General features: G+C 38.6%; 1 protein-coding gene across 1 annotated transcript; it reads left to right on the forward strand.

Annotated features, from left to right (window-relative positions):
* The first annotated feature begins 24,434 nt into the window (after positions 1 to 24,434).
* On the forward strand, positions 24,435 to 58,436 carry LOC106058304 (peptidase inhibitor 16-like). Its single transcript, XM_056019906.1, has 7 exons — positions 24,435 to 24,592; positions 34,582 to 34,866; positions 49,988 to 50,144; positions 50,246 to 50,358; positions 55,349 to 55,461; positions 55,581 to 55,684; positions 57,028 to 58,436. Exons 2-7 carry the CDS (start codon positions 34,612 to 34,614, stop codon positions 57,090 to 57,092), a joined length of 807 nt encoding a protein of 268 aa, XP_055875881.1. The 5' UTR covers positions 24,435 to 24,592; positions 34,582 to 34,611; the 3' UTR covers positions 57,093 to 58,436.
* Positions 58,437 to 60,204: the final 1,768 nt, after the last annotated feature.

The following is a 60,204-nucleotide window of genomic DNA, read 5'->3' on the forward strand; positions in this document are numbered from 1 at the left end:
ATTCTCGAGTTGATCGGATACGTGGAGATGAGGGTGAGGATCTGTCGGTAGAAGAGTGCGGTGGGGTTAGGCAAATGTTGCTGGAGTTTGCGGACGTCGTGCCAGACAGTGAAAATGGGCTCGGCCAGACTGATTTGGTGTTCCAGGACGAGGTTGTGCACCTGCATCGGATGCACCGGTATTGTGAGGAGACCAGGGTCTGTTCGGGACAAACAGAATTAGGAAGGGGGCAGTGTTGTAACCCTGTTCCTCCCTGACAAACCATTTTTTTGTTTCCACGTGCAAAGTAGGGTGATTTTTGTTTATACTGTTGGGCGTAAATGACCTTGACTAAGATAAAATGTGTGAAGAGACTTTAGATGATCGAGGATTTTTTTAACGGAGGATTGTTTTTCTTGAATCGGTTTTTGTGAATAGTTGTATGTACATTTGATTATGTGAACTGTGAAATTATTTAGATTACTTGGATTATTGACTGTTCGTAGTGGATTGTGCTTCTGCAACCAGAAGGATATCGGCGACCTGACAATCGGTGAGTTAACTTTCTTTAGTCTACTCCAAAGACGTAACAATATATATATATATATACATATACAGTGTTTTATTGTGACGGTAGGCACCGGTATTGGCATATAGGCATTGTATAGAAAGACAAAAGCACCTACGGGCGAAGTGTGAAATGATAATTTAAACTATTTTATTAGTTTCTTAGTTTCCATAATAATTTTTTTAGCAAGTAATCTGAATAATTAAGTCGTGTTCTTAAAAATGTGGAGTTCGTTTTAATTACTACTGTTAAAGGGTGTTTGCTGTCCCACAACTTTCTTATGCGATGTAAATTGTTAATACAAGGTGATCAAGGTTAATAGGTCTATAAAGAAAGATCCGCATGGCTGGATTTGAGTCTATGAAAGGACATTTGCTTGTTATGAAGGGGAGAGAACAAGCTTATCTATCTTGTTTTAAAAAATGCCATTTTTACGTAATATTTCATTTTTAATGTAAAAAACACTTATTTGGAGCTCCCCTGAAGTGGGGCCCAGGGGGATTTTCAAATTCTCCCCTCTCACACCCCCCCCCCACACACACACTGGCTACGCCACTGAAAAATGCTTTTAAGTCTGAACTATTAGGCACGTTTGGCCATAAAGTAAAGAGAGACATTTAATGAAGCTTTACCCATACATTTCCCCGTCTTAAAGTCGAGCGTTATAAGCAACTATGTCAGCTATAGTAGTGAAAATAATTTTTTTAAATCATATTTTTTTCGGATTTACATTTTTACTTAACTTTGACCATTGAATTCCAGACGTAATTTTATTTTTCCTTTTTTAGCGCTCCCGAAAGGGGAAAAGACGCTATTAGTTTTGTGTGGAATGTCCGTCCGTTCCGTTTAGATCTCGTAAACTAGAAAAGATAGTGAAAATCTGACATCATAATATTTTAGACCATTCAAAGTTCTGATTCAACGGCTACTTTTTTCTTTTCTGAAAGCGAAAAATCTAATTTTTTAAATCACTTATGCAAGCAGTTTTAGAAAACTATTAGATCAATTAGATATTCATTATAAGACATCAGGCCATTCACTTTCACTCATCCCATAGTCTGCTGGGCCGCTGGGGCACCACACAAGATCTGTCAACCTTCTTTCTCCATTCTTCTCTGTCATTTGTCTTTGATAGAATTTCATCCTGATGTTCTTTCTGAAAACCTTTCTTATTACCTGCCTGGGTGGACCACTTCGGAGTTCGCGGGCCGATATTGAGTTTGTGTTTCCACATAAAATGTCTTTATAACCTTGTTTTTTTTTTTTTTTTTTGGCGTAATACAATGTTGTAAAAAGTTGCTTCGTTTAAGAATATTCGCAAAGTACTAACTTACTGATTCATCTATCAAGAGAGCTCTGCAACTGCAGAATAGACGGCATGAAATTTCGTACACGGGTTCATTTTATCTCTGAGGTGCTTGCTATAAAGTACTTAAGATAGATTCGATGTCTGAGCGCCGCCAAAAAAATAAAATCGTAAGCTTTCTATTCAACCTTTGTATTTGTATTTTCGTTATTTCTCTAATGTCTAAAAATTAAAATTAAAAGAGGGAGAGAGGGAGAGAGAGGGGAGAGGGAGTGAGAGAGAGAGAGTGAGAGAGAGAGAAAGAAAGAGAGAGAGAATGAGGGAGAGAGGGAGAGAGAGGGGAGAGGGAGTGAGAGAGAGAGTGAGAGAGAGAGAGAGAGGGAGAGAGAGAGAGAGTGAGGGGAGAGGGAGTGAGAGAGAGAGAGAGAGTGAGGGGAGAGGGAGTGAGAGGGGGAGAGGGGGAGAGGGAGAGAGAGAAAGTAAGAGAGAGAGAAAGAGGGAGAGAGAGGAGAAAAGGAGTGAGAGAGAGAGAGTGAGAGAGAGAGAAAGAGGGAGAGAGAGGGGAGAAGGAGTGAGAGAGAGAGAGAGTGAGAGAGAGAGAGAGGGAGAGAGAGAGAGAGTGAGAGAGAGAGAGAGAGTGAGAGAGAGAGAGAGAGGGAGAGAGAGAGAGAGTGAGAGAGAGAGAGAGAGAGAGAGAGAGAGTGAGAGAGAGAGAGAGAGTGAGGAAAGAGGGAGTGAGAGAGGGAAAGGGAGAGAGGGAGAGAGAGAGAAAGAAAGAGAGAGAGAGGGGAGAGGGAGTGTGAGAGAGAGAGTGAGAGAGAGTGAGAGAGGGAGAGGGAGAGAGAGAGGGAGAAGGAGAGAGAGAGGGAGAAGGAGAGAGAGAGGGAGAGGGAGAGAAAGAGAGAGAGAGAGAAAGGGAGAGAGAGGGAGAGGAGAAAGGGACAGGGAGAGAGAAGAAGAGAGAAAGAAGGGGGAGATGGAGAGAACGAAGGAGACTGAGTTTTACTTGCCTGATCACAAATAAAGCAGAAGATATTTTTGTAGTAGGTGCTAGTGAGTTCGCTGTACATCTGATACTTGCTGCCGTTCAGCTGGTCACAAGCCTCAACAATGGCGGGATCCATCAAACTATGTGCATTGCTTCCATTGCACTGATTGATTTGAGATGCACTGTGTATCGCGGGTGTCATTCAGTCAGAGAATAGGGTTGAGTTGTAATACAATGAGACAATACAGTTATTGGAACAAGTTTGTGTCTTTTAATGATTAACTATACGAAGGGGATGTAAGCAAGGTTTACTTAGATACTTTTCTGTTTCTAACGATTTTCTTTTCTTTTTTTTTACCTTCCTTTTAACCAAGACAAAAGTCGCTTGACCTTTAAGGTGCGATAATTGTACTGTTAGGGCTTCAAAAATGATCTAAACAATAGTGAGATATTAGATCAGCGTTTCTCAATCTGTGGAGCGTCCACAGGAGGGCGCGACTTGTTGGCAAACAAAGGAGAGGGGGGGAGAAACATTAATTTATTTTTCAAGGGTAAAAAAAATGTATTTCCAGTTGAGGTATCGATCCATGTTTCAATGTTTAACACGTACTATGAGCTAAGACGATGTTTCCATGATCATATTTTAGTAAGAGATGTCCTTGAACCGAATAAGGACATTACACAATGTAACTTCATTTCTAAGAGACGTCTAAAAATGACTCTCAAAACTTTTTGAAGGAGACTTTTCAAAATATCTCCACTAACGTGATTCTTCTAATCTTGTGTTGAAGGGTTGAAGTTGTCGCATATCGTTATGTTGACGACATTTGTATGTCCTACACCTATTTTCTTACATGGATGTCCTACACCTATTTTCTTACATGGATGTCCTACACCTATTTTCTTACATGGATGTCCTACACCTATTTTCTTACATGGATGTTCTAAACCTATTTTATTACATGGATGTTCTAAACCTATTTTCTTACATGGATGTCCTACACCTATTTTCTTACATGGATGTCCTACACCTATTTTCTTACATGGATGTCCTACACCTATTTTCTTACATGGATGTCCTTCACCTATTTTCTTACATGGATGTCCTACACCTATTTTCTTACATGGATGTCCTACACCTATTTTCTTACATGGATGTTCTAAACCTATTTTCTTACATGGATGTTCTAAACCTATTTTATTACATGGATGTCCTACACCTATTTTCTTACATGGATGTTCTAAACCTATTTTCTTACATGGATGTTCTAAACCTATTTTCTTACATGGATGTTCTAAACCTATTTTATTACATGGATGTTCTAAACCTATTTTCTTACATGGATGTTCTAAACCTATTTTCTTACTTGGATGTTCTAAACCTATTTTATTACATGGATGTTCTAAACCTATTTTATTACATGGATGTTCTAAACCTATTTTCTTACATGGATGTTCTAAACCTATTTTCTTACATGGATGTCCTACACCTATTTTCTTACATGGATGTCCTACACCTATTTTATTACATGGATGTCCTACACCTATTTTCTTACATGGATGTTCTAAATCTATTTTATTACATGGATGTCCTACACCTATTTTCTTACATGGATGTTCTAAATCTATTTTATTACATGGATGTCCTACACCTATTTTCTTACATGGATGTTCTAAATCTATTTTATTACATGGATGTCCTACACCTATTTTCTTACATGGATGTTCTAAATCTATTTTATTACATGGATGTCCTACACCTATTTTCTTACATGGATGTTCTAAATCTATTTTATTACATGGATGTCCTACACCTATTTTCTTACATGGATGTTCTAAATCTATTTTATTACATGGATGTCCTACACCTATTTTCTTACATGGATGTTCTAAACCTATTTTATTACATGGATGTCCTACACCTATTTTCTTACATGGATGTCCTACACATATTTTATGACATGGATGTCCTACAACTATTTTCCGACATGCATGCCCTAGACCTATTTTCCTACATGGATGTCCTACACTTATTTACTTACATGAATGTCCTACACCTATTTTAGTACATGCATGTCCTACACCTATTTTCTTACATAAATTTCCTACACTATTTTCTGACATGGATATCATACACATATTTTATCACATGGATTTCCTACACCTATTTTCTTATATGGTTGTCCTACATCTATTTTCTTACATGGATGTCCTACACCTATTTTCTTATATGGATGTCCTACACCTTTTTTCTGACATGGATGTTCTACACCTATTTTTTTACATGAATGTCCTACATCTATTTTCTTAAATGGATGTCCTACCGCTATTTTCTGACATAGATGTCCTAAACCTATTTTCTTACATGTATGTCCTACGCCTATTTTCTTACATGGATGTCCTACACCTATTTTCTGATATGGATGTCCCACTACTATTTTCTGACAAGGATGTCCTACATCTATTTTTTGACATGGATGTTCTACACCTATTTTCCTACATGCATGTCCTACACCTATTTTCCTACATGCATGTCCTACACCTATTTTCTTACATGGAAGTATTAAACCTATTTTCCAACATAGATGTCCTACATCTATTTCCTTATATGCATGTCCTACACCTTTTTGTAAATGTGATAGATTTGCTTTCGCACTATAGGTGAACAATGTTTGTATATATAATACCTCTCTCTATATATATATATATGCACCTTGAATATTTCTCGCATAATAGTATTGGCCATGGCAGCCTCCTTAGTGTTATTATTTTTAATATTAGTTAGGTGTGAAATGTCTGTCCGTATGTCCGTCCGTCCGTACGTCCCGTTTAGATCTCTTAAACTAGAAAAGGTAGTGAAAATCATACATCATGATATTTTAGACCATTCAAAGTTCTGATGCAACGTCTACTTTTTTCTTTTCTAAAAGCGAAAAAACTATTTTGAAAATCACTTATGGAAGTAGTTTTTTTGATAAAAAATACACCACTTTTACAACTATTCACTACTAATAGTAACAAACGCGGGATGCTTTTTAGTAGGGGGGATTACCAATTGCCATATTTTTTTACACATTTTTGGAAAAGGTTTTAGACTTTTTGTCAAAAGAACACTTAACTAGGAATTTTTTTTATTTCTTTTCTTTTTTTTTTTAATGTTTTTTTTTTTTAGGATTTGAATAAGAGATTGACCCTTCACAAAACAGTTAGATATTCATTATAAGACATCAGTTAGGCCAGCTTCACATTCACTCTCATCCATCCTTTGGTCTGCTGGACCGCTGGGGCACCACACAAGATCTGTCAGTCTACTTTCTCCATTCATCTTTGTCATTTGCCTTTGATAGAATTTTATTCTGATATTCTTTCTGAAAATATTGATAGCTGCCTTTTTACCTGCCTGGGTGGACCACTTCAGGAGCCGATTTTGAGTTTGTGTTTCCACACATACTGTCTTTGTAACAATGTTTTTTACTAGGTTTAATAGTGGTCTCTGATTGCCAGAAAACACTTTTTTACATTGGCATTTCTTTAACATGCACTTTTGAACACGGAAAAAAGGCTTTGTAGACGTCAGGAGAAAGAATTTTATCAATAAATAGTACAAATCAGAAATACAATTTTTTGATTAAAAAAAAACGAATCTATTTATTCATAAGAAAAAAAAATAATTACTCATAACTAGTGTTTTTCATTTTCCTGCGATGGAGCAGAAAAATGAACAAAGAATCGTGTTAAATTTCTTTTATCTAAGGTCCTTATCTGGATCAATACAAGATGAAAATATTTCTCCATGATAGGATACTAAAATTTAAAAAAATAAAAAATTACTTAATACTTGGGGAACGAAAAATTCTTAGGAAAATCTATGGTGGAGGACACGCACTAACCATGAAATCTATCAATTGTATGAAGACCCACCAATAGTGACCGAAATAAAAAGAAAAGAACAGACTACTTTGGGCAAGTTACCTTGAAAGAATGTCAGATAACAGAGGAGCCAAAATCGTATACAGGCAAAAACCAAAAGGCAGGTGACCCAAAGGCAGACCCCGAAGAGGATGGATTGATGATGTGGAAGCAGATCTACAACAGCTTGGGGTTAGGGCGAGGAGACGAAAGGCCCAGGAGAGATCTGAATGGAGGGATGTGTTGAAGCAGGCCAGAGCCCCCCATGGGCTGTAGCGCCACTGGGATGGATGGATGGATGGATAGGATGATAAAAATTAATTATGTTTTGTTCTAAAAGAATATATTTTTACTTTAACGAATAGATACATATAGAAGATGAGATTGTTTAACTAAAATAGTCTCGATCATTATATATCAAGGACATTTAGGGTTATAAAGTGACTATTTCTATATGATCTACAATGCATAATAGAAGGAGAGAAAAATTTGTGTTCAACTTTTACCTGAACTGCTCATGATAACATTCCAACGGGTTAAAGTCTTTAGGAAACTGTTGGCGAACATTGCAATGTGTTTTATCTAGCAACATCAGTCTGATGAGGTCATCGCTGTTTTCAGCCATATAGATAAACATGTACGTGTCACACGAGGCGTTCAAAGCTAGCTGGACCGGCTGGAAAATAAAGATCTTGCTTAATAATAGCGAACAGGCTCTACAATTAAACCAGCAAAATAATAAAAAAAAACTTTCTAAAAATCACAAAGCTTATATTAAATGTATCACTTAATTTGGATCAGTCCTATAAATGACTTTGTAATAGATCTAAACTAACAATTATAAATCCTTTGGATTATAAAATTGCTTTTGTTGAACGCAATTTTTATGCCTTTAGCTTTCTCACTACGCTATGATCCTATCACTGGTCTGGACCAGTTGGAAGAGGTTAGGGGGAGAAAGAACGGGGTATCTGAGTGATCGCTTTTAGTGGGAAGCGTGATCGAGAGGCTAAACACGCTTGAACTTGGCTACCTATGAAGGGGGTTCGAGGTTTGACAGAGTTCGAGCAGGGTTGTGTTTACTGAGCGCCTAAAGGCAGCACGGAAAACCTTCTCGCAGATACCCCCCACTGGTCCACAAATGAGATTGGACCATAGCGCTCTGAGCATGATATAAGCATGAAGGTAGCGCTATATACAATTTATTTATGTATTTTTTTTAAAGGAGGAACGACCTTTATTCGAACTTGTGATCTATAGCCTTCTCAGGCTTCTCAAGCCAATCTTATCTTATCTAGTACTAGTCGACCCGCGGCGTAGCATACGCCGCTATTCTGCAGGGCCGGCTTAGGCCACTGCAACCTATGCGACCGCAGTGAGCCCCGCACTTTCATAGGACCCATACTTTCAAGGTGTATAAATTATTAAATTAAACCATTTTATAACTTAAAACAGATTTCCCTCGCTCTCCTGTCTATTTACTAGGAGCTCCTGGAAATCTCCTGAAATTGCAAAATATACAAAAAAGTCCTGAAAATTTACGGAAATATTAAGTCAAAATTGTCATTTTGGGGTGTCATTAAATATAGAAAACGCCAATCCTAAGCGCGATAAATAAAAACGGCATTATTATGCATTAGCCATAATTGTGTAATCTGGTGAAAAAAAGCTTCTCGCGCTTCAAACTAATAAAGAATTACTTGAGGTCAACAATTCTCAAATATAAATTGAAACATTTGGTAATTCTTGCTATGTAGCGTGATCTATGTAGGAAACAGAATTATTATGATATACTGTATGACTTTGCTACACACAAGGTTCGTAAAGTAATTTTGTAAGTAGTAAAGAATGAATAAAATGCATAGACGAATTTATTTTCTAATACAAACTCTTAAATTTCACTTATAATCCGCTTCCCTAATCTTGGCCCCGCGAAATCCGATTCGCATAGGGCCCCACAATGGTTAAGTCCGGCCCTGCTATTTAGTGACGAGTAAATATATATAGTAGATTACTTGTTCTCTTTCCATGACTTCTTAGTCACAATGGTCAGACACTGCTATATTGTGTTTGTAAAATGTTTGTTTGTCAAATGTTTTACATGTTTCGGATGTTCATTCAGAGTTGAAGATAGTTTACTTCCTAGTCCAAACCTCCCGCAGGACGAAGGGGGGATGGGAGCAGGCAGGGTTTTTATAAATCCGAACGACAGTCCACAGCGCAAACCGCACGACCAGTCAGCCATCCGTAGTGACCGGTGAGTACTTATTTCCCCCCCCCCCTCTCTGCGGTGACTATCGGCAGAAATAAGAAAGTGATCTTTCCTTTACTTCTTCTTCTCGTCCAAACTCTTGAGCGACGAAGAGAATCAGTACAGGCTAGTACCGGGGTCGGCAACCTGCGGCTCGCGAGCCACATGCAGCTCTTTGGATGAGAAGCTGCGGCTCTTTAGTTCCATACGCAAATATTATTTATTTTATTTATAAAATTTATTTTTAAAAATAGTTCAACGAGGATTAGGCACCGATTCTATCTTTTGGACACCCTCCCCCATTACACGCGTCGTCACTGTTGTCAGTCCGTCAGAAGCTCTCTAATGACGCCATCGTCGGATGTTTCTATGTAGCTTTCAAGTCGCTTTTGACGCTAGATGAATTGGCAACTTCACCACGTGCTTTGGCTGTGACGTAAAGCTTGTTGTTTCAAGTAAATAAGTTAAAAGCGATTATCTTCTCAAACTTATAAGCAATTTACAAGTAATGCTAATCTGGCAGGCTTTGCGATACCACTAGAAAAAGCACAAAAAGGCAAACCATTTACAGATGGTATGTGAAAGACTGCTTCATACTTGCATCTGAAGAGCTGTTTCGTGATTTCAAAAACAAAACAGAAATCTTGATTTTAAAAAATCAAAGCTTTGCCACAATCTACGAAAACACTGCAAGATAGAATATTTTAAATGGCTTGAAATGTATTTACAGATGGAAGATATTCAACTTTCTTTTGCCCTGTCACTTGCTAATCTTGCGACATAAAGTTGATAAAGACAGGGCACAAGTTACCCATTATGTTAGATATATGTCTTCCCAAGGTCCAAAAGAAAAACTTCAAGGCTTGCAACCGCTCTCGGAACAAACTAGAGGGAAACATATAGTGCATGCCGTGTAAAATTACATTGGAAAAAATTAGATCCATTTAAATAAAATCATTTCAATAACAATTGAAGGAACCAGAAATAAGATAGGAAAAAAATAAAAGGGCAACTGCGATTTTTCGAAGCAAAATAAATAAAATTCTTACGTTTCACTGAATAATACACCCAAGAAGCACTTTGCGCCAAAAAGATTCGGACCGAAATAGTGGTAATGAAATTGGTAATCAAGATTGTCAAAAGCACTCTACCATCACCAGTTTAAAGAATTGTTAAACGAAATGGATACTCAGTATTCCGAGCTCCTTCTTCCCAATAAAGTGCAATGGCTTTCCAAAGGTAAGGTGTTGAAACGTTTTGCTTTGTGTTTGAACGAAATAATGATACGACAAATATTTGCAAATATTTTAATTTATTGTTGATATAACAGAGAAATTAAATGAGATTAATCTAAAACTGCAGGGAAAGGGAAACCCATACTAGGTTTTGGTAAAAGAGTTGGTTTGTTTTGAAGAAAAGTTAATTATTTTTGCAGAAGTTATTCGGAGCGGTAAGTTACTTCATTTTGAATGTCTAAAGCAGTCTCGCGATAAAATCAGAGCAACTTTTGATGCAAATTACTTCAGTACATTTATAAAACCAATGATGAATTTCTTGATTTGAGCAGTTCAAAACAAACAAAACCTTTCTAGCATTCTGAGTAAATTCCCTAAACATGAGTAGTAAGAAATCCACATTGATACTGGATCTCTAAAAATGCAATTGGCCAATTTAAAAAGTAAAGCTTTATGGGTTGGAAAATGTACAGAGTTGAAAAGCAAAGTTGGGAGAGTTGGAATTCCAGAAATGTATGTACGTAACAACAAAAATGGACAGCTTTAAATGAAATGCTACAAGTTGATTCGGCCCACGGAATACTCTTCTAGATTGCTACCGAGAGGGAAGAAGTTGGCATTTGGAGTGCTGATTATCTTCGGATCGACATATTTGAGCGAGAAAGAGTGTTTTTTTTTCATTAATATAATTAAAAGCAAAGTAGGTAGTGTACTGACAATTGAAAATTAAGAGTCGTGTTTAAATCTAAAAACAAGTTATGAGGCAATGGTATCTAAACTTTCTAAAACCATGCGAAGTCAACGGTCCCATTAAATTTGTTTGCTCAATTGTTTGTTCAAGTTAGTGCTGTAAGCAAATGTTTAACTTCTTAAGTTGTTGACGAAATAAAAAAAAATTATCTAATAATGCCATATATATATATATATATCTTATTTAATTTGTTGTGAAAAACACTACTTAAGGTTTTTATAAATAAACTGATTCTTTTTTTCTTTCATTCGGAAAATGTGCGAGTAAAAACTTTGCGGCTCTTTAAAACTTTAAAATTTTGAAAATTGTAATTTTTGGCTCTTTCGACTCAAAAGGTTGCCGACCCCTGGGCTAGTACAGAGGTGCGCACTGTGATAGACTAGACTGGAAAGGATGTGAACATCAGAAGAGGAGAACGATTTCCGCAAAAGTAGAGAGCTGAAGTGAAAAGACTGTGCCTAAGGTAGATGTTGTTGTGTGTACCTGTGATGTCGTGTCAATAAACGTCTATGTCTCGTTGAGTTGCCTCCCTTAAGTTATTACAATATATATAAAGATAATAAAGACGTTACTTCAAAAAAGAAGATGATTACATTGCTAGCGAAGAGCATATGAAAATTGAAGATTGTATAGTTATATATTTTCATGATTTTTATATTGTCAGGTAAAAAAAAATATTGTGTGAAATTTCAGCTTAATCCGAGACTGGGTGTCGGAGAAATAAGGTGTACAAACTTTTGGCCAGCCAGACAGACAAAGTGAGTTGGTATAAAATATATATAAAAAAAAAAGGCTGTATAACAAAGTTCACGCTAAATAACAAATAACAGGCTGTAGAATAAAAGTAAAAAAATATGTTGTAGAATAAAACAAGCTATATGGGAAGAACCGCTAATTACTGCCATTTATCAGAAAATTACAAGGTTTAGCTCCCTATTTGCTATGTAGAACACATGTAATTAATAGATAATGAATGATTAACTAATTGGTTAATTTTCGGATTGATTCGTGTATTAATATCAGCTATGAATAATTATGCTAGATTTCAACTTGTTCCGAGAATGGGAAGTGTGAGAAAGACGTGTCAAAACGTAATAAAGGGCTACAATCCATACATCCATCTCTCATTATGTAGCATTTACTCTCTTCTTACGATACCAAACAAAATAATTAATCGCCAACAATTAATTAACTACTTGATAATTTTTTTTCATTGATTCATGTCTTGTCAGTTGCAATGAATAATTGTGCCAGACAGACAGACAGGCAGACAGATAGAGAGACGGGCAGACAGACAGACAGAGAGACAGGCAGACAGACAGGCAGACAGACAGAGAGACAGGCAGACAGACAGACAGACAGAATGAGAAATGGGGAAAAATTTTCAAACTTTTCTCCAGACAGGCAGACAGACAGAGAGATAGGCAGGTAGGCAGACAGACAGAGAGGTAGGCAGAAAGACAGAGAGACAGGCAGAAAGACAGACTGGCAGAGAGACATGCAGACAGGTAGATAGGCAGACATACAGAGAGACAGAGAGACAGGAGACAGACAGAGAGGCAGGCATAGACAGGCAGACAAGCAGACGGAGAGACAGGCAGACATGCAGACAGACAGACAGGCAGACAGGCAGACAGACAGACAGACAGACAGACAGGCAGACAGAATGAGTTGATATAAGCTCTGTAACAAAAATACAGCTAGTAAATGAAGAGAACCATTGAACTCATATAACATCAAGGAGTCAAGTAACAGTGCAATGAGTACAAACTATTTCAGTGCTGTGAGTACAAACTATTACAGTGCAGTGATTACATACTGAGTCCAAATTAGGTCCTTATCGGTCTAATTCTAATTGCATTTGCCTGTATATTCATTTGCTCAAGATCAATAATTTTGTCAAGTCAATATAGGTAGAGATAAATAGATAGATAGATAGATAGATAGATAGATAGATAGATAGGTAGATAGATAGATAGATAGATAGATAGATAGATAGATAGATAGATAGATAGATAGATAGATAGGTAGATATGTAGATAGATAGATAGATAGATAGATAGATAGATAGATAGATAGATAGATAGATAGATAGATAGATAGATAGATAGATAGACAGAAAGAAAAAAAAGAAAGAAAGAAAAGCTTTTTATTTTCTCTTTATCATTCTATTTCTCAAAGTTGAATATCAACAAATCCAAACCAAATGATGCGTATAAGTTGCGTATTGACTGCACACACACACACACTCACGCTCCTACCTGTCTGACTCCATTACACTTTGCGCAAAAGGTATTGTAGTAAACCACCTGAGTCTCTGCGTCTATGACTCTCGCGTACATGTCCACAGTGATCACTGCTACGTCAGGATCAGTCATGCACAGCTGTTTGGTGCCTTCGTTGTCATGGTAATCATCAGGGCACGAGCGGATAAACAGGAAATCTAAGTTGAAAACAGAAGTTGGGTCACAACCTAAAGTAGGAGATGTAAGGTTAGAGTTAGCGTTCTTTCCTCCCAGTTCCTCACAGCAGATGCCGTATACCTGACAAGCCGGCTTTTGACACTCACAGTCTAAACAGAGTACATTCAAGCTATCTCTCGGCTCAGTTATCTTCACTCCACCATCACATCGATCAGGACAAAAGCCCTTGTGGTAATCATCTGCTGACTGTGTTGTCTTGTTCCATAGGTAATACTTTAAATTTGGTCTGTCGTGGTAGAAGGAATTATTGTTGAATATTTCGGGCTGAAAACTTTGAAGACATTGGTGTCTTCTCTTTAGAGAAATTCTTGTTACTAGTATTATAAGAAAGATACACATGAGCTGAATCTCTACATGCCTCATGATTGGTAGGTAAAGCTCTAGTGTAACATTTTACAAATGGATGTTAACGACCTATTTATCTCTGGAGAGTTTCGATCACGAATGTTGTCTAATGTTTCTACTACAGAAATGCGGCGTACATTTCAATTGTATTTGCACTTGGTAAAGGACGTTCTTCTAACACTGACAGACACGTCACAGGTATAACAGAAGCTCATGACTTAAATGTGAATGATCAAGACTGACAATACAATAAATACTCTTCCGCTGCCACAAGGTCTTACAAACTAATTGGACGTCCAATTACATCTCACAAATAAAAGAGTGGTTAGGAAATACGTTCATAATTTGGTGTTTTTGTATGTCATTCAAAACTTGTGTGTGTGGAAAGTAATAAATGTCATCACAAACTGCGTGTCTCCTTCATTGTTCAATTAAGACTGTCTCTTAGCCTTGGAGCGTAGATGTTCTGCTCCACTAGCGAGTCATGATGTATGACACGGAGCAGCACAAAATGAATTTGATTTTTGTGTTTTTTACTTTTTGTATATTTATCTTCACATTCGTATACTCAGTCTTCACCTTCTTCGAATTTATCTCTTATATACTTGTCAACAACTCAATATTTATGGTAATTGGAAGAGAATTTTTTTTTCTGTCCAAGAAATAGCTTCAAGCCAAACCACATCTTTAGGTTGTTTTTTGTTGTTTTTTTTACAAAATTCGTTTACTTCAAAAAAAAAATTGTAAGAAATATTTAAGCTCATTTTTATTGTATATCGTTCTAACGTTCTATAAAAACAAAGATCAAATCTCTTCAAAATCATTTAGCAATTAACTGATTGTAGCTATTTCAATATATTGCATTGAACTTTTTATTGAGAAGAAAATAAATCTATATACGACCTACGCAACAACGGAGATATAAATATGTTCAATATACATTAAGTATTGAATGACGCGAGCTGTGGGCAGTAATATCCTTCAGGGTCTGCGCAGTGAAATAAAAATGTGATTTTTTTTAAAATCATTATTTTCATTAAACAACCAAACAAAACAATTCTTTAAAGAAAAGATATAAATTTAATATTTACATAACTGGCTCCAAACAACAGCATAAGAATAGTTGTTAAAAAAAAATAGCGGCCTAAGGAAAAGCCGCTATTAGTTTTGTGTACTCTGTCTGTCCACATGTCTGTCCATCCATTCGTTTATATGTAACTTTAAGATCGCAAAACTAAAAGCGCTATGAAAAATCCAATATCACAGATTTTCTGTTAAGTACTTAGCATAAACGAAACGTCGACTTTTATTTGTACAATTGCATTTGAAAACCTTTTTTAATGTTGAATGTAATAATAATAACCTCAACCGTACAAACAACACGCTCGCCCAGTCGCCCTCTACACTTTTATTGTATATCAAGGGAGGTAAGATAGTCTGAAGTTCATAGCTTCTCATATATGTGCTGAAAACATTTAAACCTGCTTTTTTACCTGTATTGCATACCAAACAGATGACCCATGGGTGGACCCTTGTGGAAACTTCTGAGTTTCTGTGTCTGTTTCATGGGCGTAACCAGGATTTTGATTTTGAGAATCCTAAATTACTTTTTTTTTTTCAATAAAGACTCTGAAATGTAGGAAATTCTCAATATTGAATTTAAAAACGACCTTGTAATCAACACTTGCCAATATTTGATTTAAAAACTACCTTGTAATCAACACGTGCCAATATTTGATTTAAAAACTACCTTGTAATCAACACTTGCCAATATTTGATTTAAAAACGACCTTGTAATCAACACTTGCCAACATGGGCGTAGCCAGGATTTTTTTTCGGGGGAGGGGGCAAAAAATATATTTTACATAATCTTTATTACATTCTGACCCATCATTCTGTCGGAAGACGCTTAGTGTGCCCTAGAATAGGTTCTTCCTGGAGTTAGTGGGAAAATTGTAGACCCCCGCCATTGCCAGCAAGGGGGTCTGGGGGAGCGCTTGGAGCTCCCCCAGCGCGGGGCGGAGCCCCGCCGCCAAGCACTATTTCTGATATTGAAAGCCAACAAAATGCATATTCTGAGGTATCTACAGTGCATTTTCCTGCTATTAAAAGTTTTATTTCAAAAATCTAATGTGCTATTCTTACTGACTTACACCCTCCCACGCCTTTCAGGGCATTTGCCGTCAAGTGTTTCCACAAAAATCTGTCACTGGTAATGTCTGAAGCCTCTTCCCACCTGCTCTGAGGACCTCCATGAATGTGTGGCGCCAAGTTGTACTAGGATGTCATCGCAACTCTTCTTATGCCTAATTCATTTTGTCGGAGAACATGTCCCGCAAACCTCATGCGTCGTTCTCTCACAATCTTACTAAGGGGTTGACTCCCAGTTCGGCATAGGATTTCCTTGATTTACACCCGATCTCTATAACTGACATCTAAAATCTGTTTTGTAGAGCCACATTTAGTGTTTTTCAATTTCGGCAGATGACTATTCACTGCAGTTTATTAATGGAGCCCTGCCACTGATAAAAATGTGTAACCTCTCTTGAATACGCTCTTGCAATTAAGTGACTGTAGTTTGCTTTAGATTTTATATCGAAAAAAAGTGAAGTTTTATCGTCAAAATCATCTGTTGGGCGTTTTAAACTAAAAAATCTCAGGAGATGTTTTGTTTTTTTAATTCAAAACCCCATTTAGATACGGACATAGAATTTAGTAACTGTAGTTTGCTTTAAAATAATATTGAAGATAGAGGTTTTTCCACCTCAAAACGCTCTGTAGGGAAATTGTAAACTCAAACCATCTGGAGGGGGTTTTAAACTTTTAAAAAGGCCATCTGTAGGAGAGGGATTTAAACTCAAAACCCCCAATTGTCTTGGCTACGCTCAATTAATTTTATTGTGTAATTTGCTTTTTTTTATATTGAAAGGAATTTTTTAGCATCAAACCACTCTGAAGGGAGGTTTAAACTCAAAACTCCTTTTGGCAACGCTCATAGCATTTTGAGTGCGTAATTTGCTTTTTTTTCTTACATTGAAGATGTATTTTTTAGCTTCAAACCCCGCTTGCGGGAGGGGGGGTTTTAAACTCAAAACCCCTTTGGCTACGCTCATAGATTTCTGAGTGTGTAATTTGCTTTTTTTTTATATTGAAGAGGTATTTTTTAGCTTCAAACTCCACTGGAGGAGAGTTTAAACTCAAAACCCCTATGAATACACTCATAACATGTTGAGTGTATAATTAGCTTTGTTTTTAATATTAAAGAGGTATTTTTACCTTCAAACCCCACTGAGGGGGGGGGGTTAAACTCAAAACTGAGTCAAAATCCATTTAGCTACGCTCATAACATTTTGAGTGCGTAATTTTGCGTTTTTTTATATACCGGGTATTGAAGACGTTTTTTTAGCTTCAAATCCTACTGAAGAGGGGGTGGGGGATAATTCAAAACCCCTTTGGCTACGCTCATAGAATTTTGAGTGTGCATTTTTCTTTTTTTATTTTGAAGAGGGGGTTTATCGTAAATTTTGGAGGGGGGTTAAAAATGAAAATCTTCCGTAACTGTGCTCGTGAAATTAGGGGGTTTGTAGTTTGCATTTCTTTGTTTTGTGTTATAGAAGAGTGGAATTTAACTGCGAAAACCCCTGGTAGGGGGTTTTAAACTCGAACCTCCCTGGTAGGAGTTTTTAAACTCGAACCTCCCCTGGTAGGGGGTTTTAAACTCGAACCTCCCCTGGTAGGGGGTTTTAAACACAAACCCCCCTGGTAGGGGTTTTAAACTCAAAAAAACCCTGCTAGGGGTTTTAAGCTCAAAAACCCCTGGTAGGGGGTTTTAAACTCAAAACTTCCTTTGCTGTGCTAGGGCAAGTGACAGTTTAGTCTTAAAATCTCACCAAAATAAACAAAATCAACGCAAAAAATCAGTCTCTAAATTCCGAACCCCAAACACCCTCCCCCCCCCCTGACTACGCCCATGCTTGCCAATATTTGATTTAAAAACTGCCTTGTAATCAACACTTGCCAATATTTTAAGCTCTGATGTTTGCAATATGAAAAAAAAAGATGTTTATAAAGAAGTGTTAAAATGAATTCACATTGACTTCGGGGTTTTAATTTTTTTCCTTGCGTCATTTCCTGTCCCCTCAGAGTGAACTTTTTTTCAATCAAGACTCAGGCGTTGAAAAAAATGTTCACACAGTAATCACCACATTCAGTGTGAACCAGAAGTAATTACAATTTGTTTAGGAGGCAGTCAAGAAGTCATAAATCATTTGATCTCTCGGAATGCCTGATGACGGGGAGAGAGGAATTAATGAGTTAATTGATCCTAATGATTTCGAACTCTTTAGCCGTAGAGTTGAGAATAGCATTAAATGTCAGCCATCTCCACTTAGCACACTGTTGTGTTAATGCACAGCATACTCATAATTACAATTCACAAATTTGACATTTCGTGATAAATGGTGGCGATATCTATACCTATTAGAGAGTCAGTCCACTAGTTCACTGGTGATAGTCATCTTGAATATAGTCTGCAAGTAGAATAGTAGTAATGGAAAAGCTCGTAATAATATATTTTGTTAGAACCAATGCTTAGCGTCCAAAAAAATTATTATGTCTTACGAGAATCAGTAAGGTCAAAGCAAATCTATTTCTCAGTAAAGTCAAAACAAATCTACTACTCAGTAAAGTCAAGAAAATCTATTTCTCAGTAAGGTCAACGCAAATCTATTTCTCAATAAGGTCAAAGCAAATCCATTTCTCAGTAAGGTCAAAGCAAATCTATTTCTCAGTAAGGTCAAAGCAAATCTATTTCTCAGTAAAGTCAAAGCAAATCTATTTCTCAGTAAGGTCCAAGAAAAATATATTTCTCAGTAAGGTCAAAGCAAATCTATTTCTCAGTAAACTCAAAGCAAATCTATTTCTCAGTAAGGTCCAAGAAAATCTATTTCTCAGTAAGGTCCAAGAAAATCTATTTCTCAGTAAGGTCAAAGCAAATCTATTTCTCAGTAAGGTCCAAGAAAAATATATTTCTCAGTAAGGTCAAAGCAAATCTATTTCTCAGTAAACTCAAAGCAAATCTATTTCTCAGTAAGGTCCAAGAAATTCTATTTCTCAGTAAGGTCCAAGAAAATCTATTTCTCAGTAAGGTCAAAGCAAATCTATTTCTCAGTAAGGTCAAAGCAAATCTATTTCTCAGTAAGATCCAAGAAAAATATATTTCTCAGTAAGGTCAAAGCAAATCTATTTCTCAGTAACCTCAAAGCAAATCTATTTCTCAGTAAGGTCCAAGAAAATCTATTTCTCGTTGACGTTGACTTATTTCACTTCTCTTTCTCTCTTGTCAATTGTTATGATAGATCCAGCATTGGAACTACATCATGTTAAAGCTTATTCCTACACCTAGTTTATCATGAAAAATATATTGTACGTTGTCAAATCATTAATCATTAATCAGTATATTCACTGTACTTCATTTATTCAACAATAATATTATAGATGTCAGTCAAGTTATTGTACTATTTGTACAAATGATTTATGTTTCATGTGAAATAGTTCACGCTGGATTACTTGTTTTATTGAACTCTGTTTAAAACTATTCAGCTCAACAAAGACGAGGTTTAAATAGAGGCATAGAGACACCACCGAACTCACATGTGCCACATAGTAAGAGAGACAACACCGCTCTTCAAAACAACTCCTTACGTACACATGTATTTATTGCGACACCATTCTTTATTAAGCACAATGGTAAAGCCTAGCTCATAAAATGTGTGAAGTAGTTTAGCCTGACTAGCTATTTAGAAAGCTAATAGAACAGAGGGGCGGAGTGGGAAGTAGGAAAGTTTTACGGAAATGTTGGACAAATCTCCCTGGTCATCTTAATGATATCAGATATTGAACCACATGGTGGCAATGGTTGTATTGGTAGATGAACCACATGGTGGCAGTGGTTGTATTGGTAGTTGAACCACATGGTGGCAGTGGTTGTTTTGGTAGTTGAACCACATGGTGGCAATGGTTGTATTGGTAGATGAACCACATGGTGGCAGTGGTTGTATTGGTAGTTGAACCACATGGTGGCAGTGGTTGTTTTGGTAGTTGAACCACATGGTGGAAGTGGTTGTATTGGTAGTTGAACCACATGGTGGCAGTGGTTGTATTGGTAGTTGAACCACATGGTGGCCGTGGTTATATTAGTAGTTGAACCTCATAGTATCACTGGCTGTATTGGATATTGCAAAACAAGATATCTGTTGCTGTATTGGCTATTGCACCACAAGGTATCTGTTGCTGTATTGGCTATTGAGCCACAAGGTATCTGTTGCTGTAATGGCTATTGAGACACAAGATATCTGTTGCTGTATTGGCTATTGAGACACAAGATATCTGTTGCTGTATTGGCTATTGAGACACAAGGTATCTGTTGCTGTATTGGCTATTGAGACACAAGATATCTGTTGCTGTAATGGCTATTGAGCCACAAGATATCTGTTGCTGTATTGGCTATTGAGACACAAGATATCTGTTGCTGTATTGGCTATTGAGACACAAGATATCTGTTGCTGTATTGGCTATTGCACCACAAGGTATCTGTTGCTGTATTGGCTATTGCACCACAAGGTATCTGTTGCTGTATTGGCTATTGCACCACAAGGTATCTGTTGCTGTATTGGCTATTGAGACACAAGATATCTGTTGCTGTAATGGCTATTGAGACACAAGATATCTGTTGCTGTATTGGCTATTGAGACACAAGATATCTGTTGCTGTATTGGCTATTGAGACACAAGATATCTGTTGCTGTATTGGCTATTGAGACACAAGATATCTGTTGCTGTAATGGCTATTGAGCCACAAGATATCTGTTGCTGTATTGGCTATTGAACCACAAGGTATCTGTGCTGTAGGTAGAGACAAGTTTGTTGTTGTAGATCAATAGGATAGCTGTATGAAATGTGCTCGTTGTATCATATATGCTGTTGTATCAATTATTATGATTTTTTGAAAGTCTTTCTCAATGCGGACGACTGCGTCCTTCTTGCCTACACCAAATAGGAAGTTCATTATTTGGTCGTACTCACAACTCCATAAAAAAATACAGTAATGTTCCAGGATTCTTCCATTCTAATGTACTCCTCTCCAGTAACCATTGTAAATGGCCAGCCCCTTAATGTGTACTTAGACTTCTGATAGCCGGTGTGGGCAGTTTAGAGGCATAACTTATTCTTTAACAGCTGTACATAATAGAAAATCTATGGAGGATGACCGAATTTATCAAAGATAAATAAGGTCAAAGGAGGACGACCTAATAGAAATGCCTCACTGAAGTGCTTTGAAGAAACTCTACTGCATCAGTTCGCCCTTACACACATAGAGGATAGATGGCAGCAAATGGGTTCAGAAAGAGACAGCTGGAGAAGTCTTACACAGACTCGTATTTACGTCCAATGTTCATTTCATCCATAGTTTTTGGACTCGAAGATTATACCTTTATTAAATTAATGATTACGTGTATGTAATATATATATATATATATAATCATTGCAAGTATTCTGAAAGATATTTATTATTATTATATTATTATAGCTTTTATATAGCGCTACTTTTATGCTTATAGCATGCTCAGATCGCTTTGGTCCAATCTCATTTGTGGACCAGTGGGGGGGGGGGGGGAGGGGGTATCTAAGAATTTGTTTTCCGTGCTGCCTTCAGGCGCTCTGCCCGAGTCGGGTGTCGAACCTCGAGCCAAGACAAGCCATGGTAGTTCAAGCGCACTTAGCCTCTCGACCACGCTTCCCACTGTCATTAGCATTACTATTGCCTGTTTACTTAAGGTGTCTGGATATTGTGGACAGTGTTTTATTGAGTAACATTATAAATCTTTTCATTTTTTTCGTATCCTAATAGTTTGTGTCTGCGCTACTTCAAATAATTCTTTATATATTTGAATAGAATGTTTCTTATACAGTTATGAACGAATCCATATTGATTCATTCTGACTCATTAGATCTACTGTTGGTAGAAAAAAATCGTGTTATTAAAGTGTTATAAATCTACTATATATAAACGAAAAATATCAATGATCTATTACGAGATCTCTTAAAACTTTCGAATATATCCACATCAAATTTCGTACACAGGTTCCTTTTACCTCTGCTAAGAAAGCTTTTTGACCTGACCGCAGCTACTCGCAAAAAAAACAACGCAAACTCTATCAATCCTTAGTAGGCCTATTTTATTTCGGCATTTCCCCAAAAGGCAGAAGTTGCCATATAAAGCGGGTTTTTGTAAATATCACGAATTCTGTATTTTTAAAGCAATATTTTCATTTTACTTATTTTTAATTTGCCTTTTCATCTCCACTTCCTTTTAGATGTTGTGTATATTTAAAAGAAAAACAACAAATGGTTAGATCTAGAGTCTCTTTCTTTTTTTCGAGGGAGAGAGAGAGAGAGAGAGCAAGTAATGGTTCTTTGTAACACTGTACAACTATTAGAACAACTAAATCCTACTAGCATTCAAAAGATACATCTCTGGATCTAGTTTCATTTCGCTACATTCAAAAGTGGTCAAAGAAACGATTACAGTTAATTAAACAAAATTGTTTATCTTTTGTTTAAAGAAAAAAAATACCAAGAGAAATGGGAACGGGAATGTCTAGGAAGGACTCACTTTTTGTTGAAGGGGGGGGGGTGGAGTTTAGGGCTAAGTCAAAGTGCTATTCAAATTAACGGGCGTGTATGTGTCGGGGGCGTGTCTTTCCAAATCAAGTCAAAAGTCTATGTGAGAGTAATAACGATGTGCAGGTAGGTCTAAAAAAATGGGGGGGGGGTGGTCCAGAGAACGAAAGAGAGAAGGACAGAGAGAACGAAAGAGAGAAGGACAGAGAGAACGAAAGAGAGAAAGATAAAGAGAACGAAAGAGAGAAAGACAGAGAGAATGAAAGAGAGAAAGACAGAGAGAACGAAAGAGATAAAGACAGAGAGAACGAAAGAGAGAAGGACAGAGAGAACGAAAGAGAGAAGGACAGAGAGAACGAAAGAGAGAAAGATAAAGAGAACGAAAGAGAGAAAGACAGAGAGAATGAAAGAGAGAAAGACAGAGAGAACGAAAGAGATAAAGACAGAGAGAACGAAAGAGAGAAGGACAGAGAGAACGAAAGAGAGAACGAAAGAGAGAACGAAAGAGAGAAGGACAGAGAGAACGAAAGAGAGAAGGACAGAGAGAACGAAAGAGAGAAAGACAGAGAGAACGAAAGAGAGAAAGATAAAGAGAACGAAAGAGAGAAAGACAGAGAGAATGAAAGAGAGAAAGACAGAGAGAACGAAAGAGATAAAGACAGAGAGAACGAAAGAGAGAAGGACAGAGAGAACGAAAGAGAGAACGAAAGAGAGAACGAAAGAGAGAAGGACAGAGAGAACGAAAGAGAGAAGGACAGAGAGAACGAAAGAGAGAAAGACAGAGAGAACGAAAGAGAGAAAGATAAAGAGAACGAAAGAGAGAAGGACAGAGAGAATGAAAGAGAGAAAGACAGAGAGAACGAAAGAGATAAAGACAGAGAGAACGAAAGAGAGAAAGACAGAGAGAACGAAAGAGAGAACGGGCCGTGAAATTTTATTGTAACAGTTACACTAATTCACTGGCTAAAAAGGAAGTAAGTTTATCGAATAAATGAGGCCCGTTTATTACCATAGTAATCAATGGGTGTAGCTGGTGTGTACTGCCCGTCACTGACTAGGTCACTTTTCATATTTGAGCCATCATAAGGTACTAGAATAGATTCTGCAACAATCAATAATAATAACAATATTCATTATATTATTTAAATTCTTTTAAAAGACAAAGCTTACATATGGACCAGAATAGCAAAGACACTGAAATATATCTCAATACTGCGGGACGTTTTTCCATTTTTCTATTTTAAACAAGATTAATTAATTACCACTTATTGATTAATTTTTTATTGATTTTACAAAATTTCAACTTGATACGAGAATGGGTAAGTAAGAAGGGGCTGGCTCCCCACCTAGGGGAAGGAAAACTCTGAATTGAAATCTTTGCTGCCTTGCAGCTATACCCAAACATGGCAAAGGTTTCGGGAGTCAAACCATAGAAGAAATCAGGTGCCGGAGACCCTTAGGCACTTTAAGTAGAACACAGTGCTACACCCTGGCAGAGCCTGCTACGCCGCTGATCCTAAACTGCACTTGCCGTTCCTTTGGACATATCTGCTGCATGAAGTGAGAGGCACTGCTGTGTGTATGACATCTTTCCGACCAAAGCTCATGCCCAGGCATTCTTCTCCTTTGATTTCTATGAGATGATCCATTGTTGCTTCGCGACTGATGGATAACAACAAATAATTGTGTACAATTTCAACTTGATCCAACAATGGGTGTGGGAGGCATAACGTGTACAAACATTGTACCAGACAGACACAGAGGGAATAGAAGCTTTATACAAAGACACGGGAAACTGTTTCCATTCCCTGACATAGAAAAACATAGAAGTTCAAATTATAAGTGGTGAAGTATACTGCCTAACTTCCCCCTTTTTTTTCTCATATTGCTAATTGCGTAGTAGCGTCAACTAATTTATGGTAACGTAGAGGTTGGTCTATAAATAAAGATAGCCCCCCACAACTTGTTATTATTCACTGCATACTTCTGCAAAGTGCGAGACGCGTCACGCTAATGATAAGTCTATTGTCTGTTGTACCGTGGTTCTTGTTGACACAGCTCGTATCGCTGTTGGATTAGTTGGCGTTTTTGAGAAGGTAATATGACTTGGGTATATAAAGTACAGATTCATTCTAGCTCTAAATAGTTCAACACTAATAGCTCGTATGTGAAAATAATAGTTGTAGGCATTTCATATATTAAAACAGGACAGGAAAAAAAGGTCAAACTGAAAATCTAGAATTTGTATCCTACTGAAAATAGGCAACTACTCAGCTCTAATAGATATTTGTTTGAAAAGTTGGTGATAAAAGTACCTTTCTTATTCTATATGTGGGGATAAATCCGCACAAGTGATCCTTCTTTTCTCGTGCCATTAGAGCGGTGTTTCTCAAACTGTGTGCCGCCGAAGATTTGCAGATGTGCTGCGGGAGTTTTCAGAACGCCACACGTGAAGCGTTACACAGGTCTGCCTAATATTACATGTTTATTTTACGTTGCGACATCCCCACTTGTAACGACCAGTAATAGTAGTCCGCACTCTCCCATTTTCTCTGCCCTGCAAAATCGTATCGCTCCATTTTGACGGAAAGGTGTTAACCATTCAGGTTATGAAATTTTCCAATATACTTATATTATTACAATGATTAAAATGTAGGCCGCCTAAGCAGACGCACAGCAATTTTTGAATTGGTAAGGATAATAATAATTGATGCGTTTCATGTAAATTTTTTAGGTGTATTCTAATAATAACAAGTTACCACTGAGCGTTATTCATTGTTATCCATGGAGAAAGACGTTAGCAAGAATGAAACTACGAAAGCGTTAAATGAAAAGCAAGGAACCAAACGAAGGTACAAGGAAGATTACATCGAATATGGTTTCATATCTTCTGGACCTGAAGATGCTCCGTTGCCATTCCGTCTGTCGAATGAGGCGCTTGTTCCAAGCAAATTGAAGAGACACTTGGAAACAAAACATCCATCTCTAAAAGCGCAACCGAAGGAATACTTTAACAAAAACCATCAGAGCTCAACAAAATAAACAAGCTAAGAAACTTACGAACTATCTAAAGCTGCCAGAAAAGGGATTGATTGCAAGTTATAAGGTTGCTCAGTTATTAGCAAAGCGCAAGAACGCGCACACAGAGACTGAATCAGTCATTGCACCAGCTTTAGCAATAGTTGTTGAAACTATTCCGATGCCGCCGAAAAAGTTATTAAAGTTCCTTTGTCAAATGATACTCGCGCAGAATTGAAGACTTATCGTCAGATCTACAAGATCAAATCTGCGATCAAATCAACAAGTTATATCCTGCAAATAAGCTTATATCTTCATGGTTTTGTGAATTTGGATTTTCAGTACTGACTGAAATCAAGTCTAAGAAAAGAGAGAGACTTCTTACAATAGACGATGAAATGCGAGTTTGTCTATCGATTTGGAGCCTCGATTAGATCGCATGTCCTCTCAAAAGCAGGCACACCTTCCACGTCGAATGTAATACAAGTCAAATAATTTATCATGTTATTATAAAACTACAGTTGCGAAATTTTTTTAGTTCTTTACTGTGCCGGCAGACACAAAAGTTTGAGAAACACTGCATTAGAGCATGGAAAGGGCACCCTATGACTTAGTCTCTACTTAACATGAACAACCAGATAAACACATGGATACGTGAAGAACTTATTGATCTTCTGCTTTGAAGGAACATTATGTGTTGCAGTTTTTCGTTTTCACTTGGAACAGTTTGCACTTTGGACAGTCACATCTGAACTGAACCATGTGTAATGTAAATATCAACCTGTTTGTCCTGACAAGACGCTAATTTACTGTCTTGTTCAGAGATTCAAGACGTATTGTCTCGACATGAAAAGAATGCCAGGGTTCATTCATTCAGATAAAGTCTTTTTGTTTTTGAGATTTCTCAGACTTGTTGATTATTTCCCCACCAACCTTGCAACTATGATTCTCGTCATTATTTTGATCAGCACGTTTTTACCGAGAGTCCCTGGCTCTATAGAGAGAGTTGTTAAACGCCACTTTTTAAAAGGCGTCACCTAAAACAGTCAGAGCTGTGTGCAAAGAAATGACCACGCAAAACAAACTGGACAGTATCAATCTCCTGCCCCGCAAATAAGCAATCTATAATCTTCCAAGTAAGAACAGGACATAGACTTTAAAATTACCACCTTAAATAAATCCCACACACTCACCTCTCTTGTTCTTCCTTGTCGAGGTCTGCAAAAGAACTTGCAGCTCAGCTGCCAAAATAAAGATGGCTAGAGAAAGAAGAAGGAAGCTTGGGTCATACACAGTTTGTAAATGCATGCTGTTTAGTCCACGCCCTCCATCCATCCTGGGCAGGTAAAACATTATAATGGAAGACTTGGACTGTAAGCAGCAAAATTTGGTCAATATCATGTAGGTCGTTGTCACTCCATTTTAGGACCAAAAGTGTAATGGAGTACTGGGACGGCCCAGCAATGTATTGCAGTGATGTGTCACTTGCCAAAAAGACATTTTGTAGTGGGCCTGATTGTTAACGTAACAGCTTCAACTGCACATTGGTTCTTCTCTCAAATATCTTCTCTCAAATATCTTCTCTTAAATATCTTCTCTCAAATATCTTCTCTCAAATATCTTCTCTTAAATATCTTCTCTTAAATATCTTCTCTCAAATATCTTCTCTTAAATATCTTCTCTTAAATATCTTCTCTCAAATATCTTCTCTCAAATATCTTCTCAAATATCTTCTCTCAAATATCTTCTCTCAAATATCTTCTCTCAAATATCTTCTCTCAAATATCTTCTCTAAAATATCTTCTCTCAAATATCTTCTCTCAAATATCTTCTCTTAAATATCTTCTCTCAAATATCTTCTCTCAAATATCTTCTCTCAAATATCTCTTTGGTTCGACCGAGTTGCAGATGCTTCTCATGATATCAAAGAATGTAAGTCTTGGGAACCATTTTAGAAATAAAACGACTTAATTAAATAATGTATTTGTTTAAGCATTGGCAATAATGTTGTTTTCACTTTATGAGAACATTTACCTCTAGAATGTTAGCTTCACAGATCTCTATCAAATTTTTGCACTCCTATCCAATTAAAGCTGACACTGTTTCGCTTTCATTCTGCCTGGGTTGGTTATGAAGTCTTATTAAAGAGGTAGATTTGTGGGGAATAAAGTCTAATTAAAGAGGTAGATTTGTGGGGAATGAGATTAGTGGCTTTGAATCTGGACAAACAAAGAAATAGTCTCAATAGTCGCCCTTGATATGCATGGCCTAATGTGGCAAAATATTTGACTTGTTCTGTTGAAATTGTTTCTCGTACTACACGAAACTTTACTTATTTATTTTTACAAAGTTTATATCAACTCACTCAGTCTGTCTGGCCAAAAGTGTGTACACGTTATTTCTCCCACACCCCAATCTCAGATTAAGCTGAAATTTTGCACAATTATTTCTTATACCTGAAAACACAAGAATCAATTTAAAAATTAACCAATTAGTTAATTAACTATTAGCAATTAATTTTTTTGTTTGGTATCTTGAACAAGGGAAAGAAATCATATTTGACAATGTGTTGGTATAAGTTGAATTAATCCCCTTCCTGAGTGAACATTCACCAAGATACTCCCTTCTTCCCTCCCCCTTTCACAACTGGTCCAGAACAAGTGATATGGTCCAAACTTTCATGCATACATTGTGTTCAAAAAAAATATTTTAAAAGTAGCTCTGGTAATAAGGCTCAAGAAGAAAAGATGTAACAAAATAAATAAAATGTTACACATAAAGTTGGTTCAAACTTTCCTTTACCCAGTATTTTCTTACCTACTACAGATATCTAATGGGTTTAGGTCCATCGCTTTCTAAAATCTTCATCACACGTTATGTCTATTTTTCAAAATAATGAACAATTTGATGGCATCTCTTCTTCAAACAATGATCAAGTTCTTTACGAATCAACGTGACTTTTTTCACGAGTACTTTTGGCTTACTTATTGTTATAACTTTTCACATTCCAAACATTCACAATCTACTAGTATTCCCTTTTACAGAACTGAATGCTCACTGGGCCTGTTGTCAATAGATCTATCAAGTGTTTGTTCATAGTTTGGGCAATGCCCTTTGAGATCCACTGACCAATGGAAGAGCTTTTGTTGTTGTTGTTGTTGTTGATCTGTAAGTACGGGCGACCTGTCTTCTGAATGTTCATTCAATTAAAACCAATAAAGTTTGTCATTCCCTCACTCTCATTTTTTTAGAACGAGGCTAGATTTCAATAGCTCAGAACAAGTCGTGGATGTTTCTACAATGCCACTGGGAAGACGAATTATTTCTCTGTAGTATTATTATTTCTATCATTATTATACAAATACATTGATGCATACACACAATTGTTTAATCTTAATTCTCCCTAAAAAAAATTTACTAAATTTTATTATTGTTTGTTTTTTTTTGTTGGCTAATAGTAGAGTTATTTCGGAAAGATGATGAGTTTTGATCTGCATTTATTATTGTTTCTTTAGAACTCTAACCCTAAAGTATTCAAAGATTCCTTTGATTCGTGTGTCACATTTATTTCACAAAAATGAAAAGTGCTTTTGAAAATTCGAGATCAAAGTCGTATTCATCGACCTCTTAAATGTGTCACATACTTTTATAGATCAGTGATGCCCAATGCGGCCCGCGGGCCAAATCCGGACCGCGACATGGTTTCATCCGCCCGACGAAACGTCGACACAAAGTGTAGAAAATCCACAGACCCATTTTTTTTTTATTAAAAAATGTATCTTTACCTTCATTAGGGTCCTCTTTTTTTCTCTGATGGATTGGTACCATGACCTATATAACTTTTGTGCGTTTATGAATAAAGACTCTGAATGTAGAATCTACCATGCAGAGTGAACGGATCTTTAAACTTTTTGTTTAACATGATAATAGGCCAACATATTTGATTTAAAGAAGGTGTGGCTGTTTAATAAAATAAAACAGGGTATAAAAAGCATTATAAAAACAAATATGACGTTATTCTTGGTCTGTGTCACGAAGGAAAAGATTGTTAAGCCATGGTCAAACTAGGCCTAGACATTGGAGGATAAAATATAAACAAAAAAAAATGACGCTTAAAAAAAGAAATCCCAAAAATTAATGTAAGTACTTCATCCACAGGTTTCTAATACAATTGTTTCAGGTCATTTTTATTTCGTTCTGTACCTCTTCGGTACACACTTCGGTACACACTTCGGTACACTCTTCGGGTGTTGAAAATTGAAATGGCCCGCAGGTCGAACTAGGTTAAGCATCACTGTTATAGATCAAAGTTATTTTCCCACTTTGATCTGTTTGAACAAATGAAAGCGGCGGGATGACGATGAGAGAAGATCCACTGGACAATAAATGTCTGGAGAACGTCTTTGAAATTCTTTATTTTAGAAAGAGGAAAGTTTGTATTTTTATTGTTGTCATTATATCCTGCACTAAGTTGATACACATATATACCCGTCGTCGTGTGACTACATAAGCTTACACAAAATGAAGCTGATTGTGGTTGCTCAAGTGCTAAGGTAATGTGGTTAAATGTACCGGTAAATTGCATAGCTTATCGTGGCTACATGTGCCAGCAATTGTATAGTGTATCGTGGCTCCATGTACCCATTTGAAATTGTCAGGTAGAGTTGAGCCGTAGGCTTTTCTTTAGCTTTTGGAGGAAAAGCATACAAAAGCTCCCTCACACCGGCTTGATTGAACGGTATGTGCATGTCTATTTTGACGCTGTCATGTACCAGCAAATTGTATAGAGTATCGTGGCTGCATGTGGCAGAAAATCGCACAGCTTATCGTGACTACATGTACCAGCAAATTGTATAGCGTATCGTGGCTGCATGTGGCAGAAAATCGCACAGCTTATCGTGACTACATGTACCAGCAAATTGTATAGCGTATCGTGGCTGCATGTGGCAGAAAATCGCACAGTTTATCGTGACTACATGTACCAGCAAATTGTATAGAGTATCGTGGCTGCATGTGGCAGAAAATCACACAGCTTATCGTGACTACATGTACCAGCAAATTGTATAGAGTATCGTGGCTGCATGTGGCAGAAAATCGCACAGCTTATCGTGACTACATGTACCAGCAAATTGTATAGCGTATCGTGGCTGCATGTGGCAGAAAATCGCACAGCTTATCGTGACTACATGTACCAGCAAATTGTATAGCGTATCGTGGCTGCATGTGGCAGAAAATCGCACAGTTTATCGTGACTACATGTACCAGCAAATTGTATAGAGTATCGTGGCTGCATGTGGCAGAAAATCGCACAGCTTATCGTGACTACATGTACCAGCAAATTGTATAGAGTATCGTGGCTGCATGTGGCAGAAAATCGCACAGCTTATCGTGACTACATGTACCAGCAAATTGTATAGAGTATCGTGGCTGCATGTGGCAGAAAATCGCACAGCTTATCGTGACTACATGTACCAGCAAATTGTATAGAGTATCGTGGCTGCATGTGGCAGAAAATCGCACATCTTATCGTGACTACATGTACCAGCAAATTGTATAGAGTATCGTGGCTGCATGTGGCAGAAAATCGCACAGCTTATCGTGACTACATGTACCAGCAAATTGTATAGAGTATCGTGACTACATGTACCAGAAAATCGCACAGCTTATCGTGACTACATGTACCAGAAAATTGTATAGAGTATCGTGGCTGCATGTGGCAGAAAATCGCACAGCTTATCGTGACTACATGTACCAGCAAATTGTATAGAGTATCGTGACTACATGTACCAGCAAATTGTATAGAGTATCGTGACTACATGTACCAGCAAATTGTATAGAGTATCGTGACTACATGTACCAGCAAATTGTATAGAGTATCGTGACTACATGTACCAGCAAATTGTATAGAGTATCGTGACTACATGTACCAGCAAATTGTATAGAGTATCGTGACTACATGTACCAGCAAATTGTATAGAGTATCGTGACTACATGTACCAGCAAATTGTATAGAGTATCGTGACTACATGTACCAGCAAATTGTATAGAGTATCGTGACTGCATGTACCAGGGACAGCATCCCAATGTCCTTAGCAAAGGGCAAACAACCGAGTGTCGGCCAGGGTTTGTTTACTTTCTTGCGTATACGGCGCGTCATTTACGAGCGCAGCAGTTCGCTGTGGAAGCTCTTCTACATCCCCGCACTGTGCAATGAGGGTACCCTCGCACCCTCTTAGGCACTCCCATGGGAACCTTGTTGTGCTACCCTTTGGCCTAGCCGTCCCCTCTCACGACCATTTCCACCCGGTTGCTACGTTTAGTCAGGGCAGCGTGCTAGCATATTGTTTAGCGTCTCGTGGCTACATGTATCTTCAGTGAAGTGCCATTATCCCGTTGGTCGTTAGATCGGCTTTTATCCAACACCCAGGCCTGGCCATGGGACTCTCCACCCCTGTCTGAGGGCTCCCAGCGCACCGTACCCTACATGTACCAGAATATTGTATAGCGTGTCGTGACTACATGCATCAAGGAATTGTAAAGCCTATAGTATCTACATGTACCAGAATCTTGTATAGCGTGTCGTGGCTACATGCATCAGGGAATTGTAAAGCCCATAGTATCTACATGTACCAGAATCGTGTATAGCGTGTCATGACTACATGCATCAGGGAATTGTAAAGCCTATAGTATCTACATGTACCAGTATAGCGTGTCGTGGCTACATGCATCAGGAAATTGTAAAGCGTATAGTATCCACATGTACCAGTATAGCGTGTCGTGGCTACATGCATCAGGGAATTATAAAGCCTATAGTATCAACATGTACCAGTATAGCGTGTCGTGGCTACATGCATCAGGGAATTGTAAAGCCTATAGTATCTACATGTACAAGTATAGCGTGTCGTGGCTACATACATCAGGGAATTGTACAGCCTATAGTATCTACATGTACCAGTATAGCGTGTCGTGGCTACATGCATCAGGGAATTGTAAAGCGTATAGTATCTACATGTACCAGAATCGTGTATAGCGTGTCGTGACTACATGCATCAGGGAATTGTAAAGCGTATAGTATCCACATGTACCAGTAAATTGTTACTACGTATCATCGTGGCTACATGTACCGGTGAATTATGTAGCGAATCGTGACTACATGTATCTTATCAGAAACCCATTTGGCAAGAAATCCTGCTGAGATTACTTCCTAACCCTAGAGCGTGTGAAAGAAAGCGGCAGTGAGTCTTAAGGTCACCTAGTCCCCTTACAAAAACAGACCCGTTGCCGAACACAAATCAGTAAATTGAATGGCGTATTGTGCTACATGCAGGGCCGAATTTTAGTAAGTGGAGGCCCCTGGGCAGCATTCTTGTGGAGGGTGGAGGCCCCTACACTTTCTGGAAACCTTTAATAAAAAAATTTACCTATTAATAATAATACTTCTATCTAAAAGCATAATATATTTTAGAAGAAATAGAGTAATTGTACATTGAATCTCATTTTCCTACTTTGAAAAAAATAATATGCATATTTTAGTTTTCAAGAATTGCGTTGTTGTTGTGCGTGTGGGGGGGGGGGGAGTTTGTGGAGGGTAAGACCCTGGAGTGACGCACTGCCGTAAATCCAGAGCCTCATTTACATATCAAAATTACGCTACAAGCGGACACTTCTTAACTCCGACAGTGTTACTAACCTTAATATTACAGTATTGCCAGCAAATTTGCTACACAATTTGTACTTCGTATACAAAGAAAAAAAGAAAAAGTTTATGACCCGTCGAAATTCAAATATTTTATATCTCTCTTGTGGGGACTCATTTTGTTTGGTGGCTACCCCGCCTGCCCTCCATTACATCCGGCCCTGGCTACATGTAGCCTACTTGCAAACAGCTTTTTGTGAACTAAAAATCATCCACGTTGTACAATTTGCAATGGAATAAATATTTGACATTTTGTGTAGCGGATAAGAGATTCAATTGTTGGGAGTGAAGAATAGTATGTATCAGGTCTTTGTTGATTCAATTTACTAATCATTAAGTTGTCTAGGTATTGAAAGTAATATTAATTGCAATGTGTATGTGTTATAATTAATTTATAATTTCTTATTATTTAATAAATAATTTAGTCCCAAGGTTCAGCCGAACATACACACCATACCCACCCAGTTGTACATAAACTAATAAACGAGGTGTATGATGATTTAAATTAAGCTATAAATTTAATCCAATGAGATGTATACAATGAAATGATATATGACTAATGGCAACGATATATGACTACAAGTACATAGAGCATGATGTGAAATAGATAAATCATAAGTACAGTTAAAGTACAGTTAAAAAAATAATCACCTTGTAATATGGTGTCCGATAGTATTGTCCTCACAATATTTCATTCCAAGACAAAGATTCTGTTAGAGGATCATTGCACTTCATATCAACTGTTCAAGGTAACACAAGTGTCTTCTAGCCAAGACGAATGTTCACTACGATGAAGAATCAAAGTTCAGAGTAGCACCAAAACTCACAACGTCACAATGTATCAACAAGTCTGGATATAGAAATCTGAAATCTGGAACTTGAAATCCAGAAATTGAAGCCTGAAACCTCAGACCAGAGTAAGACAAATAACATACATTCTTCTAATCTTCTAATCTAACTACAAAATACAAATACGACCGAATCCATATTAAAATAACTTTACAATGTGAAATAAACCTCACAGGGGTCAATTAGTCCTTCAAGAATATAGACCAAGACAAACGTTAAGGCTATCCAGTAACATAAGCACCAGTAGAATTCAGGAAGATACAGCCTGATTCTGTCGAGCAATATGGCGTGAATGCACCTAACGACCAAGAAGAAAAGTTTTGACGTCATGCGAAAAATTACGACGAAGTGCAAGGGGAGAACACTAATACTGCACACACAAAAAATAGCACAAATGACATCATCGCCCATTGATGAAAGCGGCGCTATTAGATTGAGAACATTTTTACTATACAACTGATGCATATTTACATGTATTTACTCCCTACTGACATTCATTTGAATTTTTTTTAAAACTAATAGCTCTAGGTCCACATCTAAAACCGGCACTGAATGGAGGCCAAGACTTTTGTTGTTTGCTTGCTGGCTCTGTACTTTGTGTGTTTGGTGTCTGCCAAAGGTGGACGCCGTGAAGGACACAAGAAGTTGAGACCATCAAGAAGTATCTACAGAAGACCTGGTCAGTTTCGTCTGTCCAGTTCGTCCCAGAAAACTTCGTTCACCGAAGAGGAGAAGAGTAAACTTTTGAACCTTCACAATGCTTATAGAAGTATGGTGATTCCACAAGCAGCGAATATGAGAGAACTGGTAAGTCTTTGGTTTACGTATGATCTGAACAAATATAAAGAGTAAATAAAACAGAAGGTGAAACTGAAATAAAAGAAGTTAAGTCTATTCTCTGGACGAGGAAGTGGCTTAAAGCTCTCATCCCTAATTAGTCTACAATTCCTACTTTCAAACTCTTCATGGATTCAAAAAGTACAAAACTGGGGGACGGGTTTTTTCTAAAACGGTTTAAACGATTTCCATAGAAATTTGACATTTTATAAACATCTTTGGAAACAAATGTAACTACATAATTGACCACATGGTGAAAATTCTGATTTGACCGTTATAGTTTTTCAAAATAGAAATCCTATTAAGATTACAAATTAACTTATTCTTTATATGTTGAACACGGCTTCAGTGGGAATTACCGCACATGACTCAAATGTTTGTATTCAGACAGACAGAGTGAGTTGATATAAGCTTTGTGAAAAGTTTAAATAATCTCAACAGGAACAAAATTCAGGGAAAGCGAAATGTATGTTTAAAGCATTTTTGTATGAACTAAAATAATTTTAAAATGTATTCCTCCATCACAAGCAAATCGCTCACCAGGAGTTAGCCTAATTATAGACACAAGCAAATCGCTCACCAGGAGTTAGCCTAATTATAGACTCACAAGTAAATAAGCGCAGCGTGCAACCTTGCACTTTTCATATCCTGGTCTGCATTAACTCGGATACCAACACTTGAAAGATATAATGAGGAGTTCCAACTGAGTGGGGAAAGCACATTTAGATGCTAATGTGGCTGAGTGTCTGCCCAACAGTAAGTGTCCTCTTTCCAAAGTAGAGCCCTTCAGATTAATAGATTAAGTGTATGTCTAGTCACAGGTTTTGGACAAGAAGAGTTTGTTATCTAGTTGTTTATGCTGGGTAGGAAACTGAATGAAAAGTGCATCACACATAAACATCATGTTCATACAATTGAAACAAATAGAAGATCTCAACAAACAAACAAAAGACTTAAATTAAGTGTTTTATCTGACCCGACTCCCACCTTATAAACTGTCAAGATATATATATCGGAAGTAAACATGTATTTATTTTTGAACGGTTGTTGGCTGAATAACGTATGACACCATACACTTAAAGGTTTTTAGAAAAGTAAAATAATTTTTTTAGAAGAACCATTGCCTTTCTGAATCGAAACAAAAATACTGGGGGGGGGGGGGGGGGGTTAGGTTTAAATTCACTTAACTTTTTTTTTTTTTGGATAAAAGAAATAATGTTAAACCATCATTTGTCCAAGAGTTACCGAGGGGATTTTGTGGTGAAACGTCCCCTCTTCAATAGCAAATAATTAAAGTAAACTACAGTCAACGAATTCCAAAAGCGCAGCCAAAGGGGGGGGGGGTGAGTTTAATACTCCCCTTTAGTGAGATTTTGAGTCTAAAATCCTCCCTCCAGGGGGTTTTTAGATTAAAATCCCCTCTTCAATAAACAAAAATGAAGCAAATGAAATTCATCATATTCTATGAGCGTAACCAAGGGAAGTTTTGAGTTTAACATAAAAAAAACTGAAGTAAATCTACACTCGCTAAATTCCAAAAATCTAAAAATCTATCCAAAGGGTTTTTGAGGTCAAAATTCCTTTCCGATAAAAAGAAAATCACAACTAAAATCACTTAATTTACATAAGAGTTGCTAAAAATGGGTTTTGAGTTTCACCACACACACATACTTTTATAAGAATCAAAACTGAAGGATAACTAGTCACCAACTTCTATAATCATAGTCAACAAAGAAGGTTTGAGGTTAAAAAAATAACACTATAGGAAAAATATAGTCAACCTATTCCATTAGCTTAGCCAAGACGTGTTTTGAGGTTAAAAGATCTTTAATAAAAATAAACGCTACAATCACTAAATTCCATGAGCATAGCAAAAAGGGGTTTTGTGGTTAATCTCTCGGATAAACAAGATTACAAAGAGAGTTTCTGTTACACAAACTCAGAGGCAGCCCCCGTCGAAGTCGGATCCCTGTCGGATCTGCATATTCGCAAATAATATTCAAGAGGTGATTTAATTTTGATAGTCAAAAGTAATAATGTTCAAAACGTTTGGAAATGAAAATCTACACTTTTTTTACACTTTAAGTTTAGAAATTGAAATTCTACATCTTATCTAGTCTATTTTAGTCTAAACTAGATCTAGAAATTCTAGATCTAGACTCTAAAATAATTTTAATTAGAATATAAATCCAGATCTAGATATACTGTAATAAAAATCTTGATCTAGTTTAAAAAATCTAGATTAGATCGAAATCAAGATATCATTCCTTTTTTAAACGCGAGTCACATAACGAGGCTTATTAAACATTACTATACCGAGTTCTTTTAGCATTTCATTTAAAGAATTGATTCCATATAAATTCAAAGGGGAAAAAAACACTACGTCACACGGCCTAGGTAGACTAAAAATCACCTTCATCAATACGAGCCATTTATCGAGTGTTCATAGACATTGGTGTACTGAGTGCGTTCTTTTAGAATTTCATTTAAAGAATTCATTCTATATGACGTCAAAGGAAAAAAAAACACTACGTCACACGGCTTAGTTAGACTAAAATATGTTTTCATTAATACGAGCAATTTTTCGAGGGTTAATAGACATTGGTGCACCGAGTGCGTTCTTTTAACATTACATTTAAAGAGTCCATTCATATGACGTCAAAGAAAAACAAATTCCATTACCTCACAATAGGTACCATAAAAAAAAATGTCTTTATTTACACGAGATATTTAACGAGGGTTCATAGACATTGGTGCACTGAGTTCTAATAGAATTTATTTAAAGAGGATCAAAGCCGCATTGTTTTTGCGTTTTGTCTGTCAGTCGGTCTGTTCGTCATCTTGATATAAAAAAAACAACAACTAAAAGTTATTAAAAATTGATTAAACTTTATTTTACGTTTCAAAACATCGCAATAATTTTTAGGTATGAACACAATTGAAAAGTTTATATAATAGATTGTTCCGGATGTTTGTATAAATAGTAAAAGAAAAAGAGAATTTCAGATAAATGTAATACCGTTAATTAAATTTTTTGGATGGTCTCGTATAAAAATTAGATGTACTACAGCCATTTGGAGAGATTTTCATACCTTACTTTGGTGTTTGGATTCTGTTTTCCTTAAAAATCGGAACATAATATTAACGATAATTAGATTTTTTAATGTTTTAGGTAGAAAGTTAAATGTACTGTAAGAGAGTAGTGAGTTAAAATATTTTTCATAAAAATCCGTAAAAACATTATTTCGTAAATGAGAAGATTATTTGTTTATTAATTAGAAGAGGGAGTTCAAACAATTATTTGGAGTTAGTAGATTTTTAAATAAATTCGGAAATTTCTGGCGACGATTTGTAAGAAACAAAATCCGGAACTTTCTTTATCGATTACAAAACTTCTATGTTATGTTTTAGCAAGAAAATTAAATGTCTAAAAAGTAATTTTCAGTAATCAATTCTAGTAAATTACTTTTTTTAAAGCCCTGAACAACCTATTGTCGATATTTTTAAAATTTGTTTAAAGATGAAAATACGGAACAATTTGATATTGATAACCAAATTATAGTGACGCATTGTCAAATAATATAAGTGTAATATTAGTAAATTATGCGATTTCAAACAATTATTAGGCATAATTCATTTTTTATAAAACAATATCCGGAACATTTTTACACTTAATGAAATATAAGTCAGTATAGAGATTTTGATTTAGCATTAATATGCTATTTACATAAAAAACGGAACAACATATTATTGATAATGTGTTTTTGCAACGTTTAAGCATGGAAATTGAATGTAATATAAATTAGAAGAGCAAACAAACATTTGTTTGGGTTGATAAGTTTTGCACAAAAAATCCGGAACAATCAATTTTTAGATACTTAAAACTATTGAGATGTTACGGGAGGAACATTAAAGGGTAAATCAGATTTTCAATATCTTTTAGAGTTCTAGTTTTTTTTAATCTAATCGTGACGGACAGACCGACCAACAGACAAAAATAATCTTCTTTTATTCGGATGGGGGCACTAAACAAAAAAAAAATCTGATTTTTTTAAAAAGTTTAAGGAATTGGTTTAGCACCTGATCATGTTGCGACGTTACGCTACTGCACGAAAATCGCTGTATAAAAAGTCCATTTTAAAAAAATGTGCGTGATATTTACATACAAAGTGCATTATTAACCTTTATAAACAAACAGAAATGTTTTCTTTTTAATTTTAGCAGCTAGTTGACCAGAAAAAAACATCTTTAACTATTATTTATATTTGTTGTAAACATTTCCTGTACATTTTAAAAATATATTTGACTTAGTGATACTGAAAATACACAAAAATTGTCCATCTTTGTTAGCATATTGTAACATTGCCTCCCTTACATTTACGTAATTGTTTAAGAATTGATGTTTTTTTATGAAAAAATCGCTTGCATAATTAATTTTATAAATTAAACGGTTTGCTTTTAGAAAACCAAAAGTAGCCGTTGCACCTAAACTTTTCAAGCCGCATTTAATGATGAAATAATATTTTTCATATCTGTTCTAGTTTTCGAGATCTGAGTGTGACAGACGGACAGACGGACAGACGGACATTTTGCACAAACCTAATAGCGGCTTTTTCCCCTTACGGGGGCCGCTAAAAAATAAAGCAATTTCTACCAGTCGCTGGGCTTCATTAATAAAGTGCAGTGTATAGCAGATGTGATATATGACCTACAATAGAAGAGTAGCAGGGAACTGCACTGTAGACACCTCATAATATGCTCATTGCGCCTTCCCCTGCTGGCAAGGGAGAGTTGTCCACGAGCTCCAGGTAGAGCCTTTTCTAGAGTACAAACTTAGTCTTAGGCTTAGGTCCTCCCGCGCCGTTCGGCGCATTGGGCGGCAAGCTGTCTCCATAAAGATCTGTCACTGGCAATGTCAGAAGCCTCCTCCCACCTGGTGTCCACTGTTCTGAGGTCCTCCATGAAGGTGTGTCGCCAAGTAATACGAGGACGTCCCTGTTTGCGCTTTCCTCGTTTTGGCTTCCATGTTATCTCAACTCTTGGTGTGCGTAATTCATTTTGACATAGAACATGTCCCGCAAACCTCATTCGACGCTCAGTCATAACCTCACTAAGTGTTCGACTCCCAGTTCGGCATAGGATTTCCTTGTTTGAGACCCGATCTGTGTAACTGACTTCCAAAATCTGTCTCAGCCATCTCTGTTGAGCCACATTTAGTCTTTTCTCAAATTTGACAGATGACTTCCATGTCTCACATAATGCATACGTAGCAGTTGGAATGACGATTGTGTTGAGAAGGTGTATTTTTGTCTCGAGTCCAATGGCTTGGCTAGTCCAAATAGGCTGCAGCCTTTGGAAAATGCTCCCTGCCTTTCCTATTCGACACGCTACATCATGGTAAGCATCTCCATCATTTCTTATGATGCTGCCAAGGTATGTGAACTTGTCCAGCTCTTCAAGTTTTGACTCGCCAAGTCTGACGGGGACACCCTTTGCCTTATATCCCACTCGCATAATTTTAGTCTTATCCAAGTTTATGCGGAGGCCAATTTTGGGTGCCTCTCTGTCTAGGCTCTCCGTCATTTCTTGAATGCATTTATTTGTAGCCCCGAGTAGTGCAACATCATCAGCAAAGTCCAAGTCCGTCAATCGGAGTTGTTCATGGCATGGAATACCAAAGGCAGTCTGGTTCATTGCTCTCCTCATTATGTAGTCGATGGCTAGGAGGAAAAGGAAGGGAGATAAGATGCACCCCTGTCTCACACCTGTCTCGATTGTAAAATCTCTGTTGTTCCCTCTTCTGTTTTAATGCAGCAACTAGACTGACTGTAAAGGTGTCGTAGGATCTGGACGAATTTTTCTGGGATACCGTATTCTCTAGCTATTTTCCATAGTGATTCTCGGTGGACACTATCAAACGCTTTTTTGAAGTCCACGAAACTGATCGTTAGCCGTTGTTGGTACTCAAGACTTTGTTCTATGATATTTAGTAGAACGAAAATCTGCTCTGTACATGATCTGCCTCTTCGGAAACCTGCTTGTTCTTCTCTGAGCCTTTAATCTACAGACTGTTGAAGCCGTCTCAACAAAACAGTGCTGAAAACTTTGCCCGTGACAGAGAGGAGAGTAATGCCCCTTCAGTTATTGCAGTCTGCCAAGTTGCCCATTTTTGGAAGCTTTACAATCACTCCCTTTTGCCAGTCCTCTGGGACTTTTGAAGTTCGCCAACAGAGATTTAAGAGATCAGTCATTCTGTTAACAATGCACTGTTCCCCATATTTAGCATTTCTGCTGATATCATGGCTAGCCCTGGTGCTTTGTTACTCTTTAGCACTGCAATGGCCATGGTAACCTCCTCAGCAGTTATTGGGTCTGTGTTGACCTTGAGATCATTTTCAGAGAAGGGTCCTTGACTGTGTAAGTTAGGTATGGCAATGGTTGGTTAATGGTCTCTTTAAAGTGCTCTACCCATCTTGCATCCTGTTCTTCTTTCGTTAACAATGTTTTGCCTTGCTTGTCTTTTATCGGTGCCCCATGTCCACTCTTTGCTCCAGTGAGATCTCTGACAATACGATGGAGGGTTTTTGTGTCATTTCTGCTTGCAGCTGCTTGTGCCTCTTGTCCCTTCTGCTCAATCCAGTCCCGTTTATCTCGCCGACAGCTTCTCTTTACTTTCAGATCTGCTTCCCTTTAGGCTTCTTCCGCTAGGCTGCGATCCTGTGTTTCATTTTTCTGATCTCGTCTACGTTTGGCCTCTTTCCTCTCATCTATCAATTTCCATGTTCTGTCTTGTATCCACCGTTCCTTGTATGAACCTCGCCTCCTTCCGATAACTTCTTCCGCGCACCCAATAGTGGTATCTTTGAAGTTGGCCCACTCTTCTTCAAGGGTCAATATATCTGCAAGAGCCTCATAGCGGTTCGTTAGTTTCAATTGGAACTGTGCTGCAGTATTGCCGTCTTTAAGCTTCTCTACATTAAATGAGCGGGGACGTGTGGCTCGTTTTGGTTGGCGTTTCAATCGGAGCTTACATTTGCCACTGACAAGGTAGTGAGTGGTCTGAGCCGATATCCGCTCCTCTGCGGGTCCGCACGTCTAACAGAGATGACCTCCATCGTTTGGAGATGCAAATGTAATCTATCTCGTTGAAGGTTTTCCATTTGGCGATCGCCATGTTTTTTTTTTGTGCATTTGTTTGTGCTTAAAATATGTGTTTCCAATTGAAAGGCTGTTGGATGCGCAGAGAGAAATCAAGCGCTCGCCATTATCACTGATGTTTTCTGCAGAGCCATATGGTCCCATTACATATTCATAGCCAGTTCGGTTGGGATTGATTTTGGCATTAAAGTCTCCCATCAGAAGAATTAGATCTTGAGTAGGTATTTCATCAAGAGTGGTTTGTAGTTGATTATAGAAATTATCTTTGATGGTATCTTCTGCATCCTCTGTAGGGGCATATGCTTGGATGGTAGTGACTTTGATTTGCTTTGTTGAAGCTGTAATGATGCGGTCACTGACCGGCTTCCAAGCAATTAGCGCTGAAGCTGCTATTTTAGACATGATGATTCCTACACCACCAATGTGCTCCTTATCATGTCCTGAATATATTATTGTCTTGCCATCATTGATTATTTGTCCACTTGATGTCCACCGCATCTCGCAGATCCCAAGGATGTCCAGCTGGTAAGAGTCAAACTCTCTTAAAAGTTGGGCCAGTTTACCGCATTGATTCAGGGTTCTTACATTCCACGTGCCTATAAGAGTCGGTTTCCTTGCGTTGAAAGGCTTGCCATGTATCGGGTATTGGACTTCCAGTTGGTTTTGATCCAACACCGTCATCAGGGTTTGTCCGCCCTCGCCGCATGTATAGTTTTCATTATGTGTCAAGTTTGCCGTTTCTCACCCGGGCTTAGGACCGGCAGATGGCGGAGTTCTAGAGTACAAAAGACGTCCGAAAAAAAATGAAAGTACTAAATGTAATGAAAATTACTTTCCAGTGCGTATTTTTTTTAATATGAGAGGAAGAAAAAAGTTACCCTCATCCCCCGAAAAATAATGCTGGCTACGCCCATATCCACACGAGATAATTATCAAAAACAGGAAGACAATAATGATATATTTCTGTATTTTAGACCAACATGTTTATTTTGTACCATATCATAAATCAGAAACTGTATCACTAAACATACAACACAAAAGTTAGATTGCAAATATTGACAGATTCAAGACTTACACTCTTTAAAATAAAATAACACGAGATTACAAAGAGAGTTTGTGTTATAACACAAACTCAGAGGCGGCCCCCATCGAATTCATCAATTGACCAGAAATATACTCAAGCCATAATCTTGTTTTGATCGTTTAAAGTAATACAATTTTAAAAATCATTTGGCAGTTTTTTCACATAAAATCAAACAGTGCAACACGTCGTTTTTTATAAGACTCTTCTAACTCTTCTGGAATAAGTAGAGTAACGTTAACTGATTACCTAAGATCTGCATGGAAACCTCCCGATACAGTGTCGATGGGGGCACCTCGTGCGGTAGCTCAGGGTGTCACCCCTCCCCCATCAAATTTCTTGAAATATGTTCAAATAAACACTATTGCTAGTTAGTTCATTGTGTTGAACAAATACAGTGAGCTGATTACCTACTTTTATTGATTTTTACTCAAATGTAAAATCCCACTGTTTATGACATTAATTCAAATGTTATTGCAAATTTTAGATTGATATTTAATTAAAGTTATAAACAGACTTAGCACCATATGAACAGGTTTCCTTTGTCATACTTTAAGACAGAAATGGTATATCGTTGTGCTGTGTCATTTACATTTAAACTACCATCTAGATGTGTCTAGGCATATTTGGGCATATATCTAGAGATTTTATTATAATCTTTTCCGATGTGTTTGTTTTTGCCAAGATACAATTTTTCCAACTTGGTTGTCACCCCAAATGGTGTCGACCGGTGCGGACCGAACTTCTCGTCCACCCCCCCCCTTCCCAGTGACGCCACTGCTCCAAGATAAGTACCTCTTCCCAACAATTTCGATTAATTTATTAGAGTAGACGGACTAGGAAATAAACAAAAAATGAGCCTGCACAACTAAACAGGTTTTTATGTGAACAGCATAGGCCTAATACACTATTACCCACTAGTAGGCCTACTAATCCTGATCATAATCGCTCTATTTACTTTATAGGTCTAGAGTAGATTCAGAATATTGAATATATCTAGAATCTATATTTAGACTCTGACAAGATCCTGAGATGAACTCCTATTGGAAAAATCAGAGCAGGAAGGACTAGTCCTCCCGTAGTGCTCTGGCAAGAAACTTAGCCGTCCGGCGTAGTGCCTCATAGCTACCATACAAGTCGAGTGACTGCACAGGCAAGTCCCCCCTTAGCTCGCGGAGCTGGGGACACTCGTACAAGACATGCGACACTGTTTCGACGCTCTCTCCACAGTGACGGCATCGGGAGTCAAAGTTAGTGCGGAACCGGGCAAAGTATGCCCCAATAGGACAATGTTCCGTCCTGCACTGCGCAACTATTGACTGCTCTGACCTCCTCAGTCGCCACCATGGATCGTTGCGATCTGGGTGACGCATGCGCTGCCAGACACCACGTGCTCTGTCGGATTCCTCCCAGGACTTTAACCACTTCTCATGAATGAGTGCTCGGATTTGTGCCGTTGCTTGTAAGTACGTGCTTGGTGCTTCGAGGTGTGTGGCTGCCATTGCACCCTCCCTTGCGAGGGCGTCTGCCGTTTCATTGCCCCCTCACGCCGCAATGTGAAGGCGCCCACTGCATAAAAACGACAGCTCCAATAGCTCGGCGGATGTTATCTGCGGCGCCGATTGCCTCTTCTATTACGGGCCACCCTCCCCCGCCGCCACCCATAACTAGGAGACTGGAGCGAGAGTCAGTGACCAACACCACCGTAGTGGCGCTAGTCTCGCGTTGGAGCATTCGGGCCCTAATGACCTCGAACGCCCTAGTTATCCCTGTGAGTTCGGCATCCATGGAGCATGCGGCGTAGCCGCATGGGCCAGAGAGCCTATCTGGTTCAGTCCGGTCGGGGTAAACGATAAGGGCCCCATACCCCGATCTGTCGGGGTCCATCATTACCGACCCATCGGTATAACAAAAAATGGCATCTGATGGGTACGATTTTATGGTTATGGATGCCAAATTTTGGAGAATGGCAGGTGTTAATCGCCTCTTGGTGGCTCCCTCTTGCCCTAACAGGGACAGGTTTATTTGTGGGGCCGGCAATCTCCTCCACGGAGGGCACGTACTAATTCTCCTAATAGGGATTCTATCAGTGGAGAGTCCAGCTGAGTTAGACAAATTGGCCGCAATATGGAGGAACGATCGCATTTTGATGCGGTTCCTCTCTCTCCACTGTCGCACTAAAATTGAGGTGGGTAGCCTAGAGTCGCCCCTTTTGTAGCGCTCATAGGCCGTAAGTACTGCCCTCTCCCTCCTAAGATGTAAGGGTGCCACGTTAGTAAAGATTTCAGCAGCGTTTGTTGGGCTTGTCCTAAAGGTGCCACAAATGAACCGTAGAGCCTGTGCTTGTACCCGGTCGAGTGATTCGAGGGCAGTTTTACTAGCGTATACTTGAACTGTATAGCTGTATTCAATTTGTGATCTGACTGCCCCTAAGTACAATGTGCATAGCATGTCAGCTTTGGCACCCCACTTTGTGCTGGCCAGCTTTCTTAGTAACGCTAACTTCTCCGAGGCTTTTCGTTCAACATCCTGGACGTGCTGGAGCATTGACAGTTTTCTATCCAGGGTCACCCCTAGATATTTTGGCGTATTTTCACGCTGGAGTCGCAGCCCACCGAGTTGAAGCTCGAATGGAGCCTTAAGAATGTCGATTCCTAGGCTGAACAGGGACCAGGTCGTTTAGGCAACGTTTATCTGAATCTGCCATTTGTCGCAATACGAGGAGATGGTATGGAGGTCTGCTTGAAGCGCCCCCTGAATTTGGTCGGCTTTCTTCCCGGTTGACCAGAGGACAATATCGTCAGCATATAGCAATTTTTTTGACCGTAGTGAGCTGGGTAAATCATTAAGAAAGGCTATGAAAAGTGTACAGGACAGGGCGGAGCCCTGAGGCAGGCCATTGAGTTGTTGTTTTGGCTTGCTAAGGGAGTGCTGGTATTTTGTACGTGTACTCCTCCCAGACAGAAAGGATTGTATCCAATTGTATATCTTGCCCCGCACACCCATAGCTCTTAACTTAAGATAGAGGCCTTGCTTCCACACACGGTCGTAAGCCTGTTTTAGGTCTATGAACACCGCGTATGTGCTCTCGGACCTCTGGAAAACGTCGGCCATCTCCTGTGCGAATGTTGTGACCTGGTCGATCGGGCTCAAGCCTGCCCTAGAGCCGGCCTGTTCTGGCGCCAGGATACCGGCACTCTCAAAGCACCAAACTAGCCGCTCGTTAACCATTCGCTCAGCAACTTTGCCAAGGGTTGAGGTTAGTGAAATGGGTCTGTAGGACTCCACGTTAGTCGCGTCTTTTCCCTTCTTAAGGACTGGCACAATGACAGCACTCTTCCAGGCCCCGGGCAGTCTGGACTCTGCCCAGGTTCGATTCATAAACTCCAAGAGTTTATCTCTCGCAATGCCCTCAAGGTGTTTTACCATCTCAGGGGTAACCTTATCTGGCCCCGGAGCTTTTCGGTTTTTGCACTTAGCTATCGCTCTGTCCAGCTCAGCACGACAGAAGGGCGCGTTGCACGTTGCTTAGCTTTCCGTCTCATCTGGCTCCCTCTCGAGCCTCTTACGTTCTTTGTTGAGGGCTTTGGACATGGCAGACTTCTTTTCGGGCTTGCTGATTTTAGCAAAATGTCGATTCAACAAGCCGGCAATTTTGGTTACCGTCGAGACCGGCCCTCTGGGTGACAATATAGGGGCAGCCGTTCGCGCTATGTCTTTGGCCTCTAGGTTTCGCAGAAGACGCCAGGCTTTCGAGGTGTCCCGAAGATCCATCCCGGCGCAGGCAGCGTTCCAATGGTCCGACCGGACGCGTCGGGCCAGTTCACTCGTGGCTCTGCAGAGCCGATTGTACTCCCGCCGGATTTCAGGGGTACCCTTCCGTTCAGCAAGCCTCCGGGCTCGCTTACGTCTCAGGACCAGCTTATTCAATTCCTGAGACCACACGCGTTTCTGCCTTACGCCAGGATAAGTCAGCGGGACAAACCTCTTGGCCGCACCCAACATAGCTGCTGTTATTTCGCCGTATATGATGTCAACGTCCCTATCCTCCACTGCAATATTCATAAGGGCAGTGTTGACTGCTGCCTCGTAGGCTGGCCAGTTCGCCTTGGTGTAACTCCATCTTCGCGGGGCTTTTGGGGTTACACCACTGGCCTCTGAGAGGGCAATTGTGACTAGTATTGGTCTATGGTCACTTCCAATGTCGTCTAAGACTTGAAACTGAGTATGTGATTCTAAATTAGCTGTGATTAGAGTAAGGTCTGGTCTAGATTGGCTGCCATTTCCAGTATGGTATAGAGTTGGGGGAGTGTGTTTATTTTGCAGACAGAACAAATTAGAATTATTTAGAAGTTCGTGAATTTTGTGTCCCGACGAGTCGGTTGAATCATAGCCCCACTGCTGAGACTTAGCATTAAAGTCTCCTGCGATGACGTTGTGAGTATTGATATTAGTACAGTCATATTCGAGACTAATTTCATGCTGGGGGGGGGGGTACAGATTAGTTACCGTGAGTTTACGCCCGAGTTTATGTACTTCGAGGGTGATGGCGTCGGTACGCCCATGCACTCGTGGACAACACATAGGTAATAAGCCCCCGGCAGTCTGTGCATTTGCACTTAAATGCAGTATAACCGGTAATACTGGCATTGCGTTTGCCAGTTAATGTCTCTTGTAATAAAGCCACGTCTATTGCCCTCTCGTGGAGGAGTTTTGAGAGCTCTAATACCTTTGGGATGACCCCGCAGATGTTAATTTGTAAGATCAGGAGGGACCTTGTGTTTATGGGCTTAGTCCCTGGAGTGGGTTGGGTCCCACTAGTGTCAGTTTGGGTTGTTTGGGGGCCGGAGGCTCCCGTCACTATTTCGCTTCCAGTCATATTTGCCTGCGGTGTATCTAGGTCCGCAGGAGGTTGTGGCAGACTTCCATCAACCTTGTTCGAATCGGACCTCCGAAGGAGGTACGAATGCAGTGTTCGTTGAGAAGAGGACTTAGGTGGAGGAATTTTAGCTAACTTTTCACGACCTGACAAATTCCCCCTCATCGAGGTCGGGGGGCGACTAGTAGCTGACTTTTCGTGTCCAGGCCTGACGCCCACTACCCGGCGCACGGAGCCTGTTCGGGTCTGCTCGTGCCCGCGTTTTACTGAGTCTGTGTCAATCATGGTTGTATGGTTAAGGCCGTTGGCGGCCTTAGTTACTGCTCTAATGCAGCAGCGTGCATGGCCTATACTTGTGTCGCCACTAAGGGCAAGGCAGAGACCTGCCCAAGCAATCACCGCCACAGATTGGCATATAAGTTTCCTGCAAGGCAGGAGTGGGGCGGCGCGCGTTTCTCGACATTCCCAGTGTCAGAGTTGCCATTGGTCGCGGCGGATTCCTCCACTAGCGCGCCAGGGAACGGGCTAGATAGAGCCTAGCTCGTGGACGCCAACCGGTCCGCCCGACGTAGCCCGCTAAGGCCGCGCCAGTCAGTCCAGTCTTTGCCCAATGGGAGACCGCGAATCAGCTGAGTCCCAGGAGAACCCGACCAACCCTCGAGTTGGTGTCCAGCGCTATCCGCTTTTCGGAGAACCCGTGAGTCTCTTACTAACCGTTGCCCCGGGGCCCCACAGGCGGGGGGGGGGCTGGACATAACCCCTTTGAGTTCCTTTTACACTTGCCTGCTGCTCATTCATCAGCGGCAAGCAACCAGTACCCTTGGCCACTCCAGGAGAGCGGAGTGTTCACGCGGCGACCACGATGAGGTGGTACTGGAACGCCGCGTCTGACAAGATCCAGATTTCTAGACTAGAAGATGATTACATCCTACGCGTCATGCATTTAGTCATGCATATTAACCAATGACCTAAATTCTGCCAAGTCACTGGTTTTCCTGGCTAGCTCAGGCAACCCATTCCATTCTCTAATAGCACTTGGGAAGAAGGAGCACTTATACAAATTTGTCCTAGCATATGGAACGAGGAATGTGCTTTTATCTTTGTGTCTTTCTGAGTATTTCATTAAATTTTGTTTTTGCATTTGATGATCATGGTTCAGTGTTTTATGTTTAATTGCTATGATTTTTGTAAAGGTGTTACTCTAGTCAAATGTGAATATTCATTTGTTATGAATCTCACTGCTCTATTTTGTGTCTACTTGAGCTTCTTAATGTTTTCTTGAGTTGAGGGGTCCCAAACGGAGGATGCATATTCTATTATTGCCTTACCAAGGTTGAATAACATTTTAGTTTGATGTTCTAATTTAGATTGTTGTCAAGTGTGAAATGAGGATATGCCAAAACTGCGCGTTATAAAAAATCTGTCTTTTTTGAACTTACAACTAAAACGAAGTTCGCATCAAAATTCTTTTTTAAAAACAACATTTGAATCAGTATTCCATTCAATGAGTTGTTAATAAATGGAAAATATATTTTAAAATGATCCGTTCACACTTTTTATATTGTGACCTTAGATGAAATTATTTTTACCAATGCGCGAATCTATGAATGAAGCTTGAGTTATTAATGGAGAAGTCTGTGACCTTTTTAAAAACCTTACCTCCCCTGAAGTATTTCATTTAAAAGTGGTGTAATTTTTAAAAAATGTACTTGCATATATAACTTTAAAAATTGAATGGTTCACTTTTGGAAGAGAAAAAAAGTAGCCGCTGCATCAGAAATTTGAATGATCTAAATTATGATCTCCATTTTTCATTTTCTCTTCTAGTTTCTGAGATCTAAACGGACGGATGGAAGGTCAGGCAGACCACACAAAACTAATAGCATCTATTCCCCTTTCGGGGGCCGCTAATAAAAGTATGTTCTTAAATCAAAATATGTCATGGCTTATTGTACCAAATATTTCTATTCCAGATATGGGACAAAGACCTCGAAGAGTTTGCCAAGGACCATGTTCAGAACTGTACAGGGGCACACAGTCATAGGTCGATGGTGAAAAGGTGGAAACCAAATGAACCAAACTCTTGGAAGGAATGGAGCTATATGGGAGAAGTTCTCTACTACAGATACAGTAAGTAGACAAGTCTTTTGCCTTAGAATAGACAAAAAAAAATGTCTGTCTTCTGGCTTATGATTTGGTTAAAGCACTAAAAGATACCTATAACATTCTAGGTCATTGGTACAGTATTGAAGAAGCTATGTGGATGTGGTGGTCAGAAGGTAAAGATTACGACATTACAACCAACACTTGTGTCAAGGGAAAAGAATGTGGACATTACCTAGTTGTAAGTACCATCAGTCACAAATGTTAGAAGCTTTTATATAAAATTCCATTGAGCCAGACTCTTTACTATATTTCAAAACATTCCCTGCCAATAGTCGTAAAAGAAGTGATCTTCATCCAATTCGATAACTAAATGTGGATTCAGGTGCTGTAGATCCTATAAAGACATGATATCCTCTCTAAGACAACTGCAGGAGAGAGAGAGAGAGAGACAGACCCCTATACATCGTATCATGGGCGTAGCCAGGGGGGGGGTTCAACCCCCCCCCCCCGAAATGAAATCCCCCCCAGGGGGGGGGGGCGAATCGGAATTTAGTGATTGATTTTTTGCTTTGATTTTGTTTATTTTGGTGAGATTTTAATACTAAACCTTCACTTGCCCCAGCACAACCATAGGGGTTTTGAGTTTAAAACCCCCTAATAGGAGGTTTTGAGTTTAAAACCCCCTACCAGGGGGGGTTCGAGTTTCAAAAACCTCTTCCAGGGGGGGGGGGTTCTAGTTTAAAACCCCTACCAGAGGGGTTCGAGTTTAAAAACACCTACCAGGGGGTTTGTGTTTAAAAATCCCTACCAGGGGTTTTGAGTTTTAAACCCCCTACCTGTGGTTTTTGCAGTTAACTCCCCCTCTTCTATAAAACAAAACAAAAAAAAATGCAAACGAAAATCCCCTAATTCCAAGAGCACAGTTAAGAAAGATTTTGATTTTAAAACCCCCTCTAAAATTAACGATAAACCCCCTCTTCAACATAAAAAAAAAACTAATTACGCACTCAAAATGTTATGAGCGTAGCTAAATGGGTTTTGACTCAGTTTTGAGTTTAAATCCCACTTCAGCGGGGTTTGAAGGTAAAAAATACCTCTTTAATATTAAAAACAAAGCAAATTATACACTCAAAATGTTATGAGTGTAGTCAAAGGGAGTTTTGAGTTTAAACTCCCCTCCAGTGGAGTTTGAAGCTAAAAAGTACCTCTTCAATATAAATAAAAGCAAATTACTCACTCTTAAATCTATGAGCGTAGCCAAAGGGGTTTTGAGTTTAAGGCTAAAAAATACATCAGTGTAAGAAAAAAAGCAAATTACGCACTCAAAATGCTATGAGCGTTTTGAGTTTAAACCCCCATTCAGAGGGGTTTGATGTTAAAAATACCTTTTCAATATAAAAAAAAAGCAAATTACACGCTAAAATTATTTCAGCGTAGCGAATCCAATCGGGGGTTTTGAGTTTAAACCCCTCTTCTACAGATGGCTTTTTTTTAAAGTTTAAAACCCCTCCAGATGGTTTTGAGTTTAAGATCCCCCTACAGAGCATTTTGAGGTGGAAAACCCCCAACAGATTATTTTGACGATAAAACTTCTCTTTTCGATATAAAATCTAAAGCAAACTACAGTCACTTAATTCCAAGAGCGTATTCAAGAGAGGTTACACATTTTTACCAGTGGCAGGGCTCCATTAATAAACTGCAGTGAATAGTCATCTGTCGAAATTGAAAAACACTAAATGTGGCTCAACAAAGATGGCTAAGACAGATTTTAGGAGTCATTTATAGAGATCGGGACTAAATCAAGGAAATCCTATGCCGAACTGGTAGTCGACCCCTTAGTAAGATTGTGAGAGAGCGACGCATGAGGTTTGCGGGACATGTTCTCTGGCAAAATGAATTACGCATAAGAAGAGTTGCAATGATATCCTAGTACAACTTGACGCCACGGAGGTTCTCATGGCAGGTGGGAAGAGGCTTCAGACATTACCAGTGACAGATTTTTATGGAAACAGCTTGACGGCAAATGCGCCGAACGCGCGGGAGGGTCTAAGTCAGTAAGAATAGCACATTAGGTTTTTAAAATAAAACTTTTTAATAGCAGGAAAATGCAGTGTAGATACCTCAGAATATGCATTTTGTTGGCTTTCAATACCAGAAATAGTGCTTGGCGGCGGGGCTTCGCCCAGCGCTGGGGAGCTCCTAGCGCTCCCCCAGACCCCCTTGCTAGTAATGTCGGGGAGTCTACAATTTTATGGAAACAGCTTGACGGCAAATGCGCCGAACGGCGCGGGAGGATCTAAGTCAGTAAGAATAGCACATTAGGATTTTAAAATAGAAATTTTTAATATCAGGAAAATGCACTGTTGATACCTCAGAATATGCATTTTGTTGGCTTTCAATATCAGAAATAGTGCTTGGCGGCGGGGCTTCGCCCCGCGCTGGGGGAGCTCCTAGCGCTCCCCCAGACCCCATTGCTAGTAATTGCGGGGAATCTACAATTTTTCCACTAACTCATGGAAGAACCTATTCTAGGGCACATTAATCGTCTTCCGAAAGAATGAAGGGTCAGAATGTAATAAAGATTATGTAGGCACACACACATAAATACATATAAAAAAAAATTCGCGGGGGGGGGGAGAAAAAAATCCAACCCTCAAACCCCCCCCCCCCCCGAAAAAAAATCCTGGCTACGCCCATGCATCGTATTGTTTTTATCTGAATAAAACCTTTGACATGGTCAGCAGAAGTGGCCTTTTCAAACTTATAAAAAAAAATAGGACACCTGTGACATGATGGGGAAATAACTATTTTTGATTACTTGTAAAGACAGGAGTGATTCCCCTTAGGAAGTTTATGTAAGGGCATGTAGACCGTGTTTAGTTGACACTTTCTCGAGTTACCAGCTGCACCACTGGACCTCTGTTGTGAACTGTACATATGTTCCTCTTAGTTATTGGTCGTGTGTCTTGGGGTACTCGGGAGAAGTGTGCCCTGCTCTGGAGATCTTTGGGCTAAGTATATCTTTAGTCATTATTGTATTTTATATAATGTGATTAATTAGTAGATATAGCCTCAAATGGTTTCCTGGCAGTATATTTTACCCTGATGTTTGGCAACCTGGGGTACTCCCAAACGCAATTATTTACACATTTATTTTAAAATAAACTTTGTAAATATGTTTACTTGCGACTTTAAGTCTTGTTTTGCATACATTAGTTTAATTGTATACCTGGAGGTTATACTTAATAACCTAGGAAATACATTAGGGGCCAATATGCCAATGGACGAACGTGCCAGCACACACTGATCTAATTGAATCTTTTTAGCTATACCCGATAATAGGTAAATTAATTGATCACAATATTGTTATGTAGAATGGGGTGCTCTTTTAGAATCAATACCCATTATTATGTAATTTGGGGTACTCTTACAAGCAACCTCATTCAATATGTAACAATGCCCTTTTATACTGCTTATGTTCACTGAGGGTTTTCATGAAGAAACTAAATGTACAGTGAAAATTAATGGAGCACAATCAGCATCATTTGAAGTCAGCAGTAGTATCAAGCAGGGATGTGTGCACGCACCTACTGTTTGGTATATTCTTCTACTGCATTATGCTTACAGCGATATCAACGAAGGTGTATTTCTCCATACAAGACTGAGGGCAAAAACAAAAATTAGACGTGGTTAAAACACCTCTGTGCTGATGATGCAGCTATTGTTGCTGATTCTGCTACTCAGTTTCATAACCTAATTGACAAACTATCTGCAGCATACCAGAAGTTAGGCTTTTAGATAGTCGCCAAAGTAAGACCAAAATACTAGTTCAGAACACAAGCATTGCATCTCACGTGACTATTAATGCCCGACCTATGCAAATTGTTGACCATTTTGTTACCTTGCCTCCATCATCTCCAACGATGTGCTACTGGATAAAGACATCAACAAAAGGAAATCCAAGTTAATGGGCACCATGTCACGGCAGCGGAAAATAGTGTGGGACAATACCTTGCTAACTACCTATAATGGACCTGTTAGATGAACACTCTAATAAGAGGTAGTGAAACATGTTCAACCTACTCTTAATATCTTCCACCTCTGATTTATTTTTTTTTAAAAAGGTGGCGAGATAAAGTAACCAATGAGGAAGTGCTTCAAAGAGATGGGTGCCAGGACCTCCGCGCTATTATCAGTAGTATTCGCCATGGCTGGCTTCGTCTTGTTCACAGAATTCCACAAAGTCGACCCCTACAAGTCAATATGTATGGCCATCTAATAGAAGGCATGAAAGCCACTGATCGCCCACTTTTAAGTTATACTGATGTATGCAACTGCGACATAAAGCTCTTCAAAAGAGACACTTACAGTTGGGAAAAAGAAGCACTGGAGAGCAAGCATAAAAAAAGGTCCTGGGTTGCAGGAAGTAGAAATAAGGGAATTCGTACAACAGCCTCTGGTGATTACAGAATACCCAAACTGTGACCGCAGCTAGGTATCAAGAATCGGACTATTTAGTCACATGAGAAGAAATTAATAAACTATAGTGACTCTTTTGCTAAATATAGCTCCGGAATTTCCGATTACTATTTAGCGTCTAGAACTCACAGTGTTCGAATTGTGGTACGCATACCACCGCGGTACTTCGTCGTGCCAAGTGGTAGTATTGTAGTCTTTTATTAGCGGTCCCTGAAAGGGGAAAAGCCGCTATCTATTAGTTTTGTGTCTGTCCATCCATCCGTCTCTTTTAGATCACAGAAACTAGAAAAGTTCTTGAAAATCCAATATCATGATATTTTATGTAATGCTAAGTTCTGACCAAACGATTTTTTTTTTCCTGAAAGCGAACTTTTAGTTTTAAAATTAAACATGCAAGCAGGGTTGTTGTTGTTGTTTTTTTGTATAAAAATACTACACCACCATTTTTTTATATAAAACTTCTGGGGAGGTTAGTCTTTTTAAAAAGGTCACAGACTTTTTCATTGATAACTTTGGCTTCATTCATTGATTCGCGCATTGGTACAAAAAATATTAACACCTAAGGTCACAATGGAAAAATACTATTGGCTCAGTATAAAATATGGTTCCCAAACAAAATAGCGCAAACAAATTAGCGCCGACAAAATAGCGCTGAAAAAAATATTTCAGCCATTTTGCAAGAAATACTTTAGATATCGTAAAATATTAATGTTGATTTTAATGTTATTATCTTTCTTTCTTTCTTGCAGATGACAACTGCTGCCAACTCCAGAGTAGGCTGCTCCATTAATGTTTGTCAAAAATTCAGTGTAAGCAAATACCCAACTCCAGCTACATTCATGGCCTGTGTCTATGATGCTCCGTAAGTTAGCAGCACTACTAACAGTATAGTTTTCTAAACCGCAAATGTTTTATGTACAATGAAATATTCCTTGGCTTAACATTATTGTTGAATGGAGTTACTGCTGTCTATGTGATCAGGTACTTCCACACTGACAGGCCGTACAAAGTAGGAGACGTCTGCTCGGAATGCACCAGACAAAAACAAGGTTATCACTTCCAGTATTGTCGTCACCAACTCTGCAGTAAGTTAAACTTTTAAATTTTTTCTATAGCATTGAACTTTGTATTTAGCATTGAACTTTGTATTTAGCATTTAATATTGTATTAAGCATTGAAATTTGTATATAGCATTTGGAAATTACTATTGTGAATCAAAGATTCTGTATCTCTTTGGTTGGTGCGACGCGCTGGGAATGGGAAGAGCGAAGTGTGGACTTTTTTCCACAAGATTCAATAGTTCTAGAACACATTTTAAGATCTCCGCTAAAATGTTTCGTACGTGAATAGTCGAATTTCTACCAAAGCTGGTTCCATCGTTTGGTAATGACCTTTTCTTCTCGACAACATTTGCCGCTTTCAAGACGTTCTGTTGAACCCAAAGTCTAACCAGGAACAAAACTCACTGCAGACGTAAGTACGTGGCGCGTGCCTCGAATATCTTTGCCCTCCTACCCCCTTGTTTATAACGAACGCCAGTAGCTAAACGAGGTGCGGGTACACTTATAATCCCACAAGTACTTAAAGCGCTATTTAAACTTCAAGTAACGTTTCAGTAACTAATATTCTTTACTCTTTGTCCTCCTTCAGTCCCGAATGGACTATGGGTCATCTCATAGAAATGAAATGCCTGAGTGTTAGCTATGGTCAGAACGATGTCACCCACACAGCAGTCCCCTCCTCCTTCTTCAAAGGAAAGTCAATTGCTAATACAGGTTGCGATCACAGGCTCTGCCTGGGTGTAGCAGTGTGTGTTGCGAGCTGCCTAAGGGTCGACGGCTTCTGAGTTTTTTCTCAAAAGTTCACTCTTGAAGCCATGTTTGGGTCTGAGTTCACAGTTGATTGAGCCCCTCCTGCCCGACGCTTACTGGTTTAGGCACCAGTTACTCACCTTGCCACTTCACTGTCATGATAACAGTTTCACTGGCACCAATCCATGAGCCAGACCTGGAGTTGGATTGCTTGTCAGAGGCTGAGAGGTATATGTATAGGTAGTGGAGTGTAGAGTGTATAGGTAGTGGAGTGGAGGCCTTATGTCCATTACCACTTCTGGCAATAAGAGCTTTAAAGAACTATAAAGGCAAACCTTGTATCTCATGCTACTGAATATGGCTAGCGGCTTGCACATTCCTATCCCGATGAAATGGGGTATAAGGTGGATACCTTGTCTGGATCGTTGATCTTAAAAGTCATACTTGTCAGTTCTTGGTCTCCGTTGTGAATAAGATTTTAGTGTACGTTTGTATGTAATGTTTGATACTTGCCTCCTTTACGTTATCTTTCTTGAGCTCAGTTTAGCCATACTTTGGCTTTCTTATGACAGTTTAACATTGAACTATCGTTGAAATAAATGTTTTCTTCATTTCAGTTGGACCAGAACAAAGATTTAGGAAAGTGGGTTTTAGCGGCAACACATCAGTAACAGGAATATAAAAGTTGAAGCTGGTCAAGCTACTGGACTAAATACTGTCTTACACTTAAATATAATCAAAATGTTTTTGTAAACAACTTGTTCATAATGTCTATGCGATATTTTTTTTTTATTGTACGTGTGAAGGAGCATCACAATTATCTTCTCTTGAAAGTTATATTGATAATCTTCAATGTTACAACATGTATTTTACTTTCTTGTTTTAAATCTTTAAAACTATTCTTGTATAACAATCTAGACTTTTGTTTATCAACAATCTAGACTTTATTAATCAACAATCTAGACATTTGTTTATCAACAATCTAGACTTTATTAACCAACGATCAAGACATTTGTTTATCTTGGACTGCAACGTAAACATTCCTATTCTATATACACCGATGTCTAGATTCAATTTCTTCATCGTCCTACTGTAGTACACGTGGACTGCCCATTCCTTATTGCAGGGTCCGACAACTTGCGCCCACATGTAAGTGGACAAGTTTCAACATTGAGTCACAGTAGCAGAATTTAACTGGGAGGACTGCAAAGCAACAATTATCCGTTGCTGAGGAATTTAGCGACGCTAATTCTTCTTACATTTGCCAGCTAATACATTTATGTTCACTTTAATGAACTTACTTAAGAATAGGCTGTGCTAGAGGAGCTCCGTGAAGCATAAGCATTGAAAAATGTACAGTGGCAACATATGGCTTTGTAGATATGACGTTAGTACCATGTAAATAAAATAAAGCCAAAAAAATACATGACATTTAAATATTATTATCTACTTGTGATAGTTTCGATCAAAAAGAAGATAGTTGTTATGCATGTATTTGTTCCTAATGCAGAATTCACAGATAATTTTTAATTTTTTTTTACCAAATTAATGGTTGTACTTTCCCGTAAAAGTCCTTTTAAAAACATTCAAAGACATGCATGCACTGTTTGACTTATCTACTGAGTAAACTACATTGAGAATGATTAGAGTCAAGCGTATAACGTGTCCAATTTTTTTATCAAAGTTTCATTTGGATCCCCATGAGGTTTTTAAGGAAATTGTGTGACCCACCATTTCAAAAAAATTGCCGACCCCTGCTATAAATAGATGCATGTAAAACGTCTACCAGTAAAATTAAAAATCACTATTCACATATTCTCTGGATGTGGCAAAATATGTAGGTCGCCGCTGGGTCTACGTATCCATCTGAAATACTACACTCCTCATTAATCTTCGTACTCCAAGACATCCCTTATTAATAATCATAAATGTGTCATTCCTGTTTTTTTTGTTGTAGTTAACAAATCTTGTATAGGGCCTACATTGCTATTCAATAATATCAGTAAAAAAATTATAGAAAATTGAACGTTTGATGTATTGATTTCTTCTTGTTTTACTTTTTGACTTACGCTATTCAAAAAGTCATTGCTCAATTGTTATTGACGGCTTTCAGTTTTTCTTTGGTTTAAGTAACGGCAGATTCAAAACATTGACATTAATAGACACTGGTCACCCGAGGTCATTCTCTTTCGCTCATTTCAACAATAGACACTGGTCACCCGAGGTCATTCTCTTTCGCTAATTTCAACAATAGACACTGGTCACCCGAGGTCATTCTCTTTCGCTCATTTCAACAAAAGACACTGGTCACCCGAGGTCATTCTCTTTCGCTCATTTCAACAATAGACACTGGTCACCCGAGGTCATTCTCTTTCGCTCATTTCAACAATAGACACTGGTCACCCGAGGTCATTCTCTTTCGCTCATTTCAACAATAGACACTGGTCACCCGAGGTCATTCTCTTTCGCTAATTTCAACAATAGACACTGGTCACCCGAGGTCATTCTCTTTCGCTCATTTCAACAAAAGACACTGGTCACCCGAGGTCATTCTCTTTCGCTCATTTCAACAATAGACACTGGTCACCCGAGGTCATTCTCTTTCGCTCATTTCAACAATAGACACTGGTCACCCGAGGTCATTCTCTTTCGCACATTTCAACATCCAAGTGACAACATCAATGGTGTTTAAGGATTCTGTGAATTTCCACTTTATCCCCTCCCCCGACCCCTTCAAATAAAAAGTGTGATGTTCAGTTTTTAGTCTTAATCCATAAGGATCCAATATTCTCGATCCATACATCAAAATGAAGACGCTGTCCAATTCTTTGAATTCATTTTTTATGAGCTATTTATGACTTCTGTGGAAATTGTGAAATACTATGGCTAACGTTTCGAAAAAAACAACTTCTAATTGTTATACATTTTAGTTGAAATTCTCTAGGAAAAATAATTTTTGTAAATACAATTTGAACTGCAGTCTCAGCGGTAAGTCTACATTTAGATATAGAATACAAAGTAAAAACTTTATATATATGTATAGGTCTGTGCATACATTATTGGCTATGCATAAATCTAGTAGAAAAGAGATCTTCAATAGAGAAAAACTTGTAATAATATCTGGCAGGGGCGGACTGGCTATATGGGCAAACGGGCAAATGCCCGGTGGGCCAGTACCCAATGGGCCGATCTGGTCGCGACCAAAGAAAAAAAAATTTCAACGCAGACAACTTAAAAAAAGATTTTGACACAGGCAAGACACAAAGGCCCGATCACGTTTTCTTGTTGTTTTTAGCGGCCCCCGAGAGGGGAAAAGACGCAATTAGTTTTGCGTGGCCCGTCTGTCCGTCCGTCCCGATTATATCTCGTAAATTAGAAAAGATAGTGAAAATCCGACATCACAATATTTTAGACCATTATAATTTCTATGCAACGGCTACTTTTTTCTTTTCTGAAAGCGAAAAATCGAATTGTTAAATCATTTATGCAAACAGTTTAAAAAAAAATACACCACTTTTACAATTATTCACTATTAATATTAACAAACACTTCAGGCTCTTTATAAGGGTGACAACTATACACCATATTTTAAACACATTTTTGCAAACTGTTGAAGGTTTTTTTGTCAAAAAAAATCTTTTTTTTTTTATTTGTATTGTTAAGTTATATAAGTTCTGTTATACTAATTACTATATTTACAAAACAAAATGTTTCTATTTTTTTAAAGAGAAAAAATCTATTTAGTATGCATATAAGTCAGACATAATTGAAAACAACAATTAATAAGTAGTTTT

Source organism: Biomphalaria glabrata, chromosome 2, assembly GCF_947242115.1.
Source record: "Biomphalaria glabrata chromosome 2, xgBioGlab47.1, whole genome shotgun sequence".
NCBI lineage: Eukaryota > Metazoa > Mollusca > Gastropoda > Planorbidae > Biomphalaria > Biomphalaria glabrata.

Coding starts and splice junctions, on each gene's coding strand:
- LOC106058304 (XM_056019906.1), top strand. CDS start 34,612: ATGGAGGCCAAGACTTTTGTTGTTTGCTTGCTGGCTCTGTACTTTGTG. Junction 34,867..49,987: donor CAGCGAATATGAGAGAACTG/GTAAGTCTTTGG, acceptor TTTCTATTCCAG/ATATGGGACAAAGACCTCGA. Junction 55,685..57,027: donor TTGTCGTCACCAACTCTGCA/GTAAGTTAAACT, acceptor TCTTCATTTCAG/TTGGACCAGAACAAAGATTT.